Raw genomic sequence first — 72,089 nt, 5'->3', positions numbered from 1 at the left:
TCGGGTCAGTGATGGTAAAGATTTGTGACTCTGTGCAGACAGTTGCATCCTCAATGTGCAGCCACGGCTCTCTCCGCGTGATTGGATTTGCCAGCTTGTCAACATTTTTCAAACCATTACATTGATAGTGCGGGGTGAGAGAGGGGAGGTGCTGGCGGCTGGGGAGGGGGAACAGATGGCGATGGCAGGAGATTACACAGACGGCGGCCTATAGTTTAGCCCTGGCCTGCACAGTATTACTCTCCCGCACAGCGGAAGGTGTCAGAGCCATCTACATAAGAACTGGTTGCAAAGTATAAGGATTTTGGATTACGAGCGTTACAAAACAGATACAACAAGGAGGAGGCAGCGAGTCAAAACGGAGGGCATTGCTGTGGGGAGGGGGGAGGAGAAATGCGACGCGACATGGCAGGCAGGGGAGGGGGCGGAGCGGGGGGGAGTCAGGCCAAGAAACATCTACCCCAGCCGCCAGCCAACAACAACGCCAGGGAATAGCCAGCCGTCTGAGGCCTCAAGAGCGGGCAGATCCGCAACAGGCGCCTTGCACTGTGGAGGGATATCCTGAAGTGGCTGCTCGCAGAAATTTTTATTTTATTTATATTTTTTTAATTATACGAGTTTATATAGCGCGAATTTTAACGGAAGGTGTCAGAGCGATCTACATGAGAACTGGTTGCAAAGTATAAGGATTTAGGATTACGAGCGTTACAAAACAGAAACAACAAGGAGGAGGCAGCGAGTCAAAACGGAGGTCATTGCTGTGGGGAGGGGGGAGGAGAAATGCGACGCGACATGGCAGGCAGGGGAGGGGGCGGAGCGGGGGTGTGGGAGGAGTGCGGGAACAGACGGCGAGGGGAGGAGAGTATGAGGAGGAGAGTAGGGGAGGCACGGCATTGCTGTGGGGAGGGGGGAGGAGAAATGCGACGCGACATGGCAGGCAGGGGAGGGGGCGGAGCGGGGTGTGGGAGGAGTGCGGGAACAGACGGCGTGGGGAGGAGAGTAGGAGGAGGAGAGTAGGGGAGGCACGGCCTAGCGGCCGTGCAATCAAGAAGTGAGGGGGCGGAGCTGGGGGAGGCTGTGAGAGAGAGAGTAGGCAAGGCAGGCGGCTGGGGGCATGTTCATGCGCTTTTAAGCTCAATGCGCATGCGCATTGAGCTTAAATTTCTCGTGCACTGCAAGGAATCGCCACGATTCCTTGCAAGTTGGTTAAAGAGTGGATAAGCCCCCATAGTCTCGCAAGCTCGATGCGCATGCGCAGCGACAGGCGAGACCTAAAAAGGTCACTTGGAGGCGGCAGTCAGAGCAAGTTGTTAAATACCGGTGGTAAGGGACCCGTAATTAATTTGTGTTGTAGGTTGCAGGTGGAAGCCAACAGCTCTCAATTTTGTGGACCAGAACGTATTTTCTATCCATCTTTGACTAACAGAATGGTACAAAATGAAGAAAGGAGGAGGAAGGGAAAGATGGATCCCTGTGACAGAGAGACAGCAGGTGTGATAAAGAACTCACAAGAGTGACCTAATGACAAGAAATGTAGGGTGGTGGAGTGAAGAGGACAAAGTGGAATTAAAAGTAGTCAGCCTTGGCATTCGGTAACCCTAGCATTTTCCAGCTCCAACAGCTGTCGCCAAAAAAAAAATTGGGGCCCCTGCATTAAGTTTTTTTTTTTTGTTAATTAAGAAGTGGCTAAGACCATGATCACTCGAGCCTTGGGCAGCCCGTGCAGCATGTTGCAAATGCTTGAGGCTATAGTTAGATCTGTGTAGGGAAGGCCGCTGCGGCCATCGTGTTATTGTAGTCTGGGCAGTGTTGGGGGCTAGATTGTGCTACTGAAGCGTGTTCCACGCTGGCCTACATTTCAAATCGCCTCCAAGATAAGAGTTGTCCTTGTGTTTCATGTCATCAAAAGAGCATGTGTTCATGCATGGGACTGATGCATTCTGGAACTTGTAGTATGTGCTTGCCTCCTTTAGACAGTTACGCTGACAAATCTGATGACACTGAGTTGTAACAGAGAAGCCCAGCGACTGGAGGTGTAGACACCTCTATTTTTGGAAATCATTCACTTAGAGGTGCATCAGCCTCCAGACGCATTTCTATGCAGTGTCCTCATGACATGGAGAATGGGGCAATTCTGCCCAAATGCAGAGAACTGACCGAGTAATAACCTTAAACTGGGAAGATGTGTGTCTTATTACTATACGGCCCTCTGCCGAAGGGAAGCTTTGCTTACATAAGGTATAGATTACTTAAACAGCTTCAGCTGCTCTTAGACGTGTTTCGGCACATGTCTGCTCTGCCAGCGGCGGGATACAAGCTGTCAAATAGGACAATTAAGTTGCATTCTTTAAAGTAGAAAACAATCCTTATTAAGCCGACGATTTTGAATCATGATTTATTAGTTTTTGGTCGGAACTGAAAGCTACAGCTCCGAACATCGGCCACGTGCGAGGACGACCCCCAGGCTCATTTGGTGGAGGACTGACAGAACCCGTCAACTGCAACATTGCGTTTTGATGTACTGTGCGGTGCACCCAGGCCCTGCTGCTTTGTTCCTGCTTAGTGGCTACAACGACCTCTTTTGTTTGAGAATTCGAACTTTTCTCACACAGAGAACAGGTATAGGACAAGCTGCAGCAGTGCAAGGTTCCTTTCTGTAAACAGGACAGCTGCAGCAGTGCAAGGTTAATTCCTGTAAAAAGGACAGGCTGCAGCAGTGCAAGGTTAATTCCTGTAAACAGGACAGGCTGCAGCAGTGCAAGCTTCCTTCTTGTAAACAGGACAGCTGCAGCAGTGCAAGGTTCATTCCTGTAAAAAGGACAGGCTGTAGCAGTGCAAGCTTCCTTCCTGTAAACAGGAAAGACTGCAGCATTTTAATCTTCCTTCCTGTAAACAGGAAATGCTGCAGCACTGGAAGCTTCCTTCCTGTAAACCGGACCGGCTGCTGCAGCAGTGCAAACTTCTTTCTTGTAAACAGGACAGGCTGCAGCAGTGCACGCTTCCTTCCTGTAAACAGGACAGGCTGCTGCAGCAGTGCCAACTTCTTTCTGTAAACAGTACAGGCTGCAGCAGTGCAAGCTTCCTTCCTGTAAATAGGACAGGCTGCTGCAGCAGTGCAAACTTCTTCCTGTAAACAGGAAAGGCTGCAGCAGTGCACGCTTCCTTCCTGTAAACAGGACAGGCTGCTGAAGCAGTGCAAACTTCCTTCCTGTAAACAGGACAGGCTGCTGCTGCAGTGCAAGCTTCCTTCCTGTAAACAGGACAGGCAGCTGCAGCAGTGCAAGGTTCATTCCTGTAAACAGAGCAGGCTGCAGCAGTGGAAGCTTCCTCCTTGTGAGCAGGAAAGGCTGCAGCAGTGCAAGCTTCCTTCCTGTTAACAGGACACGCTGCAGCAGTGCAAGGTTCATTCCTGTAAACAGGACACGCTGCAGCAGTGCAAGGTTAATTCCTGTTAACAGGACACGCTGCAGCAGTGCAAGGTTCATTCCTGTAAACAAGACACGCTGCAGCAGTGCAAGCTTCCTTCCTGTAAACAGGACAGGCTGCAGCAGTGCAAGCTTCCTTCCTGTTAACAGGACACGCTGCAGCAGTGCAAGGTTCAATCCTGTAAACAGGACAGGCTGCAGCAGTGCAAGCTTCCTTCCTGTAAACAGGACAGGCTGCAGCAGTGCAAGCTTCCTTCCTGTTAACAGGACACGCTGCAGCAGTGCAAGGTTCATTCCTGTAAACAGGACAGGCTGCAGCAGTGCAAGCTTCCTTCCTGTAAACAGGACAGGCTGCAGCAGTGGAAGCTTCCTTCTTGTGAGCAGGAAAGGCTGCAGCAGTGCAAACTTCCTTCCTGTTAACAGGACAGGCTGCTGCAGCAGTGCAAACTTCCTTCCTGTAAACTGGATAGGCTGCAGCAGTGCAAGCTTCCTTCCTGTAAACAGGACAGGCTGCAGCAGTGCAAGCTTCCTTCCTGTTATCAGGACACACTGCAGCAGTGCAAGGTTCATTCCTGTAAACAGGACACGCTGCAGCAGTGCAAGCTTCCTTCCTGTAAACAAGACAGGCTGCAGCAGTGGAAGCTTCCTTCTTGTGAGCAGGAAAGACTGCAGCAGTGCAAGCTTCCTTCCTGTTAACAGGACAGGCTGCTGCAGAAGTGCAAACTTCCTTCCTGTAAACAGGACTGGCTGTTGCAGCAGTGCAAACTTCCTTCCTGTGAACAGGACAGGCTGCAGCAGTGCAGGCTTCCTTCCTGAGGACAGGCTGCAACAGTGCAAGCTTCTTCCTGTAAACAGCAGGCACAGCATAATGGGATCAGTACAAAATACACTCCCATTTAGAAATGGTACAGAACAGGGTGTAGCCCTGCAGTGATCACCCACACACAGAAATGCTGCTGTTCTGGCATTACCAGTGCAAGCTTCCCTCGCACAACTGGTTACACGCAGCGCAGCTACAGGTAAAAGTGCAGCAAGGCGGCAGCGGTGAACGCCTCCATCACATACACAGAACAGATCCAGGACACATCTAGCTTTCTAAAAGGACAGACATCAAAAACGAACAAGTGCCGCATATATATGTCAGTAGTCCGCACATCGCGGCGCTCACACGCCCAGCACAGGCACGCCAGAGGCAGAGGCACCTGCACGCGTCCCTAAAACACTCACAAGACAGGCAGAGGTACTCCAGTGGCAGAGGAATGAGGTTCTGTCATTATAGTGCTCGCGCAAACAGGCAGTGCAAGAATTCCCCACTCAAACCGGTGCTGGCAGCTATTAAAGGAGCGTGCTTAATTCAGCGAACAAGCACAGCACAAGTCCACAGTTCTGTCTCTCTCGCACACACACACTGATTCATGCGTACACGTGCACGCCACGCACCCGCAGCAAAAAATAGATACAGCCCAGTCACCTCGTACCGTAACTGCTCAAAGCCCTGTTGTGAATAATGAAAACTATTGAAAGTGCAGGGCCTCTCAGTTCTCTAGACCGCAAGGGGCGTGTGGAGCGTGATGCTTGACCTACTTCCGGGCTTTTTTGTCGATGGAGGAGCCGGTCCATTGATACCGACTGACTGGTGACTATAGGCGCATTGTGGGCCGTTCACCGCGACTGAATCTGAATGTAAGGAGAACTGAAGTGAAATCATCGGGGTGAGTAGTGTGGCATCTTTGGGGACAGTGACTGCCTGATCTGTCAGAGGCTGCGGCTCAGTCCAGGCTAAAACGGGTATCTGTAAAGAGGAAAGGCGTTCGGCCACGGACTGTAAAATGGCTGCCATCAGAATTACCAGGGCCGTAAAATAGACAACCACCAGATACTACCTTTAAGGATCTCAAAATAATGGCACACACACCCTGGCACACGCAAAATCTGGCAACTCAGTGCTCTCAAAATGTGTACCCTGCAATATGGCGGCAGCCCTACACACCATTCATCTTGAAAACACCACAAACAAGCATAAACAAAACCAATAGAATTTTCCTACAAGAGCTATTGTCCATGTCAATGTCTTTTAGCTATGCTGTATGTACAATGTGGCTAAAAATTAGATAAAAAGCACTATGATGAGGCCGGTTCTGTCTGTGTGATAGCGCTTCTTTTTTTGCTGGTGGGACGGCATGGAGAGTTGGTAAGACAAGCAACAAACAATGCAGGATCATGTGGCAATCAACAAACAATGCAGCGTTGGGGGCAAGCGAAAAATAATGTGGGACGGGGTAAGCTACAAACAACATGGGATGAGGCAAGTAACAAACAGCGTGGGACGGGGGCCAGCAACAAACTCTACAAGATGGGGGGGCAAGCAACATGCAACAAGAGACGAGGCAAGCAACAAGTAAGTGGAATGGGGCAGGCAACACACAAAGTGGGAGGGAGCAAGCAATAAATAACAAGATACGTGAGTACTAGCAGTAATGCAAGATGGGAGGACAAGCAACAACAAGGTGCACAGCAAAGGGTGGGAGCAAACAGCAACACGGAGCACTAGAGAGGATGGGGCAAGCAAAAACAGAGAGCAGGGCAGGAGGGCCAGTGGGGAGCCAGCAATAAAACAGAGCAGGACGGAAGGGTGAATTGGGGGCAAGCAACAAGATGGAGCACAACAAAGGGTAGGTGGGCAAGCAACAACATGAAGGGGAACAAAAACACACAAGAAAAAGAGGGGGGACAAGCACATGAGGGAGGCAGCATACAAAACCTGGTACTCTTATGGAGTGCTTTAGCTAAAAGAAAAAAGTAACTCTGAAAGCACAGAGAGTGGAAAGATACAAGTACTAGGGATTCTCCATGCGAGGGACAAATACATGAAGAAGAAAGGAAGCCAGCACGCACTGCCCAAAGAGAAGCAAGGAAATGACAATGACAATGAAGCCAACCACTGACCAAAAGAGAAACAATGAAAAGAGAATGACAATGAAGCCAACGACTGACCAAAGAGAAACAATGAAAAGAGAATGACAATGAAGCCAACCACTGACCAAAGAGAAGCAAGGAAATGAGAATGACAATGAAGCCAACCACTGACCAAAGAGAAGCAAGGAAATGAGAATGACAATGAAGCCAACCACTGACCAAAGAGAAACAATGAAAAGAGAATGACAATGAAGCCAACCACTGACCAAAGAGAAGCAAGGAAATGGGAATGACAATGAAGCCAACCACTGACCAAAGAGAAGCAAGGAAATGAGAATGACAATGAAGTCAACCACTTACCAAAGAGAAACAATGAAAAGACAATGCCAATGAAGCCAACCACTGACCAAAGAGAAGCAAGAAAATGACAATGACAATGAAGCCGGTCAATGTTAGAAGTGGCGGGCTCTAAGCCCTCTGTAGGCTCACAACATTTTTCACAAGTGACACCAATGCATTGTCTTAGGCAAGACCTAAAAATGAATTGTCTGTTACATACATATGTCTTACTATTGCCCATTGCGTTATTGTAGTCTACTTTTTTTTTTTTTATTTCTGTAATTTTTTATTGTATGTAAAAAAAATATATATTTACATGGAGCATACATGAGTGGCGGAAAGAAAGAGGGAAAAGAGAAAAGAGAAAAAAGAAGGCGCCGGGGGGGGGGGGGGGGGGGAGGGGGTATAGTAATATTGTCCTGCAATAGTTCGTTCCTTGCCATGGTTCGTGGGGTCGGATCGATCTACTAGTCCAAGAAGGAAGCGGGAGTCCGTTATCCGAGCTTTGCTTGGCGTTGTCTTCCCCCCCTTGATCTGCCTGGTGGGTATAGCACCCCGGACGATAGAGTGAAAGAGAGTGATAGAGGTAGGAGGTAGGAGAGTGTACTTCCTAGCTGGTTCCTCTTGTTGGAGTGTCGGTCCCTGTGGTGTGTCCCTCGGTGGCTGTCTAGTGTCTGGTGTCTGCGCCTAGGGGGGTTTATGCGATGAAAGGTAGAGGTCTAAGGGCCTCCACATGTTTGATTGCCTGTGTGTTTTCGGTGTGTATTTCGCTGTGATGTTATCCGCCCCTCTTAGGAAAGTGACCCAGTTGAGCCATGCCTGCGGTGTCGCTTTTGTGGTGTCCTTCCAGTTGCTTAGGATTATTTTGACTGCAGCCGTTAACAGTAGGTCAATGAGGTCGCGGTCTTCTGCCGTTGTGATGGATGGGGATGCAAAACCCAGGACTAGATTTGGAAAATCTATGTGTATGGCTACTCCAGTGATGTCCTTGATAAGCTTCCCCGTTCTTTCCCAGAAGTCCTTGATCTGGGGGCAGCTGAGTAAGAGGTGCTCTAAATCCCCCCTACCATCGTTACAGTTCCAGCATGTGTCGCTCTCTCGGATCCCCAGGGTAGATAGTAGTCTACTTTTAAAGGCTAAAAACTGAGTCTGGCCTGACAGGATTCAGACCTGTGAGCTGTAGGTTAAACACAATTAGGCAGCACATTCAGGAACCCAATGAGCTCTTTCATAGTGTAGCACTCCTACAAGTTAGCCATGCAGCTGAACTAGGAATGGGGCATCTATAGGCCCTAACATGATCCCTTATTAAACAGGCACTGGCCACAAATATGACATGCCTATCTGGCAGGAGTTCTGTTAGCATTATTGGTAACCACCATTGTGTTTGAGAGCCAGATTCTAGGCCTCTGCGACTAGAAACACACTCAATTGATAGGTGGAAATGATTGAACTAATCAGAAAACTGGTATTACCAGGGTCACATCCATTGCATGATTTTGAATTTCTCTGTACAATTACAGACAGGGTCTAGGCCAGAGCTCTTCATCTGTAGAGCGCTAAGCCAGGGGGGCCTTGGAGTCCTGGGAAGGGGGTGCCCATTCCTCTGCCTCACTTGTGCCTATAATCCAAAATGTTTTCTTTCATTTTGGAAAAAGACAACCGTCCCTGCTAATTTTGATAAAATGCTTCAGCTTAATGTTCATTAATTGAGTCTCCTGTGCTGTGAAAAGGCTTTGTGCCAGGGTGCCTGCTTACCTGAATGAAATGAAATGCAAATGTGCGCTATTAGTTAATCTGCAAGTGTAAAGGGTGCTTGGAAAGCTTTGTGATGACAAAGATTTGGATTTTTGAGTAGTAGTGCAAAGAGTTAACAACTGGGCTGTAAACTGAGTGTTTTTATCATAATTGTATTTACACAGCCCTTAGTACCCCTAAGGAGGTGTTGAAGGGACAGTTGTGTAAAAGAAATTGCATTACATATACTCTGGTATTACCAGGGCTCGAGTCGGGGTACCACACGGGTGGATGGCGTCCCCCCACTTTTTTTACCGGGGGGACGCCATCCCCCCTGCCAAACAGCTGGACTTCACTCTTTGGCCCCTCTGGGATGAGGAGCTCGGCACCTTTCGTGACATCACTTCCTGTTGTGACAACACTTCCGGTGACAGCGTCCCCCCACCTCTTTTTTCAGGACTTGTGCCCTGGGTATTACTAAAATCTAAATTTTGAAAGCACCAGTTTATCATAAAACTATTTGCACTATGTGTATCAGTCTATCTTATACTGTGTGTAATGCAAGCATACAATAATGACTTACATATTCACAGTGCTTTCTGTCAAAGGCTGTGACCTTGTAGCACTAAAATACTCAAGACACTATTCTCCACTGCACCAACCAAGATTTAAGTCTGTGGCTCTCTGGTTACACACAGACATCTGCAGTGTATTAACTAATAGATATTTCATAATGTACTAAAGGGCATTTCCCACTGAGCAACAACTTTTTAAAATGTATTTTTCATTTAAGCTGCCCATTATTTTATATGTGAAAGACCTAAAAAAAAACGTACTGAATATTTTGGGGCTTATTTATGAGAGGCTTGCACTGCCAGAGCATCACTTTTTGTGACGCTCCAGTGATGCAAGAGCCTCAACCATACCTATGAATTGTATGGCCTCATAGAAATGGAGTAAGACAAAGCAGTGCAAGTCACTGTGTTGCCTTGCTCTGCGTCAAGGAGGCATTCCTTTGGCGTTGTGTGGGGTTTCCCATGCAAAACCCATGGATGTTCATGCTGTCCCAGATTTACAAAATCGTGTAAACCTGGGGCAGCCCCCATACCTTACGCCTCCCAGTCGAGGCCTAAGGAGGACAAATTTTTTCATTTCTCCTCTTTTTTTCCTCTTTCCATGTTTGCTGCATTCTGCAGCTCACATACAACGAGGAAAACATGTCTCTGGATTGTTTTTGTGAAGGGAAGTGCCCCTTCCTGCACAAAAACAATCCTGCCTATGTTGGTGCTAGGCAGCAATTTGTGCGCCAACGCAAGGGGAAAGGACAGGAATGCACCTCATTTCATAAATATAGTGCGTTCCTGCCCTTTTACATTGGCGTAGGGCAGTGCAGCAAGACGGCTTGTAGCGCTGCCCTACGCCAATCCCTTATAAATGCGGCCCTTGTTTTTTAGCTACACCTTTGATCATGCCCCCACGCTCACTGACCTTTGGTTCCTATCATTTACGTGCGATAAAAATGATTTGCTGTGGGAATTGGGGGCTTTTTTTGGCTGTTGATTGTTGTGTATGATGAGGAGTACCAGGTTCTAGAAATGTTTGTCAGGAGGAGGTCCTTATGCCTGAAACTTTTTGACATGGGGGTCTCTGCATCAAAAAGTTTGAAGACCTCAGGTCTTGGCATATGCAAATCAGCTTTTGTCCATTTTATCCAACACAAACTTCCAGGGCATCCACCCCACCCCCCTAGGCTGATTTTCATATGGCGGTTCCTGTCTTTAGTGCAACACTCAGACTACAAACGACTAGGACATATAACGTGGCCTGAACCATAACCTGCAGTTCAGATTAATTTTGGGATTTCTGCTCCTCACTTTTGTCCTATCCAAGAATATTATAATTGGCGTGGGTACGCCTCGGTTTGGCTTCCGAGCTTGCTGTGTAACAGAGACTGAAACTCACAAAGGAAGGCGGTGTAGTAAAAACTGCCATGGACCCTGATGCTAGCAACGGTAATGGGTGCCCCCGCTCACAAGTTTGGTAGTAAAATACTCTCTAACAGGGGCGTAGCTTCAGGGGGGTGTTTGGGGTGCTACACCCCCTAAGAAATGTATTTTCTGGTGAATTCATGTTGGGTTAAGATACTTTCAGTCGAGTATGATCAGGTATCTGTTGGATTTCACCTGGGATTTTTGCATGTGCATACTGACAAAAACACACGCACTCTACTCTCTCTCATCTCTGTTTTCGAAGTCCTAAAAATTGTTGATCATTTTTCAAAATATTGTCTTTCTCTCACTTAGTACTCGTACCAATCTGCATTCCTCTCTCTTTCTGGTGCCCCATTAGTCCCTATCAGGCGCCCTGATTGTTGTATGTATAATGTATTTTAACATTATATGCCAGAGTGATTGTCAGGAAATCTGAAGCTCACACCCCCCAATCTTACTGACCAAGCTACGCCCCTGCTCTCTAAAGGTGCAGTGTGGCTTTCAGGCCACTGGAGACTGGTGTCACTGCAGTTGCTGCACCATTAATAGCTACACCCTATAACTGAGGCCCACCAAGGCCAAAAGATGTCTATCTGAGGCAGCTTAAGTTTCTGTTCAGGAGACCCACGTCCTAGAAGTTTGAACGGAGCTGTCACTTTTAGGTAAGGGGCAACGCTGATTTGCATATGGTTGGTCGATGGTTTTAATTTCATAAACGATCTCTAAATACTGCAATAAAATGGGTCCTCGATACAGTGGTTCTGATTAATTCAACCGTTTCAGTTCAGCAGTTTTGCACTAGAGTCTGGAGGAGCCTGGGTTGCTGGTGGGGTGTTTGTATTGAGGACATGGCATTGAAGTTTGGGCTAGACTTTGTCTCTTTGTTTGGTTTTTGGGGGGTTGGCAATCTACTCGCAACTAAGCAATACTTACTTGCACATTTTGGATTGTGATGCCCTGAAAAAAAAACATGGCTGCCCCCTTTATACAATGTCATTGTGAGATTAGCCATTTAGAGTGTTCGGTGCATCGCTTTCTCCAGAATCTGAGCCTGCTCCACAAGAGAGCTTTAGCCCACCCCACTATGAGGCTGACCACTGGACGCCACTGCTGGAGAAGAGTCTGTTTATCCCTTTCAGGGAGTCCATATGTGCCTGTCCACTGGGAGTCACTACCGAATTGACCTGTTTCTCCTGGGATCTTAAACAATGCTTGGTCGCTGGGTGGCGCTGCTGCACAAGTGTCTGATTGCTCCTCCAAGGACTACCAACGGGACAATACTCTGGACGATTTACTGGTGTCAGACATCGCCACAGTCCCGGTGGCCGCTGGGTGTCACTGGCCCACCAGAGTCGCCATTCTACTTCCCGGAGGCAGTATCTTATCTGTTTGGTGGCAAAATAACAGGTCTAGGGGGCGACCTCTGCGAGACTCTTAGTGTCACAGAGAGAGAACCTCCCTCGCTCATGCATACACATAAAATACCCTCTTACCACCTCAGTAGCAGTATCGTCTGTATAGCTCAGTGGATTTAAGCACGTACTGCTGAGTTATGTCTGCAATCTACCAGCCACGGGTTTTCATCTCGCAGAAACGCCTTTGCCTCTCTCTCTTCCTTCCGAGATCAGTAGAGCGGGTGCCTTTCAAGTGGTCCTTCCTAGCCCGTCCTTCTGAATTGAATGACTTCTAGGCGCTCTAATGTTGAGAACCAGAGGGATGGTGATTAAAGCTTGCATCCGTGGCCGCGTGAAGCCCGGTATCACACCTGTCCGATAGACACTACATTAGATGCATAAGAGTGAGTATCCTAAGGATGAGTAAAACGCGATGAGAAATGAGTAATACGTAAAAAAAAACATAATATCTTGGGGCGGTCCGGCTGAGGCCCGCCTAGATGAATGAATATGCCGCCCGGGAGGCGTCCCCCCAGTGTCGAGGATTGCCTCCCCGCCCCCTCCAGTCAGGATTCCGCTGGCTGGGGGCGGGGCGAGGGGCGGGGCTCGGCTGAGTAAGCCTTGGGCAGGTACAGCCCAGGAGCCACACATCTCCAGGATAGCCGAGCGGACGTGATCACGGGAGGACGCAGCGGGCACCAGAAGTGGCGTAAGGGAGCGAGCCCACTTCTTCATCCAAAAGAAAGCCTTGAGTCCGAAAGAGGAGCCACCTGCGGGTTAGAAAACAAAACCTCCAAGGAAAGGAACAGCAGAGAACTGCAATCCACGTCTTTGGACTTGAGTGTGTGTTTTGAAGGCTGTATCCAAGGAAGACGCCGGGGCGGTCCTCTCAGGAGTGCGCTTAAAGCGCTTCACGCTCTCCAACGCGAAGCACAGCACCAGGGGTGACCGAAAGGGCTGCGTTCCTCCAAGCGACACTTTTTAATGGTTGATTTTCATATGGATTCTTTCAAATCGTTTCCACAACTTTGATCTCCTGGGATCGCACCGGAGGCTGCAAACTCTCGCCAGACGTGCAAGGCACCGGTGCGCATGGGCCGTCCGCCCCGGGCTGCCAGGTGAAGCGGTTGCCTCTTGGGTCCGCCCGCGATCACCAGCGATCTCTCGATCTGCACCGAAGCAAGTGGGAGCCCCGTGCCCTAGTCCCAGTACTGCAACAATGCGCTTCTCGGCGAGGGACGTAGCGCTGCTCCTTTTAGGTAAGTTTTAGGGAGCTAAATCTGGATCGTGTGTGTGTGTGTTTGTTTGTGTAAGGCCTGACCCCATACCGGTCCCAGTGCAGCGAACTTAGGGTCCTGACCCGTTCTCTGCTGGGACAAGTCCTTAATAACAGTACTGGATAGTTATCTTCAGTAGCGTGTCCAGCGTGCAACGAAGGAAATGTCCCCTCCCCCAATCCCGGCTGCTGTTTGAATGATAAAAGACAGTAATATTCACGGTCCGTGGTCCACCAGGTCTTTGGCCCGGTGCCACTGCACCTGCTGCAACAATGGAAGCGCCGCCCCTGCATGTCATCGCTATCGAGACGATGAAATACAGAGATGGAAACCCTTGCCCTGCATATTATGGAAGGAGCGCTGCAACTCGCCCCAACCCACTGTGCCACATTGTGTTTTTCTGTGCATTCTTGATGTCTTCTAGGCGCCACCTAACGTATTCAGTATCCGGCGTGTGGCTGAGGGCCCGCTTTAGCGTTGGAAGCTCCCAGTGCGACAGTCCTTTTTAGTGCCCCCACCCCCCAGGAAGTTCCCCCTCATCTCTCTAATCATAAATAAATGTTAAACACAGCGCCCCCCTTCACATGTCAGCGCCCTGTGCGACCGCACCTGTCGCACTGTCCTAAAACTGGCCCTGTGGCTCTGATGAGCTATATACCGTATCATCACATCACAGCGCTTCGAAATCATGGTAGCGGTGACCAGAATGTCATTTGAAATCACACATCGCAGTGCAGTCGGTGCTTCCGCCTTTAAGTGTGTACATCCAAGGGTGTGCACTGTGCAGGACCTGCCTTCGTGTGTGCGCAGGGATCTCAGGGGCACTATGCCCAGTATCAGTGGGTAATATTAATATTGCCTGTGCCTCCCATTGTTAATACAGGTCCGAAAGAACCCTTCTTTACTGTATAATATTATGCCCACAGTGGGACGAGTGTTCTAATAGCATTAAAGCCCGTCTGCGTCTGGCAGTAGGACTGTGATCCAATTAGAGCACCCTAGCTAGTTAATAACTCCCTCCCTCGTTATAGAACCCCCAACTGTGGCGCAGGCCTGTCTCTTTGAGAGACAGTTGTAAAATTAATTCTAGCCCTCAGAAGCAGGCTTTAATGCTTTACTATTATAATTGTTGCAAAATTCATTTAATGTGATGAGGTGGGTTTGGGATGATAGCAGGGTGGGAAAACTTCTACTCACCAGACACACCTGTCAATCAACATGAAGGACACAGAGAGCAAAGTCAAGTTCAAAGGCTGCAGCCTTTAGGTTGTGGCTTCTGGCTTGTTTTCTTAATAGTTTGAAAACCGAACATCAGGCTGTTGGCGCTGCCCAGAACCACAAGCACTTTTTTTTCTCCGCTTGGTATGGGAATGCCCTCAAATTGCACAATGCTGGCAGGCTAGAGCATTGGGGAAGACGATAGAGCCAGCCACAGAGCTAGGTAAGGCTCTTAGGAGTCCCAGGTGGGGTGAGTGACACGGTGAGAGACATATCCTTGGTGGGAGTTGGGACCGTGCTGGCCAGGCGAGAAATGGCGAACACGTGGGACCTGCCTCCTCCCCGCGTCCACTGGAAACAGGAGATGAACTTGGACTGCAGAGGGGAAGAGGCGCTGTGAATCAAGCGGCTGCCCGAAGACACCTGGGCAAATGTGGGGGAAATGGTTAAAATACCGAGGACTGCTAAAGAGCAATGCTACTGTGAGGAGTGTCTTGTGATGCATGTGTACATTTTGTTATCGCCATTATTCACCTGGCTATCTAATGTCGTGTCATTTGTGTCAAAACAATAATATTCAGTGTATACAAAAAATAGTAGATAGGGTCTGGTGGGGAGATAAAGGCGGGGGGGGGGGCAGGGAATAGGTGGCTGATGTGGCCCCCACAACATGCCAAAAGCATTAGGATGAGGCTTAGATAATTAAACACTCACAGCTGGCATCTGATGTGGCGTGCAGGCCAGAGTGCATAGCGCGCCAATCCCCTTTAGCTTCTGATCTTTTTGGATTTTATACACCAATAGCCGTCATTCTGGGGTGCTCCCCTGAACCCCTAGCAGCCGTGGGCTGTCTGACATACACATGATCACTTCCTGGTGCTCTTGACGAGTCCTCTAATGCGCCTCAGCCCTGTAATTTTAGCGTTGTGATCTCCCCGGAAAGGAATGCCTGGTGCGTACCTGTAATGACTGTGTTGGGGCCTGGAGAGTGAGGTCATGTAATAGGTGTTGCGTCTTCTAAGCCCTGGGATCCCTCCACATTTCCTTTTCATAACAGATCTCGACTCTCCGACTGTGCCTATGGGTTAGCAGGCGATAAAAGGTGCGCTCCTTTCATTGTCTGGTCCATCCCAACATTTCACTATCTTTTTGAGTGAAGGTGGGCAGGCCTGGAATGGGATTCCCTAGGGCCCGGATCCCCCAGCATGCTCCACGCCCGCCCAACCCACCAATTAATCATGACTTTGAGATAAGGTGGGTGTAAAAAGGCCATGTTTAATGACAACACTCATAAACATGACAAACACATGATTATTAAAAACACATTATCAAAATATAAGCAACACTTATTATTGAAGCATATTATCAAATTGCATTACTCATTATTCAAACTGTATTTGCTCTTGAAATATTCTTCTTTCCCCCAGCACCAAGGGACCCTCTGGTTCGCATCTCCCTACTACAAACAAAACTATCTGTGACAAATGTTATTGTGACAAGTTTCAGTGATTCTGATTGGTATCAATAACCAATCCAACCAGCTGGTTCCACACAGACCTCTGCAGCAAGACCGTTATCCCTCTGGGCTATCTCATCTGCTGCCTTTCTTACAGTTTCTCACAGTCAGTCTGGAATTCTGTTTATTCATGCACTGTCAGGCTGACATATTGCCGTGTGATGAATACCTCGAGACTTTAATATGGCCTCTCCTGTACCAGGTGACTGACATACCGACTGTCAGACTGACGTACTGTCTCATACTGACACCTTTGTACTTACAGGGTGGCACCCCAACTCTCATTCTTCTAGACACATACTGCCTTTAACATTCTGCATGGCTGACATACTTCATCGCGCATGCTATCAGAATGATATACTGACTCTCCCGTGCTGTCAGACTGAATGTGTGACTCCACTATATTGTGAAAATACCAAGCTATCTCTTCCATACTGTGTGACTGATGTCTTGCCTCTCCTATCCTGTCAGGCTGACTCACACATTGATAGTCTGACTTCCTGCCTGTTCCATTCTCTCAGCCTACTTGGAAAAAGTGTTCCCGGGACCCACGCGAACCCTGGTACCTTCACAGGTAACCCGTTGGCACTAAACAGGCCGGTGGGGGTCACAGGAGCATCTGAAGGTTTCTCAAGGATGCTCCGGTGAGTTAAGCGCGCGCTGCTGACATCTGTGGGACCTGCAGGTCAGATGCTGGCAAGATCAATGTAGCTGTGGAATGGTTACCTTTAATACAGGTAGCAGTAACTGCTGTTCTGTACAACGCGTAGGTAATTGCTGTTCTGTACAGCGCTTAGAAATGTCAAAATGAAGTACTAAGCACTATTTAAAAAAATCTTCTCACAATCCAAAATGTCCACGCCCTTGCCCATCTTGCATCACATGGGTCATCTCCGTCTGCCACTAGAACATGGCACCCTCAACTGTTCCGTATGGTTCGCTCCCAAGCAGTGACCACCTTCAAACACCCCCTTTCATCTGGAGCAGCCCCACCCCATCACTGCCCCCACAGTACAGCTCGGTGTAAGAGCATGTTTCATGGGATCGCCCGACAGTGTAACTCTGTAATCGTCTTGCAATGTCTGCCCGGTCATTCTTCATCCTACTGCTTAAGTCTGTTCATAGGCCTCCTTAAGACCCAACTAACTGTATGAAAATAGTCCTGCACTCTCATTTCCGGAACTAGGAACGATTATTATATAAAATCCCCTTTTCCACTAAATTGGCTGGGCTTAGAGCCGGGACATGGGGCCACTGGAATTATGAGGCCAGGGAAGACCAAATTAGGCAGCAGTATTGACTAAATTGTTGAGCCTGAAAGTACAAAATACTGTGGCACATATTGTGATAGGATTACTTCATTATCTTGACACTTTTCTAGATGTTAACCCTGTCTGTGCAAAATGTTCCTTTCATTAGAACCGGTTTAAAGTCCAAATCAAGCAATGATCACCTGAAAGGTGACCGGTCAAGCTTTGTGAATGGCCTTGCACGGCAGATCCGTTTGAGCTAGAATCAGTTTTGTTAAAATCTGCAAATTATGCAGCTGGTGATGGATTATGTGGCAAATGCATACTTATGCAAAAAAAATCGACAGGATCGTATAATTTCAGTGGCCCTGCCATAGAGGCTTAAGGAACACGGAATGCCTTCTTCCTCTGTGATGCAAAGCAAGGGTATACCCGGAAATACCTGCCACATAAACCCACCGAAGCAGCAAAGACTTGAGGGAAATCCATCTCTGCATCAATATTTCCTCAAGTAAAAGGACAACTCAGTTGCGCAATGTGGTTTCTTCACAAATGCCCTAAAATCTATAACTTCCCCGAACTGAGATGCACATAGCTTCCTCTTTCTCAGTATTTAAGGCCAGCCTAGAAGCCCCCAATGTGCTGGCTGAATGCCCCTGGAAGCTGCTTCTGGTGCACCCTGCTTGCAAAGCTGGTAGAATGTACATTTGTGACAGGCCGAGGGGTTGCTGTGATTGGTGGACAGGTTGGTGTCTGAGGTAGCGCAGGGTAGTGTGACTGGTCGATTGGTTATGTAAGAGGCAGTGCAGTTCTGTGATTGGTGGAGGGGTTGATCTCTGATGCAGCACTGAGTACTGTGATAGGCTGAGGGCCCATGTTAGAGGCTGGGCAGGGTGTTGAGGTGGGCGGTGATTGACATGTAGTGCGAAGCCCTTGGTGTGGAGGCGGTGGTAGAAGTAGTGCACTGCACTGTGATCCCCAGATGGGATCATGTTGGAGGTGCTGCCAAGTGCTGGGGTGATAGGATGGTAGTTCCATGTTTACAGCCTGACTATTCAGCTCTCTCCCCATCCTCACCCCAACCCCTGCCCCCTGATCCTGCCCTACAAACCTCAGCACTGAAAATGACAGTGGAGGAGGGTGAGGCAAAGGCAGGGGGCACCAGTCAAGCTACCCGCATTATACTACGGTCTGGGTGGTTCTGAGAGCATGTGGGCCTGCAGGGGCACCCCATTTCCAGCAGTAATTCACCCCATATCTCACTGTGGATCTCTGTCATCTGTGACAGTGGTGCTTCTCTGCAGAGGACTGTCTCGTCTCTTCCAGGGTCACTATACGGTTGTATGACAAAACCACACATGGTCTTAACCGCGCCTTCCTTTACCACGCAGGTCTTTACAACCGCTTGCCTTAGGGAAAGCGCTGGACTTTGGGACAGTATAATTTACTATTCCAACTCCAGTCCGTGCAACAGTAGGCAAAGTCTAACACCACTTTACCGAAGGCATGTCGTTGTAATGGCATGCGTGGTTAAGGCGCATTCATTGTTCAGATCGTATTGCAAAGACAACAAGTGGTTTTCACAGTCGTTATTGCTGTTTCCCACCCAGGATAAGGCCCTACATACACTCCTAGCAGGAGGTGAATGACAGGAAGTGATAGGAAACGTTCAGGTGTTGTAGCCTTGCATTACAGCAGTCACGACTGCAGACAAATTCTAAACCTATGCACTTTCCACAGAGAAGCGTGTTTTTTTGCGTTTTTTTAAGACTGGCCTTGCATACTGAGAAAGGGAGGGAGCTGGTGCTTTCTGGTTGAGAGGGGGCTCCAAAGATCTGGAAATGTGGCTAATTTGTGGTTGATCGCGTCTTGCTCTTGGGAAGACTGAAGTTTGGGCCTGAGGTGCAGGAGGCCTAGTGAGGTACAAGTACTCAAGCAAGTGTGCTGTCAGGGTTCCAGTTGAGAGGCCTCCCAGCATGCAAAAGCTGAGCCTCACCTGGAAATAAAACTATCCCTTCTTCCGTCTCCTTCGTTTAACTGTGCCAGCACCAGTGGCATCACCACGTTGAATACAGGGAATGCCCCGGTTACTTACCGGTAATCTTCATTACTTCATTACTGTGAGTATTGTCTTCCTCGTCACATGGTATGGAGCTGAAGCTCACTTTGTAACTCCGGTGGCGAGAAACGCTTACGAGGAGGCAATGCCTCTTACAGGCCAGTCTCTCAATCACAGAAAAGTGGGCCTCCTGCCTCTCTCATCAAATGATCTGCCCTAGTTCCCTCCTTAAAATATAATCTACACAATACCACAGGCCACAAACCGTGAGAAGGCCCAGGGTTATGTTAGAATACGTTGTAGATGGTTTTCTTTTAGGAGGATGGTGCAGGGTGCTGCCATGTGAAATGGTTGGCGGTGTTACAAAGAGGCAGCTCCAGGGTCCTTTCAGGGGAGGTGGTGTGGCTTTTATGAGACCGGTGCTCTAGGGTGCTGTCTGGTGAAAGGGGGTGTGTTTTGAGAGAGGAGAAAGACCTCGTCTATTGTCTGCCAAGAATGTTGAGGTTAATTTGAGGAGAAATGCCAGGGTTGCCGTATGTATGCGTGGTTAGTGTGATTTTGATGAGGAAGTCCCGGGGTGTAGTTTACAGTGATGGACAGTGTAATTTTGAGGAGGAAGGCTCGGGGTACCCACTGCATCCATGGTTCGTGTTATTTTGATGGGGAAGCCGCAGTTTATTGACTGCAGAAATAGTTACGTTTTATTTTGAGGAGGAAGAACTAGGGTGTCACCTGCAGTGAGGGTTAGTGTAATTTTGAGGAGGAAGAACTGGGTGTCACCTGCAGCGAGGGTTAGTGTAGTTTTGAGAAGGAAGACCCAAGATGCCTTCTAGAACGAGGGTGAGTTTTATTTTGAGAAGGAAGGTGCCCTCTGCCGGGGTTGTGCCTGGCTTTCATGGGAGAACCGTGCAGGGTGCTGTCAAGGGAGACAGGTGATGCTATTCTAGTCTTCGATGCATTATTATTCCGGCATTAGGATGACGCAGTCCGGCTGGTGTTATTGTGATGAGCTAAGACATTCCTTGTGATGACGGGCACATTCCTCGCAGAGGAGGGACTGCCTGGCAGGGACATGGGCGGGGAAGGTGGGACCGGCCCTGATCTTTTGGGTTTTTTCTCACACCCTCGATGCGCCACTGTTCCCACGGTAGACGACTTGGAGTGCATCTATTTACCCAGGTGTCTCTCTACCCAACAATTACCTCCCTTCATGTCCCGCCAGCACAGTAATGAGACCGCGGCCTGCACCCAGGAGTGCTGTCAGGTGAGGGCGAGGGAGCTCTCCTGAAGGCGCGGGAGCGTGAGCGTCACCGCAAGCAGCTGAGGGCTATGAGTGCCACCATTGAGGAACCCCCATTAAAGTCTATGGGGTCGATAATCGAGGGATTGAGTTCAGAGAGATGATTCTCGAGGAACCCCACTGAAGTCTGAGTGTCAAGGAACCCTTTTTAAAGTCTTTGGGGTCATTCATCGAGAGATCCCCCTTGAGCACTGTTGGACTGATCCCCAACTCTCTGGGAGCGAAGAACGGGTGTGATCTCGGGGAAATTTACATTGATATAGGATCCATTGACGTGTTTGTGAGTGTGCAATGTCTGGTCCTATGGAAGCAGTCCATAATTTCCATCCATTGAACACTATAGAAACAGTCACCGAGTGTGACATCGCTGAGGTGAGGAGAAGCATGACCGACTCCACCTATTTCTTGCAGGACCAGGAACTCTCAAGTTAGCTGATGTCAGGTGTGAGTGCTCGACCAGTTCAGTTTTTTAACTTCAGTTGCTTTGCTTTCTGGTACATGTGGTTTTACTTTTCTGTTTTAAGTACAAAACTACAGGTCTACACAACAAACTAATTGATATAATTAAAAAGTCAGATCTAGACCAACATCTCTTACCGTACATGGATGCGAGGTCTGTCGGTTCCTGGGGTTAGGGCTCCTTCAAAGGAGGGAACGCAAATCAAGAGTTCAGCAATGGAGTAGAAGTAGGCTTGGTGGGCATACGTGTGTGTGTATGTGTATAGGCATTTATATAGCGCACTACTTACCCGGAGGGTCCCAAGGCGCTTCGACCGCTGCGAAACCCTTCCTGGCTTCCCTGAGAGATGGTCCCTTAATGGGTATCTCCAGGGTGAGACCAGGCATCCCCGGCGGTCTGGTGGGGCCGTTAGTGAAGATGAGGCAAGCTAATGCCCAGAGTTGCCCAGTGTGAACGCTGATCAGAGTGGGCACCGAGGCGAGAGAATTATCGAGTCCGCTGACCCTGGTCCAGAAACCTGCCGCGCCGGGAATCGAACCCTGGTCCCGGGCCGTCCTCTGCTCTCGGGTCTGCCGCCTCTAACCAGTGAGCCACACTACTTCACCTAGGGCCATTCATATGTTCCAGTTTCTAGGTTGACGCTGAATCCAACCCACACAAGGAAGCCCCCGTCGCCATTGAAGAGGTTTCCATCTTTCAATCCCTCACTCAATCACTAACTCTTTTTTTTGTAGTCCTGAAGTAAACAAAGTACCGCAGTTTGGCCTGTCAGTGCCATTCAAAAAAATCTCAATTTCTATATGTCGAAATTTTCTATACAAATATGTGAAATTACAGATTTTTCTACCAAAATAGCTGTTGTGGGCAAATTGCACATTGTAAACATTATACCAGGACTTGAAGATTTGATGGGTGTCTTGCGCTCTTAAGAAGGCGGCAGATATAATGCCAGGCACACAGGGAGACTCCTGAAAGTAGGAGAATACTAGGTGTCTGAGAAACCCACAGGCCTTTCATCTAGACTTCATGGTCAGAAAAGGACTTGCAAATGCAATATCTGGAAATGATGTCACGGGCCAGTCAGTGCCTCAAAGTCTGGGACAGAGGCATTTCAATAATGTTGTCCGCTCTCTTCCCCTTGGCTATGACAGGTACTCCGAGGCATCCACCGGTGTAAACAAACGCCTGTTTTGTCCTTGGATAGCAGCAGGCAGGCGGGGCATGGTTCATAAGAGTGCTAAACTCGGGGCCTCCACAGGTTTCAAGGGCCAGTGCTGAGTCATGCACCAAACTGCACTAAGAGAACAAACAGTGGAGATAACCGACCCTCTGATCCCTGGGGCACTTGGGCTGTCTATGGAGCTAAATGCTTGGCATCCATCACTATGCATAACTATAAGAAGTGTACAAAACAAATACAACTTCATTAGATGGGCATTCATTCCACCCAACTGATTTCTATCAATATCACCTATCTTCACGCAGGCGGTATCTAATGCAGAAATATGACAGTCTTGGTTCCCCTCTCTGGGTTCCAACCAGTGACAGTCAAAGTTCGAAGTGTCCTTCGCAGCAAGTGCCTAGCCCACTGAGCTAGATTAAAGGATTATGAATTAAAGCCCACTGCCGTTTGTTTTGGTGTGAGTTATGGAAGGGCTAGCCTTGTCCATTGGTTTAGAAGCCGCCAGTCACCCCTTCCCCATTTGTTAATTGCAGTTTCGGAGTATTGGGAGAGGGTGCTTTGCGGGTCATTTCTCAAGGAGCTGGGTGTGTGGGTCACTCCCATTGGCCCAGGTAAGGTCTCTGGGCTTTTTTTAAGCTCTACCATAGGCCTCGGGTGCCAGAGGTGACCATGGCACCCCTTCACAGGGGTTCCCCAAGTGAAGACTTAAGAGGCGTCCATGTGGGGCTTCACCTGGCTGTCTTTGGAGGGGGTGCCATTATTCAGTGGGTTCATAAATTGTTTGAGCGATTCATACAATGTCATCAGTCTCTCTGTTGTGCCCAATTATGAGGCCCAATGAAGTGTGGCCAGTGCTCGAATCACAATTCACCAAAATGGCTGGGGTAGCGGAAGTGACATCATGCACCCTTTGTGCACCTAATGACACCAGGTTAACCTCTTTTTCCAGCTTTCCTCCTAACTCTTTGGCTGCTGAAGGGCTAGAATAGAAATGCAGAAAGCAAATATGAAGCCTGTTCGCTTTTTGTCCCTGCCGCTGCCGTCGTGAATTCTGAGACCAGCATTAACACATGAAGTGCCATGGGCTCAAAAAGGAAAGTCCTGGGTAAATCCTGCTACCACAGCCACTGCTTATCGACGTTCTGGGCTCAATTTTGAAATGGTGCAGGTCTTCCTGTTCACTTGAGTGACTTTCCTGGTTGGTGTGCTTTTTGTGATAGTATTTTGTGTATAAAAAACTGTCAGTTCCCGCTGTTATACCGGACATCACGTTTGAGAGGTGCTAGCCCGGCAGCAGAATACTTGAAGTGCTTGGCGTGTGGAGTGTTTCCAGGAGCGTGGGTAGGGTTAACAATGTTCGGATTTCTCTTGGGGCCAAATGGGAAGCGTTCCGTCAGTATCTTTGCACACATGATCTCTCACCTGAGGCCACGCCAGCACGTTTTGGTTTACACGTGCCCCGGAAGTCAGGCAGTGATTCCGCGGGCGCTCCCTGCTCCGGAATGAGACCGGGCTCCGGGAGCCTGACTCAGCTTCGGCCTGAATTCCAGACAGCACCTGAGAATTAAGGGGCATGCAATCCAAGGCCAGACTGGCACTACCTGGCATCTGGCGTTTCCCTGGGAAGGGGTAGATGGGGGGGGGGGGGAGGGGGTAGGGCGGGCTAGAATAATGGATGGGGTGTTGTTTATGTTAGTGGGGCCGGTTTTGAAGCACTGCAGTAGTTTTAAAAGCACTGTAAAGTTCCTTGTATATCCAGCAGTTTTCTTGCAATAAAAGTGCCATGATAACTCTGGTGAATAAGTACCGACTGGAGAGAGAGATGGGAGTTTTGTCTAGTGGCAGTTTCGTTCATCTAAGGTAGTGTAGAGGGCCAATGTGCATGCTGCGAAGAACGTGTACCATGCGCATACAAGAACAGTATTTTATGTGCATGGGTTACTGCTTTTGTCACAGAGCTTGTTTTGTTACTGTGCAGTTCATAAATTACAATTGTAATCTAGCACAGCGAGCTATAATCTGGCATCAAAGAGCTGCATGCAAACTGCATGGTACAAGTTAGTAAATTGTGTTTTTTTTCCTCCAGTCTTTTATTTTCCTGATGTTGCTAAAAAAGGTTTGTTTCAATATATAAAATAAATATTATTATTAAAGGCGACCCTAATCACTGTGTTGTGTTCTGAATCCTGAGTTTTTGCTTCTCCAGACCAAACATGTAAAAAAAATGGCTAACTATGAATTGCATGTGAATCCTACACCTTGTAGTCCCCTTTGCCGTAATTAAAATTTCCGGTACACTGATTTACACACACATGATGTGTTGTCACTTTGTGTGTGTGTGATGTAAATTCTCCGACACCCTACACTGGTATGAGAGGTGTTATAAAATAAATGAAATACATGCAAAAGAGGGGCTATAGAGGCACTGCTGGAGGGTGATAGTGAGGGAATCATTGAAAAGCTTCAAGAAAGATTGTCGTATCCTGGTGCTCAGTAAGGCCCTCATTTACTATGCTTTAACCCCTCCCCTGCGGATGACTGAACCGCTCCGTCATCAGCTGCGGTGGCGCTGTGCTGATGACGGAGCGGTTCCGTCATGGCCCGCCCGACGCTTCTGCGCTGCGTGAATTCTGCGCCTGCGCTGAGCGTTCTATTGAGCAGGCAGGGCTAAGACAGAACCGCTCCGTCATAAGCACAGCGCAACCGACGCTGGTGACGGAGCTGTTCCATCACCAGCATGCGCCCGCCGCATTTCCGCCCGCCCCCTTAGCACTGCGGCGGAATAGCCGCCGCAGTGAAGGTGTTAAAAGCTAATTCAATTAAATATATATTGACAAATGTATTGTAGAAGTCATAATTTCCCCCAAATTTTCTTGGGGAGAGAATCCCCCAAATCCCCCTCACTGGTGCTCTGGCTTGCTCGCTGCACTCCATATGTAGGGTAAGGGGCTGATCTGACATCATTTGCGAGGGCTGCGTTGGTTCCAGCCCTGATTCAATCCCACTGCCCCATCCCGGCTACAGACAGGCCTTGCTAAGGGATACTGTATGACCGGGGTCATCTCCTTTGCTATGGCAGAAGAGCGTCTCCCCACTGATGGAATCAGCATGAAAACATGTAACAAAAATGACAATAAAACAATTTAAAAAACTCCTTTATTATCATTTTATTTTACATGTAGGAGGGAGCTGCAGCCAAGTCATAAGGGAGGGGCCATCAGCAACAGGATGAGTGGTGGGCACAGGGCACCAAATGTGCATGTCGGTTTGGCTGGCAATCTGTAGACGGCCAAACCGACATGCGCACTTGAATATCTCCAGGCTGTTGGTAGGGGATTTCAGGAGGGCTCAGGAGCACAGGCTCCCAGTCCCTGCTGGAGCATGAAACCAGCTTGCTCAGCGCGGTCCCGGTGCTTCTCTCATGCTGGGCAATACCAGCATGAGAGCAGCGTCTAGATTGGCGCTGGGGAGTGTGGGAGCCTGTGTGTGCAGCTCCTATGAATTAAGAGCTCAAGAGTGTGGCAAGTTGATGGGTGGTAGGCGGCAGGAGGGATGTTTTTGTGTCCTCTGTGCTGTCCACCACTTTTCCATGCTAACGGCCGCCACTCCTTATGTATGTATTGGCATTTATATAGCGCACTACTTACCCGTAGGGTCCCAAGGCGCTTCGACCGCTGCGAAACCCTTCCTGGCTTCCCTGAGAGATGGTCCCTTAATGGGTATCTCCAGGGTGAGACCAGGCATCCCCGGCGGTCTGGTGGGGCCGTTAGTGAAGATGAGGCAAGCTAATGCCCAGAGTTGCCGAGTGTGATCGCTGATCAGAGTGGGCACCGAGGCGAGAGAATTATCGAGTTCGCTGACCCTGGTCCAGAAACCTGCCGCGCCGGGAATCGAACCCTGGTCCCGGGCCGTCCTCTGCTCTCGGGTCTGCGGATCACCATGTTTTCAATCCTAGGGCATTCATTGGCAACTTTAAAGCCTTCTGGGATAGAGGAGGTGTGATTTACTTAACTTCAACCTTTTGGGCTAACATACCTATCATCCTCTTGACTCAAAAATGTGGGTGGAGTCAGGTGTCTAAGTGGGTGTTCCCATTAAGGTGACTGGAGATTAAACACTTTTTTGGATGGTAATATTGGTTTGAAAAGACCACTAAAGTCTCAGGTGGGCGAATAAAAGCCAAAAGAGGGCAACACCCGCCCAAGACGAGTGAGTTGGCATGCAAAGAGTAATGCATTGGACCAGAACGGTTAACAAAAGTAAGGCTGTGTCTACCTCCCATTATGTCCCCGGTGGAATGGGAGCATTCAGGCAAATGTGTAAGTGCCACACTATAGCCCTGTGTGACTTAATGTTTAATATATTCAAATAGTAAATACCCTAGCGAGGTAATTAATTTACAATGTACACATTTGGCAGGAAAAACCTGGCCAATTTCTCCCACCCCCTGTAAAATATAGTATCCTACCTCGTATTGCCTAAACGAGAGCAATACATTATTTATAGGTATTTCCTAAAATAGGTCTTCTCATGTCGGAAGCCAAAATAATATCGGGAACCGAACCAGGACAATGAACCAAGCTCCATATACGCGAGGCTTCTTAAAATGTTTTACCTTGAGCAATGTAAGAAATTATGCAAATTGATTTTCAAACGTGGACTTTAATAATTAAACAGCGTGTCACAAAAACACCGTAAATTACTAGTAGTCTCATCATATATGAAAATGAAGCATTACTAATTCACTAAGTCAAATGTGTTATCAGATAAGATCAAAAACGCATCCACCATAAAATGGAAGCAGGTGTTCAGACCAACGAGTATTATGCAAAATGAAATTGAAGACAGCCAATGACATCATGCGGAGATAGTGCCAGTAATACTTACTTCCCTTGTGTTGCTGCTTCTCACTGCAGGAAACTGCTTAGCAATCCCTGCGATTTCATTAATCTGGCCACAGGAGTAAGTAGAATCAAGACACATGGTCAAATCAGCAGTGCTTTCAAATACACAACTGTTTTTTGTGTGAATGGAAAACAAAGCTTGCATCCAAAAGTGGGAAAAAAACTGTTTTTGATAAAAATGTGAATGTGTTTACCTCTGCTTAGGTTTAGCAGCTGTGAGTTTGTGCCCCTTAGCAGCCGAGGCACATTAACATGGTGCAGCATCAGCTGTGCGTTAAAGCTGGGTCTGATGTTTTGTGATGTCACTTCCTGTGATGTCATGGGGGGCCAAAGGTTGGGTGAAATCACTTCCATAAACTCTCTCATTTTGCTGTAATGAGGTGGTTGGGCTGAGGTCAGAGCTTAATTTGAACAGGTGGTTTCCGGTGCTCTGCACCGGTTCTTTGCTCCCAACACCGTCTCTACTGATAGTCTACCACCTAGTGGCCCTGCCCATCAGATTTTTAAATGAGCAGACAGACAGTGTTCAATCATTCAATATACATTAAAAATGAATATTGTCTGCCACCAAAACCGTTGTTTTAGCTTTAGGTGACCTGCAGTGGTCAAAATTGTCACACCCGCGGAAGTGAGATGGTTGTTACTGTCACTGGCAGCGCTCACAGGGGCAATAAGTGCAGCAAGGGTCTCTCAAGAAGGGCCCTGACACAAATTAAGCCATGGCTGAGTTGTCTGTAACTCTAACCTTGGCATCCTTGCTTATAGATATTTACCACCATGGGAGTCCATCACCATAACTCATTTCAATAGCCCGGAATATGACCTTGCAGTAGGTCATAGTGCGACTGGACTATGATAACTAAGGATACCTATCTTACACAGAACGGTATCATTGGTGGAAGAGCCTAACCGTGGGTCCTGTGGGGGGTGTTGCCACATAATCAATCGAAGACCAGTCCTTTAGGCCCTCTTGGTGTACCCTAATTGGAATTGTTTTTTTTAATACAATTGAGGGTCTAGCAGTGAGACCTATGCCCTGTGGGGATTGCCTTTACTGCTGCAATATATATTCCCTATCCATGCAGCCCTGTGAATGAAACTTGTACAGAAGCGGATCAGTGGACAAGAAGCCTGGACGAACCCAAGCCAGTGGGTACAGTAGGCTGGACGGACCCTGGGATCTGGATGTCGCAGACGAGGAAGTCTGGACCATGCTAGGGGCTGTCCGACCCAGGTTTGTGGATACCGCAGGCATGGAAGCCCCGACAGACCAGACATGATGATGCATCGGGAAAGGAGGTCTGGATGGATTCTATCTATTGATACACCAGGCTAGTGCTTTTCAGACCAATCGCCATGTCTTCAAAAATCAAATGGAGCCCTATCTTTTCTGGAAGCTAGCTGCCTCTCGAGTCTCACCTCTGTTTTTCAGAAATCACTTTGAGGCTATTGAGTTGAATTCATCTCGTGGAGCTTTGGCATTTTTTTTCTCCATAAAATATTCTCATTTAAAACATGTGTATCGTTTCCGCCATTGGCTTCTAGCTCCTTACGTTTTTCTTTCTGATTAAAAAACACTGATGTTCATTTCCGGAAATGATGTCACATGATGTGGAAGTGATGTCAAATTGGGGAAATGACAAAAGAAGGAAACGGAAAGCAGTCATGTCCTGGAAGTGAGCGAGTTCTGAGGTACAGGGCACTGTCACCTAACTCGAAAGGCCTCTCTCCACTTGGGGCCTGCGTCTGAGACCAGACTTGTACTCAAAGCCCGGGGCCAGCCTAGACTGCCAAATATTACTGACATTGCCCACTACCCCTTAGTGCGACCTCCTCGCATTGCCACCCAGCGCCTATTTGTCTTACTGCCTCCACCAGTGCACATCAAATGCACTACCGCCGGCGCGTAGGACGTTAGACTCCATACCCAATAAGTTCATACAATATTTGGCCTCTCAGCTGAGAGCCAGCAAGGTAACCAATAACGAGTCAATTGTGAAGTCTTTTGAGACGATTGGAATGGGGAACTGGTACTCCTGTAAAACGCTCCAATACCTTCGTGTACAGATGACGCTACGAAAAAAAGTGAAAGATTTTACCATGTTAATTAAATGTGGAAGTTATAGGAGGGACAAAACATCGAATAGCGTAGCCTGATGTATCCAGGAGAACCGAATAAGTGCTACCCGAGCCCTGTTAGTGCCTTACCTTCATGGATGTCGGGACAGCGGAAACGGCACCGATTGTAGCATCATTTGCCTACATTTCCACTTCAGATGGGGCCGTCGGGGCGGGGTCAACGCTCTTCCTGTGCAGTTAGCCCCTTTCCCATGTTGGGCCTTGTGCCAGTGGGAATTCCGGATCCGGCCTTTCAAACGCTGGCCCCCGGGGGGTACTTTGAACTTCCCGCCCGTGGAAGCTGCGCGCTTCCCTCTTTGTAGACGTAACCACCCTCTATCAGCGCGATTCAAAGTGCCACCTGGAGGCAGTTGTGTGTCTGCACAGTTTGTCATCCGTCGGTTTACCGCAGGTACACAGTTATCCATTTCCTCCCTCCCCCTTTCAGCTACATGTGTTCTAGACAACCAGGTCGGCTAATGCGCCTGTTGCAAAAATCTGCATCTGGTTTTAATCACGGCTGCCTCCCCTCTGAGGTCCATCAACACGTTCCTTAACGTTGTGTAATAACGCACCTGTGTTTGTGTAGGCTGTGCAAATAGTCCATAGTATTTTACTAATCTTGATTAAGGGACTATACATGTTGGGCAGAAACTATTCGAGTTCAATGGTCAGAGAAGGGCTGTGACCACCTCTAGTAGAGGGCCAGTTAGGTCTCTTTATGGCCCTCACCCTTGGATATTTCAAATTGCGAATTAATCTATACGAAATATTGAGGCAGATCTCGAGCAAGCCCCCCCCCATATCTCCGTCCTACATTCCTGAATTAAGTACCCCTAAAGTGACAACATAGCACTATAAACCTATTTTCGATGGTAGAAAGGCCATTTTTATTGTTCAATTTTCCAATCTCGAGGACCAAATAGTGTGAATACTTTGGAACAACAAAAATATAAAATTTAAGTTATGGTTCAATTGTTATCGTAGCAATTACAGGGGTTATGGTTAGGGCCAGAGCTCGTGTAATTGTCAAGTTTTACTTGTCTTGTGTCCAACATTGGTCACCCGGGATAGATCCATGACACTATGAGGATAACCATTGATTATGAGATTTAGGTTAGATGTACATAACATTATGACATTATGGATTCAGCCAGCGCTGGACACCCAGGCACTTTTATATTCAACACAACCCATGTCCTACCCCAATTCAACTACTTAATCGATTTTGGCCCTGGTAATCTACGGGACAATTGGCCACTCAAGCAATATCTGTACAGTAATTCAGATATAAATTAATTTACAGTTTGAAACTGTGAGGATCAGGCCTTATTCTGCACTTCTAGGCCTAATTTTTTATCCACCGATTTTAATGCTTCAAAATCCAATGCTGAGTTTAGTTTGTTTATTTAAAATGTGAAGTAATGGAAACCCAACTTTGAAACTCCAAGCAACACAAACCGACAAGCATAAAAAAAGAAGAATAAACACAAACCCCTACTGTATATACCTCCTCAGTAAATGTATCTGGCAATAATCAAAAGATGTCAAGAGAATCAACTAAGACATTCAGGAGCTTGGGATGTGATCTAATATCTACAGAATATGCCGTTTAAGCCTTTTTATAGAAAGGAGCAGTCAGAAATCAGTTAGAGGCTTGTGACACCATCTGTCAACTCTTTATTACAAAATGTATTGCCACAATTCAGCAACACTCGATGTGCTTCTCAAATATATCAGGCTAATATCTTATGTAACTTCACTTATTTGTATCAAGTTGCCCAAAAACTTATGGCTTTATAGTAGAAAAACCATTTGAAACAGAATTTCTTCTTTTAAGGAATGCTTGGTGATGTGAGCATATTTCATTCAGAAGATGTATGGCATTGAGCAACTATTAAGGTCCCGTTCTTTATTACTAAGACCAAAACTGCAAATATACTCCCCTCCATCCCTGATGGTACTAGCAAGCACCAGACAAGGCCAGGGTCAAGCATCTGAAATCAAACGTACAAACCCTTGTTTCCTGTCCACCAGCAGAGAGTTTAACTGCTTGCTACAATGTGTTAATAATAAGCCCAGTACCAGTTTTGTTTATACCTCTGGGGAGTTCCAGACAGGCTGACCGCTAGGGTTAAACTGGTACAGAAAATAGGCCTGGGCACCATTAATAAAAGTGGGCTGCGTTAGTGAGTTATACCAAAAAAAAAAAAATGTGCATATGTTTGGAAATTGAAGCTGTTTTAAACGTGTAAAAAGACACGCTGTATAACTGTTTAGCACGGTATGGAAAACTGCATGGATTTGACATTTTTGCAGGCAATCAACATTAAAAACCGAACCAGGAGACCATAAAACTGCCAAAACACCGACCAACCACTGACCTGTTAGGCCAACCCATCCAGCACAGACTCATTGGCAGATAGTGGTAAAAAAGGGGGGTGGTGATGGACGGAGCATCTGAATCAATCAAACACTCACACCCAGTCAAAAGATCTGGGTTTAATCCATCACCGTACTTTAGCCCACTCTGCCACCCCAGTTCAGACATGGCTATATGCAAATCAGTCTGACCCTGTGCCTCATGGGAACAGTCCAGCCCGAACTGCCAAGCCATGTCTTCCCTGGACCGGAAACAAGCTTCGGAGGACCGGTTTCTGGCATTCCAGCCGTCTTCAGCCCGGCTTGCTTGAATCCAGTGGCAAAGTGAGCAAGGGACTCACGTCTAAGCATACCCTGCCTCACTTATGGCGGCCAAAAGCGGTACAAAAGGGGGTGGTGATGGACGGAGCATCTGAATCAAACAAACACTCACACCCAGTCAAAAGATCTGGGTTTAATCCATCACCGTTCTTTAGCCCACTCTGCCACCCCAGTTCAGACATGGCTATATGCAAATCAGTCTGACCCTGTGCCTCATGGGAACAGTCCAGCCCGAACTGCCAAGCCATGTCTTCCCTGGACCGGAAACAATCACCACCCCCCTTTTGTACCACTTTTGGCCACCATAAGTGTGGCAGGGTATGCTCACACGTGAGTCCCTTGCTCACTTTGCCACTGGATTCAAGCAAACCGGGCTTGGCAGTTCGGGCTGGACTGTTACCATGAGGCACAGGGTCAGACTGATTTGCATATAGCCATGTCTGAACTGGGGTGGCAGAGTGGGCTAAAGAACGGTGATGGATTAAACCCAGATCTTTTGACTGGGTGTGAGTGTTTGTTTGATTCATATGCTCCGTCCATCACCACCCCCTTTTCTACCGTCTTTGGCAGATAGGCCAGCCCGACCCAGCTGGCCGCCTCTGCTGACAAACTTTAAAAATCCTATTTAAAAAAATGTACAGATAAACGGCATCCCATTTAAGTCCATCTGAATCCTCTATTAACAGTTTTCCAATTGGTTAGCTTGTTTTGGTTCTTATTTTGCGTTCTAGTACTGTATTTCAGATTTGCTGATCTGAATTAATGCAATCTGTTTCTCTTGCAGGACTTGTAGCAGCTATGACGCATGCGCTGGACAACACAACCAACACAAATACAACGTCCGAGCTCAGTGGTGAGTTTCTAATTTAATACTCCGAGGCTACTACTGAGTTTTATAATGACTGAATTATTTATGTGGGTCCATATGCCAACCAAATCTTGGAGGGATGCTCAGTGAGATGAAAAAAAGCTAAAGGTTTGCATCCTATCCCTGTCAATGTGTTGGCTAATAGCTTCAGTTATTTATAGAGCTTAGAAGTGGCAGAGGTGTAGCATAAAGCGCTAAATAAAAGTGCAAGTTAATGTAATGTGTCATGGTTGCAGAAGTAGACTGGGCTTTAAATCAGGAAAGTGTTCCACAGTCTGCAGTCTCTAAAAGACTCGTAGACGTAGAAATGTGTGTCACTTGTCCGGCAGATGTCTTGTTGTCTGGGTAGCAATGACATGCGTAGCTGCTGGGGAGGGGTTGTCTCGAGGCAGAGTATTCTTGCGGGGGTGAAAAGGGAAAGATATACTTCTTAGTCAACCACTGGCTTTCCAGACTAGGCCATTAATCGTGTACAGCGCCTTTTCTGATGAAATGTCCATTCTAGTTACGATAGCTCCGTTGGTTAATGTACTTGCTGTCGAAAAGATGTGGAATCAGATGCACACTTTTTTAGACCCTAATGAGGTAGATCTATTCAGTACCATTGAGTGAAAAGATGGTAAAGCCTATTACCACACTTATGCGTACACAAAGTGAAAGCTCCTGTGTTATTCCCTAAGCCCCATACATGGGGCCTGTGCCTAGCAGAGGTAGCCTCCTAGCGCGTAAAACAATTGTTTTTATTACTATGCATCTTAATGGCACTCCTTTCTGTCCGAGTTGGAATTAATGAATGCCTGACTCAAAATACCAAGATTTAATCTCCTTTCCTGCAAGGTGCACAAGGGTCTCTCTCGCAGGTTCATTCATTCGTTCGGATGAGCCATATAGTCATCCCACTCACCCAGAGTGTTTAAACCGAGGCCAAGACAGGGGCCTGGATTGTCCTCGATGTCACTAATTTGACTTTCACACGGTCAAACGGTGTGCCATTAGCAGGGATTTTTTCCTGTGATGGGCAGGAGTGAGGTGGATGCTGTGCCCAGCAGGTAAACCTGGTCTGGGCAACATAAAGGATGCTTGTGCCAAGTGTTTGTGGTAAATGGTCACTGGCAAACGAGGGGTGGAGGCGCTTTTCCTAATGAGTGTGTAAATGATGTATCATCCAGAAGGATGGGTGTTGGCTAAAATGCTCATGGACGGTACCAGTGTCATTATTATTAAAAGGCTTTCTACATAGCACTTCACACCAGGCTTCTGTCTCGAAGCGCTTTCAGTAACAGATGTTAATCTTGCCCATTTCAGCCTGATACCGCGTGACTTTCAGGAGACTGCAGAAGGGAGGGTGAACTCGCTGTGCTACCTTGCCAGCATTAATCCCAGGATAGGGCTGCTCCCATACCGTGGGACACAGTGCAGCTTTTGCCCAAGGAGCTCGGCCCATGCCAACTCGTGCGCCATCAAATGAGTAATGGCAGACACTTCAAAGTCGGAAAGTAATGTTGTGCTGTTCTTGCCTTTGTTTGCTTTGTGCCCTCTCACAGAGGCTAGAAGGATTTCTGTTATTTGCCATTTTAGCTAGCTATAGTAATGGCCCACCTGGACTATTGTAACACCGTCAATAACGTACCCATTAAACATGCCAAGAACCCAAACCACTCGGCCAGCAGCAGTGTGCCAGCACGATAGCTCAGTGGGTTCATGCACGCCTTTGATTTCTAGAGTGATGTGAAAGCTGCAAGTCCGTTCTGGCAAGGAAGACTCCTCTTTGCATCCTTCTGCAGTCTGCAAAACGAATACCATTTAAATGTGGTAATTGCAATATCGGACTCTTATAGCGCTTATAAATAACAGACGGATAGTTTCAAACGCTATACACAGGGCCACTGTAAGTAGGCGATTTTGCGACCGCTGCTTTTTTTCACATAGATATGGATTTGCCAGACTTGCCACAAAATCTATCTCCTGCATAATCTGCAGGTTTTAAGGGAAAAAAATTCTAGCTCAAACCAATCAATTGTTACTAAAAACATGGCGATGTGTTAGCGTGCAGTGGAGCGCCCTTCACAATGGTTAACTTGTCATCTTTGAGTTACTTATTGGTACCATTTTGACAAACAAATACAGAAATAAGTTGATGTATTTCCCCAGACAGTATCACAGTAATAACCATTTTATGACTTTTACATATTATCAATACTTGCTGCATTATGCCACGTCATTTCTCTTTTCTTGCCCCATGATTTACTCATCCCTGCCGCATAATTTGGTGCTACCCTGCTGCAAAATTCCAATGTCTCTGGATATATATATATATATATATACTAGCAGCCCGTCCCGACCTTGTACGGGAGCAATCAGGCTTCCCCGCCCGCCCGACATTGTCCAGCAGCCCGTCCCCCGCCCGGCCCGTCCCCCGCCGGCCCCTCCAGCAGCCCGGCCCCCGCCCGGCCGTCCCCCACCTGCCCCGACATGGGTCCCCTTAACAACGACACGGAAGCGGAGCTCAAACACATGGCTTCCATAGGATCACCTCACCATTCCTTACGTATGGCCCACAAACTGTTGCGTGGTGTATTGAGTGGCTCCATAGTGTGTACCCTTTGTCACTAGAAATTACACAATCTTGACTGTTCACACTATTAGTGGAGCGCGTTAAGTAAAGTAAGCTATGGTCCGTCCCCCGCCTGCCCCTCCAGCAGCCCGGCCCTCGCCTGGCCCGTCCCCCGCATGCCCTGACATGGGTCCCCTTACCTCAGCCGCCGCTTCTCCCCCGCGCTCCTCAGTTTACCGCTCCTCGCCGCTGCTCGTCACCTTACCGCCGCTGGCCTCTCCGCTCCTCAGTTTACCGCTCCTCGCCGCTGCTTTTCACCTCACCGCCGCTGGCCTGTCAGCTCCTCAGTTTACCGCTCCTCGCCGCTGCTCGTCACCTCACCGCCGCTGGCCTGTCCGCTGCTCCTCACGTCACCGCTCCTCCCCCGCGCCATGTCCGCCTCTCCTCGTCTGGCTCCTGGACGCCGCTCCTCCCCACGCTCCTGACATGAGCACGCACGTCGCGGCCGGCGCTACTTTGGAGGGACTACTTTTTTTTTTACTGTAAATTTTGAAATAACGTTTTTTTTAATTTTATTGATATAGCCTATCAACATCTACACACCCTGACGATTCCAACGGTGTATCGGGTGTGTGGATTGGCACTGTGGTTCCCAAGTTTACCCGCCTCAAAGACTGAAAGTTCTTCCTTTATTATAGTAGTATAGATATATATATATATAAAACAAGTTACTATTGGTTACTACAATTTACTGCCACATCACCCCTGCTTAAAACGAGTGTTTTCTTTCTGTCTGGGGATGAAGGCAGTTTCAGACTCTTTGCATGGCCACATTGTGCTGTGCAGTCAAAACAACGGCTATCTTTGGAGAGTGTCCACACCATACTACCTAACAACCCACCTAAGGCCTACCCCCTTACAACCCACAAGCAGGCCAGGCATGGCACTCACAATGCTTTTCTCACTTGAATCTCTCCCCCCCCCTCATCACAGACTTAGGATTCTGGGGGGAGGTGAACACTGAGGCTTTGTCATCATCATCATCCTATCCAGCCAACTCTAGGCACAAGGCAGGAAACTATGACAACTTAAATCAGCAGCCTTTCATTGATGTCATTTAGGGGTTGCCAAGGGTCGCATCTGTAACACCTGGCTTGCCCCTTGTTACCCAAGGCACAGCTTTTGCTACCCCTGGCCTCAGATGTGGCAAAATCAGTGCCTGGAACACAGGGGCAGCTCTTTTTAATGGACGCTGGTTGGAGCACCTCTTGTCTTGTTTCAGTCGATTTTTTAAATTAATTGTTTAAATAGTGAATAATGTTATAAACTATTTGTCTAATAAAAAAAAATTAGTACATTAACTGGAAAATGACTCTCCCTGGAAGCTAAGGTAAGTAAAAAAAATGCTGCTAAATGAATGTTGTATGCATGCTTGCAGGTGAGAGTGTGTTTATGTGCACGAGAGTCTGTGAATTTGTTTGTATGTGTAAGATTGTGTGTGTGTGAGTCAAAGTAAAGGTCAAATGGCGTCCGATGTCACTTCTGCTACCCCTGGCATTTTGGTGAATTGACTTCCATGCTTCTCCCCTCTCACTCCCCATTGGGCGCACTAGAACTGGTATGCAGACTGTGTGAGCAGCATGCTTCCTGTCTGCTGGTGGTGGGCACCGGTGCGGCCAAACGGCCTGAGTGTTGAATCCTGAAGCTGCCTAGCGCTCATGACACCGGATGCCTCTTTCTTCCACCATCCTGCGTCTTCATTTCACTCTCACATTCTACCGCTACTTACTCCCTGTGTCGAAGTTACTTACTCCCTGTGTCCCAGTTTCTTTATCTTTTTCCCTCTCTTTTCTCCCGCTTCTCTCTTCTGCTCTCGTTCACAATTGGTAGAAAAAAGTACGTTCCGGTGCCCAAAATTGGGTACTGTGGCCCATCAAATAAAGCCGCATACATAAATTAGGCACTGCCAGTATTATCTATTTAAAGTACTTACAAATGAACCACGTACAGGTTTTTTTTTTTTTTTTTTACAAATTCTGGAGGAGAGCTTCCAACTCCGCTGTAAAGTAGTCATTAAATCCTACAGAGTTATGACCAGTGTTCTTGGGCTAATGTGCAGGGGTGTGGCCTGCCATGGAGAGTGAGACCTATGTACAAACCTGTCATTGAAATGCAAATAAAAAACAGAAATGTGTGGTTTGCTGTTGCAAGGGTTTTCAACTCCTGCCACTAAATGCAACCTGTCCGGAAAAGAAGCATTAATTTATGTATTTATTTATTTGCTTTGTTTCCCTTCACCTCCCCTCTTACTTCTGGGTTCTTTCAAGGATTTTTCAGGCCCGATAAATCATGTTATTTGGTTGGGAGCCGAGTTATGGGGGGGGGTGTGCGAGAAGTTGGCCTAACCGCTAGGGCGGTGGACCTCGAATCTGGGGAACTGGGTTCAAGTCTCGGCAATGACGCTGAACATCCTGTGATTCTGGTCAAATCACTTAATCTCGGTGTGCCTAACATGAATGTATCCTCATGTAATGCAACTGGTGCTATGTAAAGCGCTCTGATACCCGATTCGGGCCAAGTTCGCGCTATATAAATCACTATAAAAAAATTAGCTCTCACTAGTGCAGCAGGTGCAGTGGCGCCAGAGCTCAGCAGTGTTAGGGGCATACTGCACCCACATTATGGCTATATGTTACTGTCCAGCCAGAGAAGAGGGCCCATTTTCGTTGCATGTACCAGGCCAGAGCACCCTTGCTACGCTGTCGGAGAGGTGGGCATGATGCCAATGCTGCACTAAACGCTGTTGCATAATACAGGTGGAGAGTTAAATGCTTGAGGGGATTCTGGGATTAGCTGCTCTGCAGCGTGGTCTCTCCTTGGCAGCAGCTCTCAGCATCGCCTAAGAGCGCAGGGGCCAGAAAATTGGATCAAAAGCAGAGCGAAAGCAATTGCATAAGATCTCCACAGAGGTATAAAAAAGGCACACTAGGTGAAAAGGCCAGGGTAGGGCGGGAGAAGAGAGCACGCCGGGGAGATCAGCAGGTAATGAATGCTGCTGGTGCTCCAACGCGCAGGGCCCGTATGTCCCCAAAGGCCCGGTGGTTCAGGGACAGGGTGTGTGTTCTAGTAATCAGGTTGCTGCAAAGAGAGGTACGTTAAGTGACTAGGTGGGGTGACTCAAGTGCTGCACCTCCAATTGAAGCGCCTAGACTAGGAGTGTCCAGCATGTCTCCAGGATGGCCATATCCATGGCAAATGTTCAAGATAAGCAATATTTATATAAATGAAATCCATTTAGATTTTTATGTATGTATGTATGTGTATATATACAGGGCTTTAAGTGGGATGAGAAAACTGGGGGGTCTCTCAAAGGGGCGTGGTCAGTGTAATTAGGGGTGTGGCGTTAAATCAGTGACGCAAAAAATCTGTGCTTAGCATAGTGTGCTGCCCGACTTGTATTTTGCTGTTTCTGTCATTACATCCAGATATTTGATACAAGTAACATCATACCTACAGCAAGTAAGGGATATTGGCTTTGTCAATGGTTATTACTTGCAGAAGATAAATAAGCTGCAACTATAACTTGTATATAATATTAAAAAAGCTTCCAATTAAATCCCTGGTGACCCTACCACAATGTTGCTGCTCTTGAGTTTCAGAAAGAGAAGGGAAATCCAGAAAGAAAATGACTCTTAAAGGATTTCCCTTCCCCCACAACGCTCACCTGGCATGACGTCATGACGTAACTTCTCTACTACTGAGAAGTGAGCAGTGTGTGCAGCGCACATCCATGTGCCTGATGCTGTTTTTTCGAAACAGGTCTCTATCAGGCTTTGTTTTGCGCCCTGGCACTTTTTTCCGGACTGCAGTGACAGTAAACTGCGCTCATTGCAGTCCGGAAGAAAAAAACGGGCTGCCTGTGTCAGGGCTCAAAACAGAGCCCGATAGAGACCCGTTTCGAGGCCCCCAGAAAAAAACTGCCGGTGCTCAGACCCCTTGAGACCCGGCCCACTTAAAGCCCTGTTATATATATATATATATGTATTCCAAATTAAGTCGCTCGCAACGTTGGAGACACCCTCACAACGTATGTTTTCACCTCTTTATTCTGGCCTGCAGCAACAACCAAAGTACAGCTCACACAGCGATGTATTCTGCCAATCTGCCATACGCGTTACGGGGAAGCATCCCCTTGATCGCTGGCCTGGCTTGGGGAAGAGGAACAGCTTGGGATAGCACGCAGGTGTATTCAAGTTCTTTCTAGACCGCCCACATGAGTTTGTCAGCCCCTTGGCATTGCGGTTGTTATAGTCCGTTTGAAGCCATAGCAACTACATTTGGAATATATATATATATATATCAGTGGATGCTAATTTGGGACCCTCAATGAAACCCCTAATGGATTATGCCAGGTCCTACCCAAAAATGTGTTGCATCTATAAGACGTTGTAAAACGCCCCTTCCACTGTTTTCGGGTTGGTTCGCACGAGACACCTGGGCCCCCTAGAATGGCCGGAGCAGTGGGTTCAGAAGCAGGAAATGAGTATGTGCCCAACACGTGTCATACCCTGTAAAGGCTCCAGACGCTCCCCTGGGTCGTGTTGGTGCAATTTTACTATAAAAACAAAATGGTCGACGAAGTGTTAACAGCTGGCGTCGTGTGGGGGGGGCAAACCAAACTGCTGCAGATCAAACCCTTCTCTTGTTTTGGGTCACTCACTGCGTTGGAGGGCAGAGGCGGGCCAGCCTATTGAGAAAGCAGGAGGTTTCCTGCCAGGGCGGTGGCTTTTGATGGCCAATAAGTTTGGGGCAAGGCTGGTCACATGCCTGGTTGAGATACAGCAGGGACTGGTATAAACTCGCAAAAACTGCAAGAGGCTCAACGGGAGACAGATGTATATCTGTTTTTTTTAACAAAGACAGGGGTTGCCAATGTGCGGTGCCCATCTTTGCCACCCACCACTGTGCAGGTGCCACAAGCTGGGGCATGCCTTTCTTGCACACATGAGACAAATCAAATGTGTGATAAGGATTGACCCACTGAGCTCCGCGGAACGCCATGCACGGTTGATCAGCGGTGTGGCTGAATGGCCTAAATACACGCACCCTCCCCATGGTGTGGCAGTAGGCCAAATACCACCTCTCCGTAGGAAGCCAGCCAGACGCCAAGGGTTGATATCTAATTCACTTTAAGTAGCGGTTCTTACTTCTAAGCCCCTAAGACTCGGAGGAGACCAGGGAGGAAGATGGCGTCATTGTTACTCAACACCCGCACAACGCCCGGGATTAGGCAGCTGCCACCTACACACGCTCGTGACCTAGACGTAGCGGCCGCGCGCCAGGAGTGCTGAAGGCAGGAGGTGAGCGCGAGCCTCCAGAAACGAGTGAGGGGAAGGGATGTGGCGTCACGGCCAGAGCGGCCGACTTTGGATTTGGGGGACCATGTTGTAGTCTCGGCGTGGCCTCCGCACCCTGTGATTCTGAGCAAATAATTTAATCGCACGGTGCCTAAAAAATAAATGTGACCTTTTGTAATGTAACTGGTGTTCAAAGGGCTTCAATAACTTCGGGTCGAGCTCGCACTACATAAAAAAAAAGTGCAAAAAAGCCGAGTAATGAAAGGTCAACTCACTAACCTGCCTGACAAGAAATTCCATCTTGGAATCCAGGCTCTGTGACCCTGCATGCGTGCACTCTTTGTTTCCCTGTCCTGAAGGCTTTCGGGAAACCCTTAAGGCTATACCGTCATCTAATTGAAAAAGTGTGGATCAATAACAAAGCCTGCCTCGCCTAAATGGAGGTGGGAATTCCCTCTAAGCCTTTCTCTTGCTTAATTGGTGTTGGAATTTGCTCCGTCTTCCTCAAAATCTGTCCTCCCCTGCCACAGGGCAGGCACCACTACACCTTCATGTATTCTCTTCTAGCCTCTGGTGTACCTCCCCCTCGCCACCACCACCTTTGATCCTTTGAATATTACCAGGTCTAACGAAGCTAAAACAATAAAACACCATGAAGCAGGCACAGGTATTCCGATTCGGATAATTTGTGGGGCATTGACAATTTTAAATTACCCTATGACCCTATTTAAATTACCCCACCCCAATCCTGACTTGCCCTGAAGTAGTTCCTAAAGAAAGAGAACCACCAAGCGAACAATGCCTGCATGGAAAATTGTAATCCTCTCTGCAGAGCATGTGGAGGATCCATGCTGGGGCAAGATTCCTTCGAGTTGCCCCCGCAATCCCATCCAACGCAGGACTTTAATGACCAGTGACTTTGGTTCCAGTGCGCAACTTGCGAATAGGACAAGTTACACAGCACGTGTTACAATGCGTGTCATTACAACACATTTTCTACAGCGCGAAATCCATTACAACTCCTAATTAATTACAACGCAAATACTATTCTAACTAAGCTGGGGCGTTACTTTGGGGAATGCTTTGTAATGGATTATGCGTTGTGATGACATGCGTTGTAATGCGTGCGTTGTAAATGATGTTTCCCGTAACTTGCTGGTCAAAGTATGTAACATCCTTGCGCTGAGTAAAACTCGAGAGACTGCAGTGCGGACTAGAGGCCGTGAGGGTGATGGTTGTGGTAGACGAGGTTACGGGTGTGGGAGGGTGTAATGCTCAACTGTTTGATTACACTGAGTGTTTAAGATGGCACCTGAAATTACTTCTGTGCTCTTAGCCACCTCGAGGTCCACTCGCTTGCATGTTCCCTGCCCACAGGCCAGAATAGATGTGGTCCCTGGTAACCTTACGAATTTTTCCTCCCAGCTTTGTCCTGGCAAAACTGACATTCAGTGTGGAAGTGCACCACAGAATGATGCTTCACCAGTGCTGCAGGGCAGATGGAGCTGGTGCGATAGTTCAGTGGACAATCATCAACGAATATAGTTGTGAGGCCGCAGTAGGAGCACACCCTTCTCCATTGTCTTGCTCCTGTGTGCTATAGACTTTGGTTGCAGTTCCGAAGCTCTGACACTGAATCTCAGTCCACTGACCAGACGGCCTGGTGGCGGACAGCTTTACAGACAAAGGATGTGAACAGCACGTGGGAAGCCGTGGAACAAAACTATGCTACAATAAAAACCTATAGCATTGCTCTAGAAGTGATGCTGTAATCTAGGGGCTTCAAATATGCACAGAAAGGTGAAATAGGTCAAGAATTCAGGAATCTTCCACCCAGAGTGCTGGGTTAAGTGAGACCACATCCTGAAGTAGGGGAGAGGATGTAGCCTAACAGTTAGGGCCTCGATCTCAAATGTGGGGAACCGGGTTCGAGTCTTGGCAATGACGCTCAACATCCTGTGATTCTGGGCAAATAACTTGACCTCTCTGTGCCGAACAAAAAATGAATGTATCCTTGTGTAACACAGCAGGTACTCATGTAAAGCGCTCTGATACCGGATACCTTTGGGTAAAGTTTGTGGGGAACCGGGTTCGAGTCTTGGCAATGACGCTCAACATCCTGTGATTCTGGGCAAATAACTTGACCTCTCTGTGCCGAACAAAAAATGAATGTATCCTTGTGTAACACAGCAGGTACTCATGTAAAGCGCTCTGATACCGGATACCTTTGGGTAAAGTTTGTGCTATATAAAACTCAGGGGGGAAAAAAAATCTCATCCCAAAGCTGCTGAAAAAAATCATAAGACATACTGAGGTCATGTTCTGTTCTGTTCGAACCTGGCACAACCCCGACCCCACACACACCGCACATGCAAGCATTTATCTCACCCCTACTACTTTCCTTCTTGTATTCCATGACCCTTAATTTAGTTGGAGGGAGAGCCACGTCGTTGTTTTTTGGTTTTAGTGGTGATTATAATGTAAACAACTCCTTGTGGTCATGAATGAGTGTGGCAAGTTTGGTCGTGTATTTTATATATATTACATTTACTGTTATGAACATGACAATTAAAAAGAGTCCTAGCTTGTATAATTTTCCCCAGGTGTGTAAGACCGTGACACTGGATGTCCTTGGGTGTGGAGAACGTAAATTCGGTCCTTGGAAACCATTGTTATATAGTTGCCAATCTTACAGTTGTGAGGTGCTTTGCGTATCCACGATTTAGTGGTTGCCCAAAATTATCATTAAAAAAAATGAGTGCTTGCGGCTGGAAGCGGGGCCAGACTGGCCATAGAGGGCACCAGGCGTTTCACCGGTGGGCCGGCGGAGGGGTGGGGGCTGGTTTAGTCACTGGAGTCCGGTTTGCTGCAGTGCTGCAATATCAGCCCCCTGTAACAAAAGCGGGAGAGTGCTTCTTACTACCCATACCCCCGCTCCCAGGGCTGGTCCAGCAGGACTGGTTGCTGTGCCCAGTCCAGCCCTTACTGGAGGGTGTATTAGTTGGGGGTGGACAGAACTCTCAGTGTTTCACTTTGCGGATTTCCACAAAGTTACATGAAAACTCCACAAGATTCTGTGGAGTTCTGCAAACCGGTGGAAATCAGCACATTGCGTTGCCCACACTTATCTTTTGTGCCCGGAGGTTGTTCCACACTGAGGAATCTGGGTGAGTGGCACTCCAGGGGGCATCTTCTCGAGTTGGTTTTGCTGCTGCCCTAGTAGACTTTCTACTCTGGCAGCAGCCGCTTACTCACCATGAACAGTAGCGACAGCCCACAACCGCCCGTAAGAGGAAAATCTCATCGGGTGCCCTCCTAGCGCCCAAAAATCACGCTAGGGGATGCCAATTCTTGCTCACACATGCCAACTTGCTGTTGCCAAGCTGCGCACGAGAAAAAGCTCCTCAATACAGCGGTTGGTGGAATTTGCCTAGAACACCGCGTTAGACAGTGGCCATGACTCTGCCAGGGGATCCGAATTCATCGCTCACCCCTAGTATTAGTACTATTTTTTGAAAGAGTCAATATGTGAAAATTGGCCTTGCAACGGTGCCTTATACACCAATGCATGCAATGGTCTGCTCTGCTCCCGATGGAGAAACCTCTCTCACCCATGGAAGCTGGTGTCCAGTGTCACTGCTCCCACGTGACAGCTATGCCCTCGTCCCCAAGGTGTGAATAATAAAATACTTCATTTAGGGAGCCCTGCTCATGCACGCTGTTTAGACAGCACCTTGCGCCCCCACGGGGCCAATTCAGTGTTTCACTTCCGGTTCGAGCGGAAGCCGAAGGACAAATAGATGGCGCCTGCCTTTCATGTGCACCTGGCCCTTGAAGTCCTAACGTCTCCTGGGGCGCAGGCAGCTGGCGGGGTCGCGCAAGGCGGGTCACTGTCCGTGTTTTATGGATAACCGTGGAAAGAACAGGTAGTATCTCCGCAATATGGCGGCGCGCTTTGATGTTAGCGGTTGCCTTTTGATCCGCAGGCATACAGGTAAATAAATCCTCCCTTCCCTCCCTCGCTCTCCAACACGCAATCTGTTTGCTTTGGAGTTTGCTGCTCCTCGAAGGTGAACTCCCAGGAGAGGCTTCCAAGTGATTAACTGGTCGGCAGCCAAGTTTAATGTGACACGAAGGGCTTCTGAGGAGAAAAACGTACTAGCCACTTATGTCTGCGAGCTCCAAACCAGAACATGGTTTAAGATGTATGGGTCGAGGGGGCGAATATGTTATACACAGTGAACATAATTCACAAACTTGTGTGCAAAATAAAATGTATTGAGGGCGATTCCAGATCTAGTCAACCCAAATTCGATCTACCAGTCCTGATTTCCTCTTATCCTGTTTGACTCCCTGTGTCACAATTAGCACGTTGTCTGTGACTCAAAATAACCAAAAACATCGAAAACTTTGGCTGAAGCAGTTAATGTGATACTACTTCCGGGACGCATACCTGTCTAATTCGAACTCGAGAGACTTCACCAACGCATGGTCACGAACCTCTGCAGAGTCTGTGGGTCTGGGCAGAGTCAGTCACATGTGAGGCCCGCCTCTGACACAGCTCGATGTCCAACGCAGTGATGCTTGGTCAGAAGGATGTTGTCCTTACATCGAGGCACATTATCAAGTGTGTTGGTGTTGCATGCATGACCGAGAGGTGCTTTTAAGATGTCTGCAGTGTTAAACAGAATGACAGAGTAAAGATTGGCTAAATGCGCAAGCAATTTACATTAGCGTGCTGCTACTCTTCGGGTCCCATATGGGACTTTTGAGGGTTACTATCTCTTCAGCCCATGTCCTGAATGCAGCTAGACAGAATTCCCTTTTGCAACTTGTTGCTGTATCCAAATATTCTGTTTCGATTTATAGTGGACAACAGTGGTGTAACATAAAAAGGTGCACCCTCCATGCAGAATGTGATAAGGAACCCCCGAGTCTCCCATTTCATGGCTCATATATATTCATTGTTCTTGGGCAGAATGGGTGCCCAGTCAAGGTTAGGGGGCCCCTGAAGGGCTATGTCCCCCCTGCGCCTCAGAATCTGCATTACGCCTGTGGTGGACGAGAGTTGGACCGCAGGAATGAATATTAAAGTCATTCAAGTTGCATAGCCGCCAAGTTTCCCAGGTTCGTGTGATATGCTGCTCCAGTCCGGGGTTTTCCTTTGATTCTAGGACTTGTAGTTCTTTTTTCATATTTTGGAATTAACAGAACTACAAGTCCCAGAATTCAAATAAAAACCTAGCCTGGAGCTGCACATCACACATGGACGTTGGAAACTTGACAGGACTGAAGTTGTCAGACCTTTGTGTTTCCTCAAAGGTAATCGGGGCCGTCTATTCCCAGATCCTTACTCTTTGGCCCTGCGCATATTTCTAGTGACACCAAACACAATAATAGTTAGTTTTTTTATTTTAATCTAGCGCTTCCTTTCGCAGTTTTTCCGTGTCGGGATTGACAACATCCCACAAAGCTTCTGCCCACTTCTCCAGCTAAGATGACGTTGTAGGGACCAGTTAAGGCCGAGAGTCCACGGAATATGGAGCTGGGTGCCAAGATGCCCTCATAGAACCGGTTGAATTAAGGTTTATTTATGAGTGGGGGTGGGGGTACTTTAAATCGAAGCCAAAGGGGGAACAGCGCCAAGTAAGTAAACACTCAGCTGGCGCCGGCGCTGCTGGGTCCCCATGAAGGTCCGTGTGTAAGGGCCTCTCCTCCCAGGTGATGCATGGTCTGGCAGGCCAGGCCTCGAACAAGGCCCAGATCTGTCTGTGGGTCCAGGGCCTGCCCGCCTCAAAGCCCATGCAAGGGGCACCTCTCACTCCACTCTGTTTGCCCAGCGGCGGCGTCGAAGAGGGTGGTTGTGCCGCTTGGAAGAGCCAAGTCTGTCAATACGGCTGCTGGCATGGGACATAAGACCTCCATTCTGGGCCGCAGGCTTCTGAAGTTCCAGCCGCTGCGGATGAAAGAGGGGGAAGTAATAAGTGTGTGCTCAGAGGGTGTACTGTACACGTGTGATCTCACTGCCAACATGGAGCCAGCGAGCCCGCGCGGTTCACCCCAAGGTTGGGCGGTCGTCTAGAATTGCAGAGAGTCCTGCTCCACACGGTGGATCGAGGGCCCCCCAGGTCCTGTCCAGACCGCTCAGGTCCTGTCAGTTGAGGCTGGGGCTGCCAGGTCTCTAGATTTACCCTTGTTTCTTCAGTGATCCCTCTTGCTTGTTTGAGTGGACATCGTTTTTGGTCCTACCAGTCCCGTAGCAGGTTTTCACCAACAGGCTTGGAATACAGACCCCTGCAGCGCATGGTGCCCCCCTTTGGATCAGCCAGCCTCCTTGGGTCCCCCATTCTGTGTAAGGCAGGGGACTCTTGGGTGCCATTCACCAGATTCTGCTGGGGAGTCCCATAAATCTGCATTACGTCACAGCTTGGAATAACCTATCTGGCTTTTGGGCAGTGACAGAGGGGTAGTACAAAAGACCTATGCGGCCAGGTATTTTGTGCCAACATGTGTGGCTTTGTACCCAAGGGTGGGCTAAGTGGCCACTTATTTCCTCACATGCGAACATGCCAGGTCGGTACTTCCGAAACAATGTTCTGTGAAACATGTCAAACCGTGGTTACATGAAGTGTTCTGGCCTGCTTTTGTCTCGGTCTGGCTCTTGGTGCTTGTGAGTTAACTGACTTAACCTCAGCCCTGAAGGCCCTTTCAGCATGTTGATTATTCTGTAAATGTCCTTTTGAGTCCAGTTGGCAGCGGTTAGCAGGGTTGGACTATGCTCCCTACGCCCACTTCTTCCACCTAATATTAACTAGGAGTGCACAGGCCTCCACTCGAAGGCCCTTCAAAACGTGATCCCTGAATCCCTCTCCCGCCCTCGTCAAACTTCTTATGCCATAGTCCAGGAAGTCAGGTTTCCTGCTGCACCCCTCCCGGTTCTTGTATTTTGTTCCCTTCCAGTCTGTGCCCATGGCCACCACATAGTCTTCCTTAATTCTAGAACTGGCCCTCCTTTGGGCTACTGCGTGTTCTACTTGCGCTTTCCACTTCAGTTCTATGGAGTTCAAAGCACTGTAAATGACCCGTACTAAGATTATTTAGTTTACTGTGCTTAAATTACCGACCTTGCAAAGATGGACGCCTGAATCAGCCTGGCTGGGGTCCAGATTTATGACTTGCAGATTCGTGCTCTCTTTAGCGGTAAGCACTCAACGAGCCAACCTGGGAAAGAGGACAATCATTTTAATAGTGTGTGATTCAGGTGCTGTTCTTTTTAGCAGAGGGGCAGGCTTAAGCTTCGGAAGAGTTGCCAGGTTAGTGTAATCGGGCTGGGAGTGCCCACTTATTACATGAAGAGGAAACTTGGAAGTCGTGGGAGGATTGTGTAAATCCTGACCTACTTTGCACCGGGATGCACCGCCTCCCTGTGGTGTATTAATCAATTTACTTGCATGCATATTTAAACATTGGTGCAGAAAATAGGCACAAATGCCACTAGCGCCCTGAGCAGGACATATATGCTAGTCATTTATACCAGCAGGAAAATAAATGACAAGCGCGCACAAACTGAGTTTGTAGCAGCATTGAGCATGCTATTACCGCTTGCACATTTGTTAGCAGGGGCAGTTGCTGCCAGGTGCAACTTGAATTGAAGTGTTAACTCAGTATAGGTATGCGTCCTTCTCAGCCTCCTCCTCCCAAGAGGAGCCAATGACCGGCAGCACACACATTGGTGGGTTAACAAGAGCCATATTGTATTCCAACCCAAAAACTTTCTTACAAAATCACTCCTTTTGGTGGTGACATCTCCCACAACATAAACTTTGTACTGCTGCCGCCTTAACCCTCCGGTAATGCAGAATTTTCTGCACCTCAAAAAGGTCAGAAGGTAAAGACCCCACATGCCTCAATTCTTGAACCCACCCATAATGGAATAAAACCCAGAATAAAAATACATAATCCTTTATTCGGTGTTATTAATGTGGTGGCTACCCTTTAAACCATTTGCAATTGTCTGTCATAAAGATCCTAGTGTCATACTCAAGTACCACCAAAATGGAGCCCACATTAAATTAAAAAAATGACACAATAGACTTGCAGTACGGATGCTGTGATCTGGAATGATGGTGACATCAGTGAACTCGGCCGCAACTTCTGCTCCTACGCTTCGCCTCTCTTGAACCAGAAGTGACCCATTTGTCCAGTCTTCACTCCTTCATGAGGTTGTTAAAAGCTGTGAGTCCAGTCTCCAGCCTCTTGTTGGGTTGTAAATGGCTGTGAGTTCAGTCTCCAGCCTCTTGTCGGTTGTAAAGGGCCGTGAGTTCAGTCTTCAGCCTCTTGTCGGGTTGTAAATGGCTGTGAGTTCAGTCTCCAGTCTCTTGTCGGGTTGTAAATGGCTGTGAGTCCAGTCTTCAGCCTCTTGTCGGGTTGTAAAGGGCTGTGAGTCCAGTCTTCAGCCTCTTGTCGGGTTGTAAATGGCTGTGAGGGTCAGTCTCCAGCCTCTTGTCGGGTTGTAAATGTTTGTGAGTTCAGTCTTCAGCCTCTTGTCTGGTTGTAAATGGCTGTGAGTTTTGTCTCCAGCCTCTTGTCAGGTTGTAAAGGGCTGGGAGTCCAGTCTTCAGCCTCTTGTCGGGTTGTAAAGGGCCGTGAGTTCAGTCTTCAGCCTCTTGTCGGGTTGTAAATGGCTGTGAGTTCAGTCTCCAGTCTCTTGTCGGGTTGTAAAGGGCTGTGAGTCCAGTCTTCAGCCTCTTGTCGGGTTGTAAAGGGCCGTGAGTTCAGTCTTCAGCCTCTTGTCGGGTTGTAAATGGCTGTGAGTTCAGTCTCCAGCCTCTTGTCGGGTTGTAAAGGGCTGTGAGTCCAGTCTTCTTGTAAATCAATCAATCAATCAATCAATCATTATACTTGTAGAGCATGCTACTTACCCGCGAGGGTCTCAAGGCATTGAGGGTAGGGGGGTGGGGGGGCCCTATTGCTCGAAAAGCCAGGTCTTGAGGAGTCTCCTGAAGGTGAGGAGGTCTTGGGTCTGCCGTAGGTGGGTGGGGAGGGTATTCCAGGTATTGGTGATGAGGAAGGAGAATGATCTGCCGCCAGAGGTCGCACGGTGGATGTGGGGGACCGAGGCGAGGGCGAGGTTGGCAGAGCGGAGCCTGCGGGTGGGAATGTAGAAGCTGAGTCGGTCATTGAGGTAGGCTGGTCCGGTGTTATGGAGGGCCTTGTGTGCGTGGGTTAGGAGCTTGAAGGTGATCCTCTTCTTGACGGGGAGCCAGTGGAGTTCTCTAAGGTGGGGGGGTGATGTGGTTGTGGCGAGGGATGTTGAGGATCAGTCGGGCGGAGGCGTTTTGAATGTGTTGTAGTCGCCGCAGGTGTTTGGCCGGGATGCCAGCGTAGAGTGCGTTGCCGTAGTCTAGCCTGCTGCTGACGAGGGCCTGGGTCACCGTTTTTCTATTTCCGGTGGGGATCCATTCGTAGATCCTGCGGAGCATGCAGAGGGTGTTGTAGCAGGAGGAGGAGACGGCGTTGACCTGCTTTGACATGGTGAGGAAGGAGTTGAGGATGATTCCCAGGTTGCGTGCGTGATTGGTGGGAGTGGGTGCTGTTCCTAGCGTGGTTGGCCACCAGGAGTCGTCCCAGGCTGTGGGTGTGGGTCCGAGGATGAGGATCTCCGTCTTGTCCGAGTTCAGCTTCAGACGGCTGTTCCTCATCCATTCGGCGACGGCTGTCAGCCCCTCGTGGAGGTTGGTTTTTGCAGTGTTCGGTCCTTGGTGAGGGAAAGGATCAGCTGGGTGTCATCGGCGTAGGAGATGATGTTGAGGTTGTGATGGAGAACGACTTGTGCGAGGGGTGCCTTGTAGACGTTAAACAGTGTCGGGCTTCAGCCTCTTGTCGGGTTGTAAAGGGCTGTAAGTTCCGTCTCCAGCCTCTTGTCCGGTTGTAAATGGCTGTGAGTTCAGTCTCCAGCCTCTTTCCTGGTTGTAAATGACTGTGAGTTCAGTCTTCAGCCTCTTGTCGGGTTGTAAAGGGCCGTAAGTTCCGTCTCCAGCCTCTTGTCTGGTTGTAAATGGCTGTGAGTTCAGTCTCCAGCCTCTTGCCGGGTTGTAAAGGGCCGTGAGTCCAGTCTTCAGCCTCGTGTTGGGTTGTAAAGGACCGTGAGTCCAGTCTTCAGCCTCGTGTTGGGTTGTAAAGGGCTGTGAGTCCAGTCTTCAGCCTCGTGTCGGGTTGTAAAGGGCCGTGAGTCCAGTCTTCAGCCTCGTGTCGGGTTGTAAAGGGCCGTGAGTCCAGTCTGCAGCCTCTTGTTGGGTTGTTAAGGCCCATAAGTTCCATCTCCAACCATTTGTCAGGTTGTAAATGGCTGTGAGTTCATTCCTCGGTATCTGCAAGTCCGATTCCCAGCCCCTCTCTTCTGAATGTTGGAACCTGGTTGCAAACCACTCCATCTGGCTGAATGCCGAGTTAAAATGCTCCCAGTATGAGATGCCACAATGTGCGTCTCACATGCCTAAGGAGCTTCCCTGGTGGTAACGCCGCAGTGGATGGAAAACTCATTACAGGGCATGAGGCCAACCACGCTGCACGTGAGCCGGTATACCTTTCGTAATCTTTGTCCTGTGGGGGGAGGTGGGGGGCAGCATTCCTGGAAAATCCAGCTCCGCTATTTCACATTAAAAGCGAGGTTTCCGGGCCAGTGAATAGCCCACACACATTAAGACCTCGGCTCTTTCCGGGGCGGTGTGCCAGCTGTGACTCTGCGCGTGCAGTGACATGCACTCCTGTCACTCAAGGTGACCATCAACAGAAACCCCTTGGGCTGAGCGCGCGTGCAGTGCCCGCAGCTGTGCTCACTATGGGAAAGGTTCGTCCTCCAGTGCTCGTGCCCTATCCCAGGAAGCACTTCGCCCTGCTAGGTCATCTGGGCTGACTTGGGCAAGGAAGTCGCTTTTCAGGCCGAACACAGAATTCAGAGAATGTTCCTGGTCTGGGGCCTGTATTCCTTACACAGAACTACCTGCTCTGCTATTATTAATGGCCCTGTTGACCCTATTCGATACGTCACGGGTTCTTATAATTACAGCGTGGCACACATAGGTGAAGCCCTCCACTAGGAAAATAGACACTAGGACAGGGAGACGCACCTTGGGACAGGGCATACCTAGACACTTCGACAGAAGCCGAACCACTAGTTCAAGGAAACGCACAGTAGGACAGGTAACATGACACTTGTATAGCCACGACCCTCGCACACTCCGACAGAAACACAATGGAACAGGGGCAGAGAATGACTAGTACTGGGACAGGACAAGACGCATGCACACTTGGACAGAAACACAATGAGACAGGGACATAGAAAGACCCATACTGGTACAGGAACATACCGACACTGGTACAGAAAAGCCACATGCTCATTTGGACAGAAACACAGTGACCCTGGGACAGGAATAGAGGTGGGCAAGCCACTGAATGCTCAAATCCGAAGCCTGCCTCCGCTCGTGCTCCTCTTACATCCTCGAGCCCCAAAAGAGCCATGTGGAAATGTGGCCTAGTGGCTACAGCTGTGATTCATGTATCATCAGAGAATCTAGTTGGAACCCCAGCCTCGGCTCAGCAACCGGTGATTCTGGGCAAATCTCCCTGTGGCGAATCAACGTGTAGGTTCGCTCTGTGAAACTCCCATAAATCAAATATGGCCTCTGCCTATCACCCACGCTCTAATCTCATTCTATAGGAATTAAGGACAGAACATTAACTTTTGATGTCAGAAAGCCATACGTATCTAGTGGCTGAATAGCACAAAGTGAAACTGGAAAATCTGAGGTGATTCCCAGCTTCCCTGCTTGACCAAGCTGATTGATACAAGCCAAATAATGTATTTCATCGAAGCTCCTTGGTGGTCATTATCACATATAAGATCACCTTGAAATAAGTAAGTTCTGAAAGTACGCTGTGCAAAAACCTACGGTGTTGGTTTAATAGCCTTTATTAATATTACATCTATAACAAGAATCCAGGTCACTTATTAGTTACACACCTTTTGGCCTACTTACAGCATAGTTGAGGGGCGGTGTAGGGGTTGCTTTTCAGTTAATCTTTAAAAACTTCCAGTTTGAAAAAAATACTTAGCAACTGATCTGATATACAGGACCTGGCCTGGCAATTCGGGCTGCACTGTTTCGATTGGTGCATTGTTTTTTGTTGTTGTTTTTCGATTGGTGCATTGTTATGGCTGATTTGCATATGTCTGGACTCAAACTGAGGTGGCATGGTGGGTGAAAAACGATGGCTTGGAATGCGGCGATTGTCAGTGGCTGATAATAATTTAAGGATTCCAACCATCACCTTGTTGTTGTTGCAGTACTAATGTGAAAAACCTCCACATTTTAATTTTATTACATGATGTTTGTTGCATGATTTACTTGCCAAATGTTTCCAAGGCTCGTGCACCTACTCTTGGAGCCAGAGCCGACCCTTGGCTCGCCTCTTTCTGTTCATGGAAAAGGCAGACACCCTCATTGGGACAGGAACATGACACTGAGAGGGCAGCATGGACGCTAGGACAGAGAACAATGACACTGGGACAGGGAGGCAAGTAGACTGGGGCAAGGAACACTGGCAAAGTTGCTTTCAATGGGACAGTGAAAACTGGGGGACAGGGAGACACGGGGACTGGATGGCAGTGCAAATGGGGCAGTAGAACACAACTACTCAGAAGACACCATCCCTGCTGCTCCTTGCCTTTTTTCCTTCTCTCTGCTGGTCCCTAAGCACTGGTCTTCAGACAGGGAAACCACCTACAGTAGTAAAGGGAACACTGTGACAATGGGGAATGTATAACACCACCACAGATTGGACACTGGGGAGGCTGGAGATATTCTCTTTGGTACTTGGAAGATCCTTGAACCCAGTGCTTAATTTGTAAATAAATAAATAAGCACCAGGGCCCTTGTCAGAAGGCCACTGTAGCTTGCACCAGCCATTGCCCCTGTCAGTGCAGCCATCACAGTACCTGCACAACTACTAATCATCACACTGCTACAAGTGCGAAAAATCAGATTGTTTGAGGACCCCATAGCTATAAGAATGGCGTGTGCAGCTGCAATTCATTCTTTTAATGTATATTGAATTATTAAAGCCACTGTTGTTCTGCATATACCTAAATCACCTAAAAAGTGCCACCATGTGGCAGCTGTCTGACTGATAGAGACTCCTGAGGCGGAAAGCCGGGAGCGCGTTAGGCACTTTTAAAACTGTATAATTACTGTGCTTGCTCTGATTTTTAAAACCTACCCGACTTCTTGCACCTTTGAACAGCGGACCTCACGCTGCTACGTTTGTTGATATCCAGGTCGCCACTCTCGACGGCGAGGCGAGCCACTAGACACGCCCACATCTCTTGGCCACGCCCCCTCACCAGACCTACAAATAGTGTGCGCTGACCACTAGCGCGTCACTGATAGAGACTCCTGAGGCGGAAAGCCGGGAGCGCGTTAGGCACTTTTAAAACTGTATAATTACTGTGTTTGCTCTGATTTTAAAACCTACCCGACTTCTTGCACCTTTGAACAGCGGACCTCACGCTGCTATGTTTGTTGATATCCAGGTCGCCATTCTCGACGGCGAGGCGAGCCACTAGACACGCCCACATCTCTTGGCCACGCCCCCTCACCAGACCTACAAATAGTGTGCGCTGACCACTAGCGCGTCACTGATAGAGACTCCTGAGGCGGAAAGCCGGGAGCGCGTTAGGCACTTTTAAAACTGTATAATTACTGTGTTTGCTCTGATTTTAAAACCTACCCGACTTCTTGCACCTTTGAACAGCGGACCTCACGCTGCTACGTTTGTTGATATCCAGGTCGCCATTCTCGACGGCGAGGCGAGCCACTAGACACGCCCACATCTCTTGGCCACGCCCCCTCACCAGACCTACAAATAGTGCGCGCTGACCACTAGCGCGTCACTGATAGAGACTCTTGAGGCGGAAAGCCGGGAGCGCGTTAGGCACTTTTAAAACTGTATAATTACTGTGTTTGCTCTGATTTTAAAACCTACCCGACTTCTTGCACCTTTGAACAGCGGACCTCACGCTGCTACGTTTGTTGATATCCAGGTCGCCATTCTCGACGGCGAGGCGAGCCACTAGACACGCCCACATCTCTTGGCCACGCCCCCTCCAACGCCCCGACCACCTGATATAAATTATGTGCCTTGGTAGGAAGCGCAGCGGACGAGCGCAGCGGGCGCGACGATTGCGCGCCGAAGGCGCGCCTAAGGCAAGCCCGTCTGCGCCCGTCCCCGACGGGCCGGGACTAGGGGCTCGTCACTCTGCCCCGCCTATTATCTATACCCCTGACCAACTTCGCTGCTGCCAGGGCCCCTGGCCCATCTCGGCCTCTATCTGCTCTCGCATCTCCTCCCTTGGTCTTTCTCCTGCTACTCCCTATCTCTGTCCTTCCCCTACAGTTGACACCCCTCCCGTGTCTTGTAGCACTGCTCCCCCATCAACCCCGAAAGCCTTCACAGCCTTTTACCTCAACACCCGGTCTGCTGTTGCCCATGCACATGAACTCTCCGTCTTACTGGATCTCCATGCTCCCGACCTTCTCTTTTTGACCGAGACATGGTTCTGCGATGACTCCCTCCCTGCCCTACTATCCACCCTACCGGCCACATACTATGCCCTCAGGGCTGACCGCCCTTCTGGCAGGGCCGGGGGTGGCGTGGCAGTCATCGCACGCACCAATCTCCCCTTCCAAATGTTACCTTTACCTGACATCGCGACAACTGAATTTCTGGTTATCCGCACAGTTTCCACCTCCCCCCCCTGACCTGCTTCCTCACCTACCGTCCCCCTCAGTCCCCCTTACAGTTCCTCCCCGACTTTTTGGAGGTCTTGGCCACCATCACAATTAACAATTCCTCCATTCTGCTCCTTGGCGATTTTAATTTCTGGCCTTCCGACTCCGCGGAGTGCCCATCCTCCAAGGAATTCTCCGAAACCCTTCACTCCCTCAACTTCATTCCCCACGTTTCGTCCCCCACCCACATCAAAGGTCATATACTCGATCAGATCTGGTCCCTGAACTGCCCTGTGGATTCACTCTCTGTTACCCCTTGCCCCTGGTCGGACCACCACCTAATCTCATTCCTCCTGCCCATCCACCCTCCAGCCAAACCCCCCCGGCCCAAAAACACCTGGGTCCGATCATGGGGTCGTGTCAATCTGGAGAATCTCTCTTCCCTCCTTACCTCGTCCCTCCCCCCCCTACAGGGTCTTCCCACACTTTCCCAGGTCGACGCCATAGATCAGTGGCTCTCCAACGGACGCGACGCTCTTGCCCCGCTCAAGCGTATTACCTCCAAACGCGACAAGGACGCCAATCGGTGGTTCACCGAAGAGCTTAAGACCACCAAATTAACAGTTCGCCGCGCTGTGCGGGCATGGAGAAGAAATTACTGCCCCACCCTGAAACTGGACTACACTAACATCCTGAGCCAGTATAAAAAAGACATCTTGGAGGCAAAAACATCTTACTTCTCCACCAAAATCTTAGCCGCGGAAAACCAGTCCAAGGAGATATTCACCATCGTCCACACCCTAGCGTTCTCGGACAGAACTACTCTTAAGCCGGCCCCTTCCGAAGAACTCTGTTCTTCCCTCAACAACTATTTCATTCACAAAATCATCACAATTAAGGCTAACATCCCTCCACCCTCCTCCTTTTTTGTTGACCCCCAATGCCCCCCCCCCCCAAGGGCGAGCTTACCTCATTTCCCCCTATCACTCAGGAGAGCCTGATCACCTTGGTTCCCCTGGTCAAATCCGGTTCTCCTCTCGATCCTTGTCCCGCTCACATTCTCCGCCATATCTTTGTTTCCTGCCCTGACCCTCCCCTTCATCTTCTCAACAGCTCTCTCGCTCAAGGCATCGTCCCTAAACCCTTGAAATCTGCGGTAATTGTGCCCATCCTAAAAAAACCCGGGGCGGACCCCTCTGTCCCCGCCAATTTCCGTCCTATCTCCCTCCTACCATTCCTGGCCAAGGTGCTCGAGCGCCACGTCACCTGCGCTCTGAGCTCCTTTGTGGAGAATCATGGTGCTCTTGCCCCCCGTCAAGCCGGTTTCCGCCCTGCACACTCTACGGAGTCTGTCGTCCTGTCGGTCTTGGACACCCTCAGGGAGGGTATGGACACTAATCAGCACCAGGCCCTTGTGCTCCTTGATCTCTCAGCCGCCTTCGATACGGTGGATCACACCATCCTCCTTTCCCGTATCGGAGCGGTGGGGATCGGGGGAACCGCCCTGGTCTGGTTGTCCTCCTTCCTGAGTGACCGCACCCAGGCTGTTCGCCTGGGTGACTTCACGGCGGACGTCCGGAAAGTTCAGTGCGGGGTTCCCCAAGGTTCCTCTCTTTCTCCTCTCTTGTTCAATCTGTACATTGCTCCCCTAATCTTCTCTCTTCAACAGATGGAGGTCAGCGTATTTAATTATGCGGACGACCTCCAGCTTGTCTTTAATCTATCTTCTCCTTCCTCTATTCTAAACTTTCGATCTGTTATGCTTCATATCAGGGACTGGATGAACCACAACCACCTTAAACTCAACCCCGACAAAACTGAGTTGGTATTGACGGGTGGTTCAGCCAGCCCCTGGTCCCCTCTCTTCTGGCCCCCTTCTCTTGGCCCTCCTCCTACCCCTGCTTCCCCAGTTAAAACACTTGGTATAAAACTTAATTCTCAACTCACCCTTCACTCCCAGGTTAGCTCTGTGGTATCTTCTTCCTTTCTTTCACTGCGTACTATACGCAGGGTGTTCCGTTTCTTCACTTTCTCTGCTCTAAAGCTCATCATCTTGGCCATGGTGGTATCCCGCCTGGACTATGGCAACGCCCTGTATGCCGGCATCCCCGCCTACAGTCTGCGTCGCCTACAACAGATCCAAAACCAGGCGGCCCGCCTGGTTTTCAAACTCCCCAAATTTCACCACTCTACCCCGCTCCTGAAATCACTTCACTGGCTCCCTGTGCGAGCCAGAATTGAATTCAAGCTTGCTTCCATCACTTTCCGGGCCCGACACGGACTCGCACCTGAATTCATCTCCTCCGAGATTGTGTCCTATGTTCCCACCAGGGAACTTCGTTCGTCCTCCCAGTCCCTCCTCACCATCCCACGCTACCGGAGAAAGAAGTGGGGAGGCTCTAAATTTGCCACCCTTGCCCCTACCCTCTGGAACTCCCTCCCCCTTGAACTCCGCACCATCTCTCTCTACCCACAATTCCGTAAACAACTTAAGACCTACCTATTCACAAAATCTTTCGAATAATAACTCTCCTGTTCCCCCAGCTTTTTCAAATTAGGATCCTGTCAGTAATAGCGCCAAGAAACCGCAGGTATACGTGCGCTCTATAAGAAATTTTAAATTCAATTCAATTCTGTCATAAGTTGGCGTAAATAACAAGGACCCCCTGCTAAGGCAACAGAATATGTTTGACAGGGAAAAAGACCAGTGTGAAAAAAAGTATCAAATATAATATCACCAGGGAGACAACGGTAATTATGAAGCACACAAATTTTAAAAAGAAATTACAAAATGTTATATTTATTAGGTGTATATACTCAAGCTAAAAACATTAAAATTTATAGCACATAATAAAAGAAAATACAACATATAACCAATTCTGAACAATCAATGTAATACAAACAATAACACCATTAATTCATAAAACAGTGGCGGACAATAGTAGTCCTCTTCGACGCGCGTTTCGGCGTTTTCACAAGAACGCCTTCTTCAGGAGCCGACGATTGACTTCTATCAAAAGAATTCGAGCATTCTCAGCTATCCCTACTGAGGACAATCCTTCCCCTGCATGTTCCAGGTATCGTTGGGAACGATCTCGATTACTCAGATATTTGATTGTGTATGTGGCTCCTGAAGAAGGCGTTCTTGTGAAAACGCCGAAACGCGCGTCGAAGAGGACTACTATTGTCCGCCACTGTTTTATGAATTAATGGTGTTAAATGTTTGTATTACATTGATTGTTCAGAATTGGTTATATGTTGTATTTTCTTTTATTATGTGCTATAAATTTTAATGTTTTTAGCTTGAGTATATACACCTAATAAATATAACATTTTGTAATTTCTTTTTAAAATTTGTGTGCTTCATAATTACCGTTGTCTCCCTGGTGATATTATATTTGATACTTTTTTTCACACTGAGCTGTCATAAGTGCCAGTGTTGACAATTAAGTGCCTGTGCCAAGCACCAGAAACCACTGGCTCAAATTAAGCACTGCTTAAACCTTTGGAAACATTGGGACGAGGTAGTCTCCTGTCCGGAGGTGGGGAATAGACTAACATGTGGGAGGGAGGATATTGGAAGGGTACACTTATTGTTTTGGGTGCGGAAGAGAAACGCACTCCGCTCAAGAAGCCACCATTGCACAAGCCTGCTTTAAAATTGGGAACACAGCAGCCATTTTGGGTGTTTAGGGCCTCTGAGAGCATAGGAGCAAGGGAGACAGGGAGCTCAGATGTTGAAGAGCGAATGCAGCCTCATAACATAGGTTTTCAATGTTTTGTTTGTTGGAGGTTGTGAAACACTGATTTCCCTTTTGAGAAGTAAAAAGGGGGATTCAAATGTGTGTGCCGAACTGAGATTGCTTGCCCCCTTCCACAACCCCCCACACCCGACGCTCACACGATGGAAAAACTGATAATTGGTTTGTGTTAATGAATCAAAATGTATGACAAATGCGAAAACATGACCCTCCTGTCTTGTTTTTGGGCATGGTATTTTGGTGAAATGGGCTGTAGTACTCCTAGCCTTCATTTGGCTTTATAATGTTTGGGCCTGATGAAAGATGGGTCTAGTGGCCGCCATTTTCTAGACCTAAAGCACCACGTTGAGTTCCACTGTATTCCAACGGCAGCCTCCAGGCTGTCTGACTGACACTGGAAGGCTTCATTCTGTTTAGATACCTTCCACTTTTACCTGAATGTGCTGTTACTCTGACATCTAAGACCATAGCTACTATCGCACGGGTGACTGACTGCTATTCCTTACACATGCGCTCAGGCTATATCTACAGCAAGGTGACCGGCAATTACCCCCAGATCCAGGCGGCCTGCAGATCCAGGGACAAAAGGGTGGCAGACTGTTAGCTCCCTCCCCAGGCAAGCCACATCTCATGACAAACGAGCATTTACCATGCTATAGATCTAGAAATTGCGAGTTTTTAACCTCTGGCATTGTAAAAGTTTTAAAAGGAAAGAGCGCAGTGTCCCTGAAATGGGCGCTGCGCTCCCAATAAAAGTTTTAAAAAAAAGAATAATAATGAGTGTGGTGTCCCTAAAGCGGGCGCCACACTCGGCATGCACATACAACAACAAAAAAAGCAACCGCCATTGTCAAAGTCAATAGGTCTCACCCACTAGATAAAGCAGGTCATTTAACGAGCGAAGTAAAAGGTTCAGTCCTTATGGGCGGTAACGGATGAAAACAGGGCGGTACCAAGGCGGGACTAATAAGCTTCAAAATGAATCGGAAGCCAGGATTTACCAAGGACTATGACACAAGCCAATTACAAATATGGGAGAAGAGTGGGCGAGGCTTCCACAGCATACTCTACTACAACATACCTCGCAGAGCGAGCAGCGCATGCGCGCTTCTGCTAGGCTCGACCTAAAAAGGGGACAAACTCTGTTATTACTCCCACAGCCATGGGTGTCCACCCCAGGACTTCACACCTGGGCCCGTCTTCTCCTGAGTACCTGGTGGGGTCTGCAGTCCACCAATCCAGGTCTACCTGAAGGCAGAGTGTGTTGGGGTCTCCAAGACATGGGCATGCAACCCCCTCAGCCAGATCCCATGGATTTTCGCAGTATTTAATATGTTGTTTCCTGATATGTTATGGCTTGTGGGCTCATTATACCGCAGCTTAATGTTACCAGTCGCAGTGTCTGTTCTCTCTATAGTATGCTGGATGTCCTATTGCATTCAGTCGTGTTTTGCTGAGCCAGGTCATGCTGTGTGATGTTGGATGTACAACATGTTACCGTAGCGGGTGATCTGGTGATTGCAGCCCGGGGGAGGCAGCCAATCCTAATTTTTGTTTTTCCCCCTCCTAGCTCCAGTGGTGGCTGCAGTCCGGTCTCACTTCGATGACTGCCCCGGGTCGCACACAGGCTTCTGCTTGCATGGCACGTGCAGATTCATCGTGCAGGAGAACGTGGCTTCTTGTGTGTGAGTATCCTTGTGCTGGCAGCCTGGGAACAGCTGGTGGTAGGGCAGTGAGGTCCATCTGCCTGTATACTCAGTCTCTGCCTCTCTCCCTCCTTATCCTTGGCACACACATCAGACTTTACTCTCCCTCTCTTCCATTACACTAGCTAGCCTCCTCCTCACATGAACCCTTTCTTTCCTACTTCTCTCTTCCTTCCTCTTCACCGGCCCAGTTATCCCCTTCTATCCAGTGTCTTTCCCATCACACACAGCCGACATTTGTTTTTCCTTTCTCTCCCTCCCACCTTCCCTATTACATCACATCAGGCCTTTCCCTCCTATCTCTGTCTTTATCCTTTCAGTCACACAAATTACTCTTTTATCTCTCCCTAACTCCATCACATATATCAGCTCTTTCTCTCCTCCATCAGCCACATCGGTGTCTTCTCCTGTATCCCTCTCTCACCTCAATCACACACTCCAATCTGCCCCTTCCCTATTTCCTCTCCCTTTTTTCCCATTGCACATATCAGTCTTTCTCTTTTAGTTCTCTTATTCTTTTCCCAACACATAAACACACATACTCTGTTTCTGTCCTTTGTCACACACATCAGCCCTTTCTCCCCCGGCTTGCCTTCTCTCTCTTTCCCTATCACATATTTTTATTTTCCTCCCCACCCAGACTCCCTTACTCGCCATGGACCCCGGGCCTCGCCTCTTCGCACAATTTTGCCATCTGTCATTTTGGGGGCGAGTGAGGTGGCTTGGACACTTCCACCCCCCCCCCACCCCTTCATATCTTATGACCTTGTGGGGCAGGGCGTAGGACATGAGGGTGGTTGGAGAAGAACACATGGGAGAAAGAAACCTGGACCACTGGGGAGTTTGGTGAGGATAAGAAGCGCACATGACCGAGTTTTCAGCACACAAGAGGGACAGCGCATCGGGCTGGTATTTGGAGAGCAATAGGACAAGTGGGAGAAAGCAGGAAAACACATGCACTTTCTTGCAGGGCTGAGCGAAAAAGAAAAACGTTGCTCCCTAAAAGTGAACAGTGGAAGCATAGAAGGCAGCCAATCACAAAGCTGGGAAGAGGTTATGCTGCAAGGCAGGGATGAACGCAAGAGGGACAAGCAGGTGGTAAGGAAAGCCATTAAATAAAAAGCAAGCAAATGAGAGTGACAATAAAGCCAATAGTGGTAAGACTGTGCAGGCCGAAACCCGTGTAAACTGTCGTTAAGCCCACAACAGGTCTTTTGCAACCAGATAGCTTCACTGTGTAGGAGACTGGACCTGAAACCATATTTTGTGCATTAGTTTTGATTCTGAAGTACCATACAAACCTATGTTTTGTACCCAAAATAGGAAAATGTTGGTGTCAAGTAAACATTTTTTTTCCATTAGGGTTAGATCCCTCCTCTTACCATAACCACAGCTGATTGCTGCACTTGCCCTCACCCTCCTGCTTAAAATGAAAGTTATTCTTTCACATTCCTCCGCATTTTGACACACATATTTACAAGATGACTGTACACACGCATATCCTGACCTCCCACCCAACACAAGGTCTTAGACTGTCAGAGCTGCTGAAGTCTAGCTCCCAGATGGGGAGGGTGTGGGCAGGGAGTGGTGCTAACCTTCCGGGAATGCGTTAGAAGGCGTGTTGCCGGATGTTGCCTCCATGACGAGTGACGGAAGCTCAAGCTGGACATGTCTTTTCACATTCAGCCGCCTCCTCTCCATATATGGGCATTGTTGGGCCCTGTGGTGCCTCAGATAGAGAGGGGTGTGTGTGCACAATCCTGTTTCCCTGCAGATTCGCATCTAATGCCGCTCGCATATCTCCCTCCAGAAGATGCTGAGCTGGCTGGTCCCTTGTAGGCTGCCACTAACCGGATCGTTTCCCCCCAACTAGTTGTGGGAGGTTGATCCCTTGAAGGAAATGAGGAGTAATTTTTGGTCACACTAGCCAGCAGCAGCAAGGGCCCTCATCAATAGGGGAGAATCCGGGAGAAAGTCTAAACAAAGGAACTGCTGCCACACACGTCTTTAGCCTTTCACCATACACATAATTTTTTTCTCTCCCTCCCTCATCATTACTTCCTTGTCTCTCTATCCTCTTTCCCCGCCTCTTCTATTCTCTCATTCCTCTTTCCTTCCCCCTCAGTCTTTCTTCATTTTTTCTCCCCCTATGTTTCCCTCCTGTCTCTCCCATGGTCTCTTTCCTGCGTTCCATTTCTCACACTCACTCGCTCTCATCTGCCCCTTTACTCTGTCTCCTCTCACCTCCTTTCCAAGACCCTCCATCTCGCACACCCTCTTGCCTCGCTCACTCTTTTCCTCCACCCGCTCGTCCCTCTACTGCTCTCTCCACCTTCTTTCTCTTCCAGATCCTGACCCACCTCTCTCGTACACTTATTTTGTGTCTGTCTTTGCATGTGCCTATGTGGTGGTAGCCATTTTGTCATGCAATGCATCGGAGCTGGCCCTGTCTCTACAATCTGTAGATGCCATCCGATGCACACCTGCATGGTAATGTATGGTAATGTAGATATGTTAGGGACTTGATATATTAATTTGTGCATCATTTATACTTCTCCTTCTATGTTCTTGTGTATGTTTGACTGGGGTTGCGTATTCTTAGAATGTAGGGGGGGTTCAAGGGCCAGGAGCTCAACCAGTTAGCAGCCCACTTCAGGACCTGAAGGATGGCTTGTCCTTGGGTCTGATACTTCTGAAGAAAATAAACTTCACAAAAACTCTACTTGCATCTATGCTTCTTACACGTGCACAGCGTGAACCCCACAGAGAGCTGTGAACCACAAGAGTAGTGGCACCTCATTTAAACACTTTCACTACTCACCTGCTTGTTCTTACATCTCTACAGGTGCAGGCCTGGGTTCATTGGCTCGCGCTGCGAGCACTACGACCTCCTGGCTGTTGTGGCAGCCAATCAGAAGAAGACGACTATTACCGTGTTGGTGGTGGTGTCGGTGGTGGCCTGCGTGCTGCTCATCGTGGCCTGCGTGCTAATACAGTAAGTGGTTAAATACATGGAGAGGAATTAAACAACAAAAATAAGCAATGAATGAATGTGTTTTTTTTTTAACTTCTACAACCCCTGCCAACAACCCAAGCAAAGAGCATGAGGCTAGTCCCCTGTACTCACCAGTGCGACCTGGTCCGGGAAGCGCCAGAGATTGCAATGCAGTAGAGTCAAGGATAGTTAGAATGGCATTCTTCAGGACCTCCAGGTAGAGGTGATTGTCCCTTAAACCGAGAGCCAGTGCAATGAACTAATGGCCTGAGGCACTTAGTCACACCACCGAGGTACAAACAGGCTGCGGGCAGCAGTATTTTGAAGTAGGTGTCGCTGGTGAGCAGTTTATTCATGGAAGCCAGGTATGCAATATTGACATAGTGCATTTTCTAGTAAGACCAGTGTTATGATGCTGGTGGCGATTCCGGCGAGGGATCGGGCAGCGGGGAATTCATTCCTCGAGATTCTGGGACACAGGAATTTTATTACTAGGTGCTGGTGTGGTCTTGCTTACACTGCCTCCAGATGTTTCAGTGGCGGCTCCTCCACTAAAGCGGAGGAGCCTCGCCTCACTGCCTTGAAGCAGCAAAAGAAAGGAAAAAATAAAATGATAATAACGTAATGTTGTCCTCATTGCATTTTGTCCTCCTGCTGCAGCAGCTTGCGTGAAGGGGCGGGGCTGCAGAGTAGGGGAGGACTGGTAGAACACCCCTAAGTGCGTAATGACTGTTTGGCCGGCCCAACAGTCATGCGCACGTTCCCTGTTCTCCATGCAGGCTGCATTACAGCCTGCGTCGAGAACATGCCCACCCCTCCAGCCCCTGGCTGAGCGCCGAATCACTGCATTGTGATTGGCTGCAGGGAGCTTGGAAGCCCTGGTGCTTCCTGTTTCTCCCAAGAAGCCAGGAAGAGGAAGCAGGAGAGGTGGGGGCAGCTGGCCGGGAGGTAAGTGTTTTTTTGGGGGGTTTTTAATAACCCGATTTTCCCTCCCTCCCCACCCCACCCCCCCAAACCCCTCCCCCCCCATCCCCCCCAAACCCCTCCCCCCCCCATCCCCCACTGCTGCTTCCAGGTAGCAGCCGGGACTGTTTCATAGTGGCAATGTCACGTATATGATGTTATAATAAAGAATGCTGTCATTTGATGGATGTAATGTACACTCATTTCCAGTGTACTCGGAGACAGTTTAATAAAATAATTTGATAATGAATGGGCGCGGTCTATAGGGGTATAGGAGGCACACTTAATAGGGGCACGAGCTGGCACAAACCAAGACCATGCACCCACATGCTGACCCAGACCTCTTTGCTTACCGCCTTTTTCACAACTTGCCTTATTTGTTGGCTCATACGTTGCTGCATCTCTGTTCTCAGGAAGAACACCGTGGTTCGCAGTGGGCCGTGGGCCCTGATCTTTGCCTTAATCAGTGCCCCGGCTCAGGCACTGGACATGCCGTGCACAGTATTATCCATCATCGCCCTTGACCTCGCACGTGCGCACTGCTGCGCATTATCTTAACATGGTCTGGAAAAAGGAAGGTTTTCAAACTGTCTCTAAATCAGAAAGGCATGTAGGGTTGGCAGAGTCTGCAAATTCTAAAGAAATGCATTTATTGCCTTCCCCACTCTGTTTATTGAGCGTGTACTTCAGAACATGTTTTTGTGTGTAATCCAGGTTCATTGAAAATTTCTGAAAAGTGAGGACGCCATCATAAGCATCCCCGGTCCTGTATCTTCGGCTATCCCTCCACCCACCCACGCATATCTAGGGGGGCCCAGATGAGCCTGGTTCCGAGCTCTATCTGTCCTGCCCCACCACCACCACCACTGCTGTTGACTGTGCCAGGTGGCGACACAGAAAAAAATGACACTGCCCCTCGCAACACACATTAATTTGTCCACTATCTTTCACTGCAAAGCAGCATTCTTTGCTAAAAATGTTTAAATCAAACTGTGTATGTACGTGTGGTTATATCTAAAGAGATGGGTAGATTTAAACATTTTACGTAAACACTCTATCTCTCCCTCGAGCCCCTGTCAGCCCCCACACTCAATTGACATTTGAAAGTGGCCCTTTCAGTTTTGCTTGTGGTCTAATGTGTGCCCCGGGCCCACCTCAAAATTCAGTGGAAGGTCGCTCCTGAAAGAGTTATTGAGCCCTCCAATAACTGACCTGTAAGGAGTCTTGTAGCCATGCCAAGGGCAGTTGGGGGCAGGCAGCCATTTAAACAAGCATTTGCAATGCAATGGGTCTCGCATTAGTGAAAGTTCGAGCTATTGGTGTTGCAAATGCCAATGTTTTTCTGTTATGTTTTTTTATTTGCAGTGGAGTGGTCATTTGGCCTATTTAAAGAGATAGGCAGGAAAGGGGATGGAGAGCAAACAGTGAAAAGCAGTGGGAGGTACGACTAGTGGTTACACTGCTGCTGTCGCGCCACATTAAACCTAGATCTGTCTCCACACTAACAATGGGTAAATAAAGCAACTGGCTCACCATCATTATCCCGCACAGGACACAAAATCTATTGAAGCAGGTGGAAGATATGAGGCAAATGAGCATGTGCCTAATAGAGACACATTTTATATGCCACATACGCAAAACGTGAACACACAGTTGAGAATGAAAGATATAAAAAAAAGGGTAGAAATAAAGTTTCCTTTAAGCAGCAAAATGGTGTCAACAAGTAATATAACGTTATTACACAAAAAGTAGAGCATAAGTAATCCAATACCACATAATGAGGTACATAATGAGGCGCCGCGCTGATCTTAACCAACGGGAATGGAGTTGATAAAAACAAATTACCAGCTTCCTCGTCACATCTAAATTGCCAATGTGGAGGGGGAGAAGGTAGGGAAGAGGAGACAGCTGCAGGAGAGGGAGCGAAGAGCAGCTGCTCGGAACGGGAAGCAATTAACAAGGGAGGAGTCTCACTGCGCTGTGCAAAAGTAAAGGCGTGTGTGTTAAAGGGCGGCGCTCAGCTCTGCAAGGGGCGTAGATTATGAAAAAATAAAGGCAAGCTTAAAGGGAAAGCTGCACCTTTAATAAAGACTTGATGTTTTGAAAAGTGGATGCAGCGAGCCTTGCATAAAAAAAGGCGCTCTGCCGTTATTAATTCAGTGAAAGCGCGGCATGTTGTGCTTTGAAAAATAAAGACATTGCGGTTTAAAATGGTAAAATTAAAAAATGGCGTTGCCACTATATTTAAAGAGAAAGCGAGACATGCGAGCATTAGCAAATAGAGAGCTCAGCTGTTCATAATTACAAGGAGAATAATGAGAAGAGGGAGCAAGTGAGGGCACGATTGTGTTTCGTCAATGAAAGAGGATGAATGCAAAAAAGAGGGTAGTCCTCATGGTAGGTTACAAAAGAAAAAAAAGGAGGGACTAGTGACCATATTAACCAATGAAAAGCAGCCATTTACTAAGGACAGTAAAAGAAAGCCAATTAGAAAGATTGGTGTTGTTTAATTCCCATATCCTGACTACAGCATGTCTCGAAGAGACAGAGTAAATGCTGCCTAGGCAAGACCTAAAAAATATTATTTACTTAAAATAGAAATGTAAAGGGAGAAAAGAGCAGGACAGTGAAGTGAAGTTTGACTAGTTCCACTTGGGGTTTAGTGGACGAGAGAATATTTTATGGGCATTTTTCCCAGCTAAACACTTGTCAACAAGCCTTTGTTTTTTTTTGTTTTCAGCTGCTGCAGTCTCAGAAAAAATTGCAACTGGTGCCGTGCCCTCTTCTGCCGGCAGGAAAAGCCGACAGGCCTCTTGAAGGGTGGGACTTCCTGCTGCCAATCAGAAACAGGTAGGTGTCCTAGGCGACTAATCATGTGCTAAAAGTTTTATCAGCTAATCCTGCAACAGGGGCCCTTGCTGGCTTTTGCAGCGGGATTGAGGAAGTTTGGGGATTATGTATACCGTACAAGGACTGCCTTGCAGAGAAATCATAATTTTCGATCGGCCAGTGACTCTGAAAGTCCTGTAGACCAGGGCATAGGCAGTCACGGTGTCCTCCTCTGCATCGTACGATTCTCTACCTTTCAGTGGAAGTGGTAGGTTTCGAAAAACTAAGCAGCATTTAGTTGTTAAATTATGTAGTAAACACAGTATTGACAGCACATTTAACTTATTTATTTATTGTAAAGTTTATTTGTGAGTTTTATCTATTTTAATCTATTTTTGTTATAATTACACAGCCGTTTCCCCCTCCAAAGTCGCACCCCATTTTCGTAAAATCCTTTCATTTCAGTCCTTCTGATATGTGCACAAAAACGTTTTGTGGAAAAGGTCAATGACCAAAATAATTCTGTTAAAGTATCTTGTGCTTTAACAGCCTTTATTAGTTTTCAATAGATTATGGATTATGTAAAAAAAAAATGCTTTTGTAGTATGTGTTTTGGGATCCAATATTTAATTGATGTCATGTGTAACCTACCTTTTGAAGCTGGTCTAGACCAGTGGTTCTTTACTTTTGATTTTCAAGAACCCGCACTGAATCACTACTGGAAGCCGGGCACCCCTTCTTAAGCAATTTATATAATTTGATCCTCAGATAAGACAAAATAGAATACAGAAACACATGTGCAACAAATAAACAAATTATGAAATACTTCATTTAATTCACAAACCAAAACCTATGATAAAATCAACATTTTTGTCTAATTTTAATTGGAAGTTTGGGGCATTTCAAAATGTAGTTTTATTTCTAAAAAACGAAGTGATATGCTCGACTTCAGCCTATCATTTTGTCTTTTTTGCTCCAAATAGATGTTCTCTTTTTGTCAACATTTACCAGTGCCTCAAGTGGGAGTCCATCCGTCATCCATACTAGATTATACCTGCTTCATTTTTAGCCTCCAATTTTAAACTTCTTCTTACAAGCAGAGCGTTTTAAACTTTTCAATTTTGCTTTTTTGTACGTATTGTTCCCTAATCTGATAATATTATAAAATGTTCTAAACCGTCGCGGACCTCCTGAGTATGGAGTCACTGACCCCAAGGGTCCACAGACCACAGGTTAAGAATCGCTGGTTTAGAGTAGATCTGTGGTCCTTAACCGTTTGACTTCTGTAGACCCTCCCACTCCCCCACTTAAACATTACTGGAATCCAGGCACCTCCCACCGCTGAATCTTTAGTGGAATTCCGGGACCCTGGCCTAAGCAGTTTCAATGATTTGAACCATACAATACACAAAAGTACAGAAACAAGCATTTATCAAACAAATTCACAAATGAGGGAATATTTGTATTTAATTAACCACTATAAAAAAGAAAAATCTAAATTTTCATTCTAATGGTAAGCTTGGAGCGTTTTCAAATTCAATTGCGACCTCTGTTACTTCCACTGCTTCTATGAATCAATCTAAAGTTACCAACTTAATTTTTAGCCTCCAATTTCAATTTCTTTCACATACACAGAATGTATTAAAATGTCAAAGTTTACATTTTGCATATTTACATACTCTTTATTAATCTGTTAATATTATTAAATTTTCTAAGCAGTTGTGACCCCCAGAATAGGCGTCACGGACCCGCAAGGGTCCTCCAACCATAGGTTAAGAATCACAAGCATAGACTATAGCTTTCTGTTAATTTAAAGGTCACTGTGTGACCCTCAGACCAGACTCTAAGGAAGAGAGTACATGCCTTAACTGGTGAAAGGTGGACGCTAATATATATTTTTCTTCTTTCTCCACAGTGGTCTGAAGGAGAATGGATCCAAATCCAAAGATCTCTGAAGCCTGAACAAAGGACCAGCTCTTCTAGAGCTTGATCCCTCCAGCCATTCACAGAATCCCTGCAACACACTCCCATGGAGGAAAGCTGCCAGGCTAGGCTGCCAGTGTATGCTGCATGGACACTTCAATGCGCCTGCGACCATACTCTGAACTTGTCATTTGATTCTCTCTTGGCCTCAGAACACTTTGACTGTCAAAGAGTGGAGGATGTGAATGCTGTGTTGAGCCAACACCTGCTGCCAGCTCTTAAGACTTTCCTTGACTTGTGATGCGGCAGGACCCGCATTCGTGCCGGTGTTGGATATAGGAGGCATTCCGCGGGACGGCTTTTCATCTTTCCACCGGATGTGGCTGAAGTAGAGACTACTCAGGCCAACAAATCCATATATTACCAAGGCCATCAGCAGACTGGGATAGTACGGACTGCTCCCGTAAGACGATGTTGACTGGATCTGGGATTTGTTACATAAGTGTCACATTTATTTATTAATTTTATAAAGCATGAATATATGCTCTCAGCCCAGCCTCTTCCAGACTGCTTTTGGGCATTTTACTGCGATGAACACTCAAACGGAGCTACATGACGTTCAGTGAGAACATTAAGTTTCATTGTGAATATATTTTAATAATATTGATTTATTTAAGTGTTAATTGTGGACGTGTCATCTCTTGGAGGGGTTGCTAAAGGGTAATACCTTGGCCTTTGCATGCAGGTATTTCAGGATAATGCTCCAGGTCTCGCTCTAAATCCCTGTCACCAAAGGGCTTTTGCAGAGACCACGTGTTACTACTTATCTGCACACCTCATGTATGGAGGGTTGGTCTTGTGGGAATTCTGAAATATCTAGGTTGTGGTGAGTCTGAAAATGTATGCAAGTGTTTAAGAAAGAAACGATTACAGATGGAAATTTCTGAGAGAGTTGACTTCCTTTACTGTCCACCGTTTCAGAGTGACTAAAGAGAAATGCGGGTTACGCCAGTTGAAAATTTACTTCCATGGTCGGCATGACATTTCACCAAAGCGGGCTACAGTTCACACTCTGTGTACACTCTCACATTACCCTTTCCTTAACATCTTTCATCCAAAAATACACCTCAGACACTGCCATACAACTGTCATTGTGCCGGTGACTCGTATTGTCAAGCCACCTTGGTGCTCAAGTTGGCGATGTAAAAGGAAAACGCAGTGTAGGCTGCCAAACAAGTCGGGCAAGAGCTAAACCTCTCTTCTCTGCCCATGCTGGAGCTTCTTTGATACTGTAGCTTTTGGGAAACAGCCCTACTGATAAGTTTACACTTTTTGAGATTCGAAATAATGCCTACTTGGTGCCTCTTGTATAGGTTTGTGGCCAGCCTACTCAGTAGATGCCACCCAACAACTAGGGCTAAAATTCTAAACCATATTCTCATGGCAATTGTGGCACAGACCACGTTAATGTCTGTTTAGAGTCTGGCTGTGGGCGGCTGATGGAATATTTTGGCTGAATTATGGAATGATGGAAGCCCATGGATGCAAGCCACTGGGCAGCTTCAAGAGTGTCCTTTGTCTGCACCCACCCCAATCTGGTCCCTGGTCTGTGCTGTTCTTTATTTAATGTGAAATGGATCTCGAACAGGGTAACCCTGTTTTATCTTGAAAGATGTGGTGTTCCATTTGGGAGTTCACAGTGACAAATTTGCGAAAATGCTAAGTAAAAGTATGTGCTGTACTTAAAGATAAAAGCCTGTCTGTAAAACTTTGCACATTTGTAGAGTAGCTTTGAAGGACTCAACCGCCACATGGTAGGTAGTGATTTCAGTGTCGCTAGTGGTATATGGAGATTTGCCTGCTTTAGCGTGCCTATCAGCTCAACGGAGTGAGTGTAAGGGCACTGATGCTTGGTTTTTCAGTATGTTGCATCTGTTTTGGTCCAAGGGTGGGCAGACACGATGGTGAATCATCACGCAAGCTTCTTGTTAATGCTTCAAGCATTGACAGTAGGACCTGAGGGTCAAAAAGGTGCTCATGTGCTGATAATTGTCAGGCAGAGGCATCTGGATTCAAGAAGAAGTCAAGGGCCTTTAAGAAAGGTATAGAGTGAGGATGTGTGAGTAAAAATGTGATCTACTCAGGTGCACTAATGCCTTGAGAAACACAGTCACTAGTGGAAAGTTGCTATGATGGATAGATATTGGTCTCCGACGCACGGCTCTGATTGGACATGCCAACATGGCTTAAATAAAGAGACTTAAAGATCATGAAATAGGTGAAAACCCTTCAATGAAGTGGGATTAGCAGAGAATTGCTAGCATAACCTTGCATTGGATTGTTGGCTTTGCGTTGGACTTACTGATGCACCTGTTGTGAGAATTTGAGCACAAGACTTTCATGATAAATGAAGACTAGGTTAAATGGAGGGAGCTTTAGTGGCTCGCATGTGACCAAAATTCTCCCCTTTCTTTGCTTGGAGAACTGCAATGATCCCCGACATTTACAACCCACTATTCTGCCTGTTTTCTCTGCTGCTACTACCAGAAATCCA

At 47.9% G+C, this 72,089-nt stretch overlaps 1 protein-coding gene across 1 annotated transcript; it reads left to right on the top strand.

The window, feature by feature from the left end:
* The first annotated feature begins 12,446 nt into the window (after window positions 1-12,446).
* TGFA (transforming growth factor alpha) lies at window positions 12,447-70,218 on the top strand. Its single transcript, XM_086943475.1, has 6 exons — window positions 12,447-13,061; window positions 32,575-32,643; window positions 60,690-60,804; window positions 63,671-63,820; window positions 67,524-67,633; window positions 69,528-70,218. Exons 1-6 carry the CDS (start codon window positions 13,022-13,024, stop codon window positions 69,533-69,535), a joined length of 492 nt encoding a protein of 163 aa, XP_086799601.1. The 5' UTR covers window positions 12,447-13,021; the 3' UTR covers window positions 69,536-70,218.
* Window positions 70,219-72,089: the final 1,871 nt, after the last annotated feature.

This window comes from Lissotriton vulgaris, chromosome 11, assembly GCF_964263255.1.
Source record: "Lissotriton vulgaris chromosome 11, aLisVul1.2, whole genome shotgun sequence".
Taxonomy (NCBI): Eukaryota; Metazoa; Chordata; class Amphibia; order Caudata; family Salamandridae; genus Lissotriton; species Lissotriton vulgaris.
The sequence above is the reverse complement of the archived record's forward strand: the minus strand, read 5'-3'. Positions and strand labels throughout refer to the sequence as shown.

Bases quoted from the DNA above. Each gene is read 5' to 3' on its own strand.
- TGFA (XM_086943475.1), top strand. From the start codon at position 13,022: ATGCGCTTCTCGGCGAGGGACGTAGCGCTGCTCCTTTTAG. The intron at 32,644-60,689 runs GTGAGTTTCTAA...TCCCCCTCCTAG, and splicing joins TACAACGTCCGAGCTCAGTG to CTCCAGTGGTGGCTGCAGTC. The intron at 63,821-67,523 runs GTAAGTGGTTAA...TTTTGTTTTCAG, and splicing joins GTGGCCTGCGTGCTAATACA to CTGCTGCAGTCTCAGAAAAA.